General features: G+C 49.8%; 3 protein-coding genes, 1 long non-coding RNA gene and 1 other non-coding gene across 18 annotated transcripts in view; 4 read left to right on the top strand and 1 right to left on the bottom strand.

Moving 5' to 3' along the window:
* MAP2K5 (mitogen-activated protein kinase kinase 5) overlaps positions 1-6920 on the top strand; it is a 262400-nt gene extending 255480 nt beyond the window's left edge. For all 14 annotated transcript variants that reach the window (XM_057723002.1, XM_057723012.1, XM_057723013.1 and 11 more), the window contains one exon: positions 6464-6920. In XM_057723002.1, the coding sequence (XP_057578985.1) occupies positions 6464-6568 (105 nt within the window). In that variant the 3' untranslated portion in view covers positions 6569-6920. The remainder of the gene's footprint in view (positions 1-6463) is intronic.
* An 18515-nt stretch (positions 6921-25435) lies between these two features.
* On the top strand, positions 25436-33761 carry SKOR1 (SKI family transcriptional corepressor 1). Its single transcript, XM_057724680.1, is given in 9 exon segments — positions 25436-25542; positions 25764-27978; positions 29078-29168; positions 30088-30195; positions 30734-30805; positions 32177-32251; positions 32510-32584; positions 33096-33161; positions 33667-33761. Coding segments are annotated over 9 exon segments (2904 nt in total).
* Positions 33762-39217: 5456 nt separating this feature from the next.
* On the bottom strand, positions 39218-39324 carry LOC130847675 (U6 spliceosomal RNA). Its single transcript, XR_009052420.1, has one exon. It is a non-coding gene; the product is annotated as a U6 spliceosomal RNA (small nuclear RNA).
* A 293-nt stretch (positions 39325-39617) lies between these two features.
* Positions 39618-45097, top strand: LOC130843899 (uncharacterized). Its single transcript, XR_009051090.1, has 3 exons — positions 39618-39843; positions 41021-41176; positions 41467-45097. It is a non-coding gene; the product is annotated as an uncharacterized LOC130843899 (long non-coding RNA).
* Positions 45098-63216: 18119 nt separating this feature from the next.
* On the top strand, positions 63217-63597 carry LOC130845898 (60S ribosomal protein L39-like). The gene has a single exon (XM_057723732.1). The coding sequence runs from the start codon at positions 63249-63251 to the stop codon at positions 63402-63404; it is 156 nt and encodes a 51-aa protein (XP_057579715.1). The 5' UTR covers positions 63217-63248; the 3' UTR covers positions 63405-63597.
* Positions 63598-70650: the final 7053 nt, after the last annotated feature.

A 70650-nucleotide genomic window follows, 5' to 3' on the forward strand; every position in this document is an offset into this window, starting at 1 on the left:
ATCACAGCCCTGAGTTCTTTCAGATGCCCAGCGCACCACTGCAGCCTTCCTAGGTGTCAGCCCACGTACGAGCAGTCAGTGACATGCACAGATCTAACAAGCAGACTGCCTAAGAGCTGCAGAATATCGGTCACCATCACAGTGCCGGTAACACAGTGCCGGTAACACAGTGCTGGTATTCAGGGTAACATTAAGAATTGAACATAGTTGAGTGTGTATGTTATTTTTTAATTAGTTTTTTAACAAATATAGCTTAAAATATCTTAATGATTTGAATCAAAGATGTGTGGAAGCCCCAACACACCTCACACCCTTAAGGCCCTGCTGGTCTCTGAGGTCCCATCCAATCCCACCACGCCTCCATTGTTGTCGAGAAGGACTGCAGTGTTTTACCCCTGCCACGAGGGCTGGACCCTAAAGGGGCATGCAGAGAACCTTCAAGTAAGGTTGGCAGGCCCAGCACGGAAAGGTAAAGTGATGGGCAGTGCATTGACCTTGGGGCCCCTCTGGCCTCTCAGACAGCCTCTCTCAGGCACCTGCCTCATGACAGCACTGGCCCTGTGGCTCACCTGAGCATATGTTGGACCCTGTTTGTTTTGGACTAGCTGGGGTGTAGCCGGGCTGGGCTTGCTTGCTTGAACAGCCCATGGGTCCTTGGCATTCTGTCCCGTGTGACGTCCTTGGTGGGAAAGGAGGTGCCTGGTGGCCTGGAGATCGTCCTGAGAGAGAAGAGTCCTGTGGTCCAGAGAGTCTAGCTCAGCCTCAGCTGTGGAGCCTCCTCCCCAGGCCTGCCCACCCAACCTGCAGCACCTCTCACCGAGCATCAGGCTCCTGGGAAGCAGCATAGCCTACCCATCAATCCAACTAACTTTTCTTGGTGGTTCCTACGTGTTTAGCGCTGCCTGCCCCTTGAGGCTTCCAGTCGAGGCTCGTGCTGGGATGAGGTGGGCTCAAATGACGATAACACATAACAGAACACGTGTGTGTTCTTGTTCTGGGAGAAACAGCACCTCTTGAGAGGAGACGTGAAGAAAGACCCCACCGAGTAGATCTTAGGTTTGGGGTGCCGTCTGCTGCTGGGCATCCTAATTATTTCCACTCTTATCTGTAGGGTGTGGTCTCTATAGCCCTGAAAAATTTCTTCTAGGCCCTGGGTCTTCATTTCCCTGCTTCTCTAGAATCTAGACCCAAAGAGAAGGAGCAGAGACCACGCGGCGCCTGCTCTGAGGGCAGGCTGTCCTGCAGGGTGGACGCCGCCACGCCCCAGCCTGGCACTGACGAGGAAGGACAGCATAAAGGCTGAGGCTCAGGCTCTGGAGACAGAGCCGCATTCAAGCACTGTGATCTTGGACAGATTCCTTACTCCTTCTGTGCTTCAGCTCCCTCATCTATGAAACAAGTATAATACTTAATAGACTTACTGAGTATTAAAAAAGTTACTTGATTAGAAGTGCCTAGCACAATTTTGAGCAGGGAGGACACAGTTTGCCTTTTTGCTACTGCCATTTGTTTGTCCGTTAAAAATTACTAGTTAAAAGTAATGTACCATATATTCTTTTAAAAAGTAGGAATTTAAAACTCACTGTGCCCAGCCTCAGTGAGCAGAATAGTGTGGTGTCCTCCGTGGCAGAACACCAGCCTGCTACTTTCTAGCTCTGTGACCTTAACCCCAGGTCACGTTTATTGGCATCTCGGGCTCCTTTGTCTGTAAATGGAATGTTGGGTGGGTTCAAGGCCACGTAAGGCAGCCCGGTCTTGGCTCGCAGCAAGGGCTCGGTGAATAGATGCAGAGAGGACAGGCAGGTCACTTTTTCCTGTCACAGGCCCATGACTAACTGAGGGCCGACTACCTGCCAGCGCTGCAGCAGGCCGTCAGCAACACCAGCAAGTCATTAAGTGATTCACACGCAGGAAGTCTTAGGAAGTTATACAAGAGAGGAAGGTGTGGAGACCCCAAAGAGGTAAATTCCTATTTGGGAAGAAACTCAAAGCCCAACTAAGGGCAGAGAGTGAGGTGTCAGTGAATGAGCACTGGCCCAGGAGTCCAGACACATCAACCTCAGGCCGTACTTCACCGCAGCAAGCTCGGGGAGTCCACCTCCTGCCCACACGGTGGGCACCCGGACCCCTCCTCCTCTGGCAGGAGTGTGGCGCCTTGTCCACACAGGGAGGGTCCTGCCGTCAGTGGTCAGGAAGGCATCTCATCACAGTGACACGGGTGGGCAAAAATTAGGGACGTTATTACAGAAGTAGAGGGCCAAACTGTAGTGAAGCCCTGGACGCCAATGCCCAGGTGAGGGAGGGAGTACTGAGCACTCCGGCTCCTCTTCACCAGTTACCGCCTGAGCACGACCTGCCCCTCGGCCAGCTGCTGGGAAGTCTGCACCCGGTGACACCGCCGGCTTTGGTTGTTGTTGACTCGTCTCTCTTACTCTCCTGTGTCCTACTTTTGGATCCATCCTACCTCTTGCAGTCCCATCCTTTTCCCTTCATTATGTCTCATCTTCTGTGGCGAAGTTTGTGGACCATTATACTTCAACCCTCGCCGGTTTAATTGTTGCAGTTGGCCCTGAGAGAATCCGGGAAATGAGCGTGACTCCCACTGCCTGGTGATGAGGACAGGGAGATCGTTCAGCGGCTCCAGCCCGCACATGCCTGTCGGCCTCTGCAGAGTGACCGCTGACGCACTCTCCATGTGGGAGGCAGAGGCCTGGGTGTCTGGGCAGTCACCTTGGGTGAAAGGTGCTCTTGCTGAGCAGCGTGTAGGCGACTGGCTGCTGGGAGGTGGGCCACGCCATGCTCCTAGTGATCCAAGAAGCCCGAGGGGGGTGTGAGCGCTTGTCCATATCTGGATTCCTCTCCCTGGGAAGGATGTGCATGTACACAGGTGCAGAGGAGGGTCTGGCTGCAGAGGGCTGCGACCTTCTCTGGGCCACACAGAGACCCCCAGAGGGGCCTGTGAGGTCAGGAGAGCGTGGCATTGGGAGTCAAGAGAACCACGTGGTGCTTGCAGCCCAGCCCTCTCTTGCATGAGTTCACGCAGGTCCCTGAGCATCTGTTTCCTCATCTGCAAGGTGGTTGTGTGCACCTCCATAGTGAGCATGGATATCTGGTGGGAAAATCAGGACAAAAACCTTGGCAAGGGCCTGGCACACAGCATTCAATCCGTGGTGCTGGACTCAGTATTCTTCAGTGTGCAGTTTCCATCCGCCTCCAGGCACCTGGCTGTTGCAGGCATCTGCTGGGGCCTGTCAGGAGCTGCCTAGGAACTCAAGCACCTCAGAGTGGCTGAGTGATCTTCCTGCTTTTCCCAGAATTGTCTGTCAGGTTTTGTTTGTTTGCTCGTTGAGCTCATGAGGAATACCTGCATCGTGCGTGTCACGGGATTGGAGGAGTGTCCGCTGTCCTCTAGGGAGGAAAGGGAGCACAGGTTCACGCAGGTCCCTGAGCGTCTGTTTCCTCATCTGCAAGGTGGTTGTATGCACCTCCAGAGTGAGCATGGGTATCTGGTCAGGGTAACAGGATGCGGTCCAGCCCTGAGAAGGTACCAGAGAAGAAACCAGGAGCTCCAGCACTTAACCAATCACGTCCCCTCCCTGGGGCTCAGTTTCCTTTTCTGTAAAATGAGGTGATGGTATACTTTCCTTGCTTCCCAGCCAGGGCTGATGGGAGGGGGGAGTCAAGTGAGAGTGACCTGCCACCCTGACACCACTCTCCCGGGATGTCCCAGAAGTGGCACTCACAGGGGTCAGGACTGCAGTCTCAGCCCGTCTCTGGCCCGGCGGGCCTCAATCCCACGGCAGAAATAAGGCAAGGGGGGATTGCAATCTGGATGTTGGTCCTCCTGCCTCTGCCTACCCCAGGTCAGCCCAGGGAGAGCCCCAGGCAGTAGGTTTGGGTTAAGAGACTTGTGACCAGTCACAGCTCTGGCAGCCGGGGCGGGTCAGTCATGAGCCTGTGGCCTCTGTTTCCTCATCGTGCCCACCTGTGTGGCTTAGTGCCTCCACCCCAGACCACAAGGTGCGCATGGACCCTGTAGGTGGAGATGCTGCCAGGCTATTATGGCCCCCGGCTCTCCAGTGCCATCTCGGCTCCTGTTTCCCTCTGTACAACTCTCCATGCTCTAACTACCCACATACTAGCTTTCTTAGCACATCCAATCACATGGTGGACCAAGCCGCCCACAGCTCCCACGTTCACCTGTCACAGCCAAGGATGCCTAGAGAGGCTGGGGTCCCTTCCATCTCTGTCTCTCTGTCCTCTTTCTCCCTCTGTGATTCCCCTTCTCACCGCCCCCAAACCCATCAACAGTGGCTGGAGACAAAACCACGTCTCAGTCACTCCTGTGGTGTAAAGCATCAGGGGTACACAGGTGATGGGAGTCACCTCCCAGCCAGGGAGGGCAGGAAAGGGGCAGAGTCCCCATCAGAGCGGTGGATGCCGACCCTCTCCTCGTCTGCCTCCCGGGGCACCTGGGCGAAATGCTGCCTGCAGTGCGGCCATCAGCCTTCCTGTAACTGGAGGAACGCTCCACTCTCCCCTCCCGCGGTTCCGCTCTGCTTGTTCCTGAACAGATGATAACAGAGATGGAGCATATGGCCCCCAAAGTCACCGGGCATTCTGGGAAAGTGACACTGTGCCACCCTGGGCTTGAGGGGAGGGGCCCGTCAGCTCCTGAGCACAGCTTCTCCCTTTGTTCTTCAGAAGGGCGCAAGGTCGCTCCTCTGAGCCTCCTGAAAAGGAGATGTGCTCCCTGACTTCAGGAAGAATTCCCTCCATCTAGGCACTGATTTAGGCAGGCACACATAGGTGGGATTATATTTCTGGGGGGCGGGGGACATATGAGAGCCAAGATAGCGTCCCTCCTGGGCCTCTCCCAGCTCAGCCCCCACAGGCTTGTGCTACCTGCGGGACACGCACTCAACCCGACCTCCCACTCCCCTTCCCCAGCCACAGTCTGCACTGGGTGCCTGCCCCCTTGGGGGCCCTGCAGGTGTGTCGGGAGCATGCAGGCAGATCGCAGGAGGCGCGCAGCTGGGCGCCAGGTCCCGCTCCACTGTGGCCTTGGCGAGTCCCTGCCCTGGGTTGGTGCGCTTGGCGTTCTCTAAGCTGAGTTTCCTCCCTCACTACACCTTTGACAGTGTTCCTTGTGCCTCTGAACTAGACCCACATAGGTTGCTCCTGAGGCTGGTTTTCCTTGCCTGAACGGGGAAAACCAGGTAAGGGACGTGGCGTCAGCCCAGGGTGAGGAGGCCTGGATGTTCTTCCTTCCTGTCCCCAGGGACATCTCAGGGCTGACAAGCAGTCCCCTTTCCGTCCCCCGGCCTGGCCTGGACTGCTCCCATAGACGTGGGGTCTGGGCGTCGGCGCCCCGGACCCAGTCCCTCCTGGCCACGTGACGAGCTCATCGGGAAAGCTCCCTCGAACGCTCAGCCTGGCCAGAGGGGAGGCCAGAGGGGACCCAAGAAGGGCTCAGAAGGCAAGAGGGAGCTGGGAGTTGGGAGCTGGATGGCTGAAGCAAAGGGGAGAAAAGAAGAAGGGGGGCGTGGGGAGAAGGCAGCTTGGAGCCCTGCATTCCCTCCGCTCGCGCACCGCGGCTCCCTGAGTCTCAGGCTGCTAAGGTTTTGGTAGGAGAGGAGGCTGCCAGGTGAGCATTCCTTCGCAGAGACGTGCTTGGGGAAGAGGAAGGAAGAGAATGCTTTGCAGTTTTCCTTTCACCTTTGACCTGTGGCCAGGGTGATCCCATGGCTGCCCCTGCTTTTTTCTGACCTCTCCTAGGAACTCCCAAGGAGGCTCTAAGGTTTTGAGGAGGAATCTTGTCTCTTCAGGACAGCCGGGGAGAGGGCTGACTAAATATAACCTGGCCTGCCTGTGGGCCAAGTAGGTTAGAGCCTGAGGCAGCCACATGGAGGCTGTACCGCCCCTCCAGTGTCCAGCCCCCAGGCCCCAGCTTCTCACCAGCAGCCAGCACATCCCTCCTCCCCCGACACGTTTGCCTTCCCTGTACTTGTAGACTGTTCATAGGAGAGCTTGAGGGGAGAAAACGGGGGTTGACATAGCCCCTGATGAGATGATTCTCCAGTCTCTGGGCAGCAACAGGACTGGAACGCTGGCAGCTCCGGTGCCAGGCCTTGCCTGCCAGCTGTTGGAGTGGTACTAGGCCGAGGAAGGGCCAGGCAGTGTAGAGTTAAGACAGGCTCACACCCTTGGGGATCTTGCAGGCTGGTTGGAGTTTCAGGAGAAGGTAGCTGAGCACCAGGCAGAATGTGAGGTTTGCAGCGAGTGCTCCAGACCAGCCTGTCACTGCTCCACCTTGGGCCTCAGTCATCTAGGCTGTGAAATGGGGCTGAAGCTGCTGTCACCCCACAGGGCTGTTGGGGAAGGCAGAGAACGGGGCTTGGAAAGTGTGATGATGTGCAAAGTCTGGGGAATGCCTGTCACAGCTCTCTCCCCTTCTCCACAGGGCCACCCATTCATCATGCAGTTCAATGACGGAAATGCCACCGTGGTGTCCATGTGGGTGTGCAGGGTGCTGGAGGAGAGGCGGAGCCAGCAGGGCCCCCCCTGAGGCTGTAGTGTGATACTAAAAGCCCAAGACTGGTCACCAAGGGGCGGACCCACCTGTGGTGCCCTCCTCCGTTTGCTGTCTGCACCAGAAGAGCTTTGCTGGACTCACCTTCGACGCTGCTGGCAGATGACCTTGCCTAGGGAGCCCTCAAGGGGGACTAACCCGCGCAGGGCAAGCCCTCACCCCCGTCGGGTCTGGAGGCCCGTCTGGCAGAGTGGGTAGAGGGGTCCGGGCATCAAGAACAGAGGCCTCTACGCCCTTGCCCCTCTTCCTTTTTCCTAACATTCTTCTTTGTAAAGGGCCAGGCCCCGTCAGCATCTTTGATGGGAATAAAAGTATTACTGCTTTGTGACTGCCTCCCCCCACGAGGGTTGTGCTGTGCAAGAGAGTCTGTTGCTCACCCAGGGCTGGGAGCGGGGCAGGGACGTGCGTGGCCGTGCCACCCCCGCCACGAGCGCTCCTGCAGTCTGTGATGAGGCCCACAGCCCGGCCCATCTGACAGGTGAAGAACTGAGACATGGAGGACCCTGAACCAAGTCCCACAGCGAGGCGTGACGAAGCCAGCACCAGAGCCGAGATCGCAGGACCCCTGTCGTGTGACCCTTGCTGGGCTGGATCAAGGGCCAGGCAATCCCAGCAGCAACTCCAGTTCCAACACAGTGATCTGACCTGGGGCTGAGGGTGAGGAAGGAGACCAAGAGCTGGGAAAAGTCCCGGAGTGGTTCTGAGAGGCCCTCCTTCCCTCCAACACATACCCTCTGCCACCAGCTCCTCGCTACAGCAAGCTGGCCCTCACTGCCCTTGAACCCACACCCAGCAAACCTCACTCACCGTGGGCCACTCACAGCCATCCTGTCAGGCAATCCTCTCAACCACTGCCAGGTAAGTGTGTTACCCCCATTTTACAGGTGAGGAGCTGAGGCTCGGAGAGGCTCGGGTTGCACTTGGAGGGCTAAGTGGCATCCCGGCACATCCAAAAGCAAACTCCTGATGCCACACACACATCCAGAACCTCCTCCACCATTTTCCCGTCTCCATCCTCCCAGTGCCCACTCCAGCATCCTGGGACTTGGCCTTGCCTCCTTTCTCTTTCACACCCCACATCTAGCCTACCTGGAAGTCCTGCTGTCTTTGCCTTCAAACTGTATTGATTCCACCACTTCCTATCCTCATCCAAGGCACCATGCCTGGACCACTGCAACAGCCTCCTTCCAGGCACCTGCCCCTGCAGTCTGTTCTCCACATGGTCACTAGAGGGAGCCAGTTAAAACAAGGCGGATCATGGCCCTCCCCACTCAGAACCTCCAGGGGCTGCAGCTCACTCAGAAAACAAGACAAAGACCCAGCAATGGCCTGTGTGACCCTATACAGTCTGCCACCATTATCTCTGACCTCAACTCCCATCACCCCCACCTCGCTCTACTCCAGCCACCTGGCCTCCTTGCTGACCGTAGAATGTCAGGGCCACAGCAGAGACACCTAGCATGCCAAAGGTTCATGCTCTCTCCATAGTGTAGGGCTGTGGCAAAGCCGCTACCCAGCCCCGGACCACGTCTCCCCAGACCCTCTTGCATTTAACAGAGGCCATTGGCTAGTTCATATCATTTGAAGTAGACAGTAGGTTGCTTCCTGCCCAAGAAGCTTAAGATCCAGATGTGCCTTCTGTGCTACACGTTTCTCCATCCTCCTGCTAAATGGAAAGATGACTCTGGCGGGAAGTAGGGGAGGCTGAGATACAAATGAAAGGAGCCTGAATCCTTGAATCACCAGTTGGAGGCATGTGCCGCCCCCAGGAACCCCTGTGTTGGACTGTTAAATGAGCTTGAACTAAACTGTTTTGCGTTTGTTACTGGCAGCTAGCTTTCTGCCAATTAATATAGGCCTTTGTAGTAGGTGCAGGACATTCTTCCCCCAAGTATCCACAGGGCTCACTTCTGTCCCATTCAGGTCTTTGTTCATATGGCATCTCCATGAGTCCTGACCTGGCCACTCTGTTTGTAATCACAGCCCACCCACACCTGCTCCCTGGGACTCGTGTTCCCCTTGCCTGCACCACTGTCCTCCGTTGCTTCTGTTACAGACCACTAATTCTCATTTATTTTATCTTCCATCTCCTCCCTTCTCCTCCTCCCCATTAGAATGTATGCTGCACAAGGGCAGAGCTTCTGGCCTGTTTTCTTCACGTGCTCCAGTGCCAAGAACAGAGCCTGGCCTCACAGGTGCCCAGTGAATGTGGCTGAGTGGAAAGTGGTGGGACTGTGATTCCCAGCACTGCTCAGCCCTTTGCCCATGATGGGCCCAGCCTCTGTGAGACATCTTTTGTTTTCTGGGGCAGAGTTGTCATGTTCTTGGTAACACTTTTCAAGGTGGTACAGGCCTCCAGCTGCCCCTGGGCCTCGGGCAGAGCGTTCATCCCCTTACTGAGCACCTGCCGCATCCCTGGGGCTGGGAAGGTCACGGGATCGGATGAGGCCTGGGCCATCGAGGCTGCTGCTCCCCAGGTCAGTGCTCGGGGCAGTGAGAGCTGCATGGAGCACGTGTTGTAGACTTTTTGAGGAGGAGACGCTCACCAGAGAGGCCTGCCCAGCCCAGAAGGTGAGCCAGCCGCCACCCAGGCATGACATTCATCCTTGCTTTGAGAAGTTGCACCTATCAAGCCTGTTATCCCGAAATCCCAACCCAGGGGAGGGAGGGAAAGTGAGCAGGAATCCCATGCGAGCACTGTGCTGAGGGCTTACTTCATCTACCTGTCTAATCTGCACCAGTCGCATGAGGTAGGAGGTATTATTAATCTGCCCATTTTACAGACAGAGAAACCAAAGTGCAGAGAGGCCAGGAGCCTTGCCCAAGAACACCCAGCAAGTAACTAGCAAAGTACCATTTGGAACTCAGCTGTAACCATAGCTCCAAAAGTCAGTTACACAAGCACTGCATATGTACCCTGTCCTCTAGAACAGTTTGCACACGAACTCTGGTATGCAAAGATACTGTACTAGTACTTTTGGAGTGGGGCCCAAGAATCTGCTCTGTGACCTACCCCCCCAGGACACAGAGACAGCGTGCCCTCCATTGGCACTGAGAAACACTGCTCTAGAGGGTGCATGGAGGCCCTGGACATGGAGACCAGCTTCCAGGATGACCTTGGACAAAGTACGTCTCCATCTGAGCCTCGGTTTCCTCATCAGTAAATGTAGGGGTTGATCCCACTGAGTCCTGGAGTTCCTCCCAGCCCTGATGTTCCAGAACAGGGATTCTCCCCTTTGGGGGCCATGGACTGCCATAAGCATCCCACGGAAGTGACAGACCCTTGCCCCAGAATCACGTGCACCCATGTGCACATTCACACAGTTTTGTCCACAACTTAGGGTTCACGGAGCCCTGGGACCCACTCACTTGTGGACTCCATGTCTAGAGCCCCAGCTTTGGGGCAGCCCCCAAGATCTAAGTTTTCTTCAGGTTTGGTCTTGGGAAGGGGGGAGCTGGGTGACCCCTGAGGGGTTCTCCTGCGGAGAGCCCTCTGGCTAATGGGCAGGGCCCTCTTTGGCCTATTTAGGCTTGGTCATCCCCACAGTCGCCCTTGGCAGCACTGAGGCCAAACTGCCCTTGCCCTCAGGGGTCATGCCAACTGAGACCTGGAACACAGAGGGGCAGGAATGAGCTCTCTGCCCAGAATGCCACCTCACCCACCCTCACCCTACCCGTGCAGTCAGCCCCTACTTCTCCCTTGAGGCCCGTCTTAAACAGCACTCCTCTTGGAAGCTTCTTTTTTTCCTTTCTCTGGTACAGACTCTGAGCTCCCTGAGGGTCCAACTCATCACCCCAGGATCTGGCCAGGGCGGCATGTGGCCCAGGCTCTGAGATGTGGGAGGGCTGGAGGGATGGAAAAGTCAGGCCTGCAGGCCCCTCCCCAGGGCTCGTCGCTGTCTGGTTCTGGTTTCTCACTCCAACCATCAATGACACCCATTTGCCTTCTATCCAGAGCCTCCTGGAGACCAGACCTCCGTGGGGTGCAGCCTCAAGCCTCAGACCTTCAGGGAGGCCTGGAGGGAGGTGTTTCTGGGACGGGTCAGTCCTTGTGGAGCCCCCAGTTCACAATGAGGGGTGGGTGCCACCTGGGCTTGGAGGCAAGAAGTCCCCCCAGCACTCAGCCCACTGGACTTTCCTTGTCCTGCCCTTGGTTTTCCCATCTGGTAAATACAGGTTACAGGACCCCAGGGCTTTGGAGATCCTCCAAGAAGGCAACGGGGGCAGGGAGAAAGTTTGGGAACCTTGTTCCCCATGTGTGGTCAGACAAGGGCCATGTGGCCCAGGGCCCAGCCCAGTTGGGGGTAGTCAGGCCAGTGCAAATGGGCTGGACACTATATACTCATGGCTGAGGGAGCCATGAGTGTCCTGCCTGCAGGCCAAGAACCTGAGGCCTTGTGCTTGAGCGGAACAAGCCCGAATCTTTGGGCGAAAGCATATGCTTCCAGATCTCTGCACACTCAGGGCTGAAGGCCAGAATATAACCTCAAAGTTCAGAGTGAGGTCCTGGGATGGTGCCAGGCATGTGGGCCTGCAGCTCCGCAGACCCCTTCTATCACCCAGGTTGGTTAGAAGGGGATGGACAGCTGCCTCCATGCGGGCTGGGGGAACCCAGAAAGCGTCACGATGCTGCCTTAAGGATGTCTTCCATCCCCACTGACTGCTCCCCAAATTCCCCATCGGAGCTCCATCCTCTAGCAAAGTCTGGATCCTGTTCGGATGGGAGCCTGTGTTCACAGAGTAGAAGGAGGATGGGGACGGGGAACCCGAGTCCTGGTGTGAGGGAGGGAGGCAGTGCCAGGCGAAGTGGCAGAAAAGCATGACACAACGGGAGCAGGAGGGCAAGAAGGGAGCCAGCGCCGACAACCCACAGTGGCCCAGGCAGCCAGCAGGATCCTGACTACACACTTGAGGCCAGGTGGACTCCCAAGGCTGTACTGGGACCAGGTCCCAACCTCCACTTTGAGGGACGGAGTGCTTGGGGTGCTTTCCCTTCAAGCAGCCAGAAACAGCTCAGTCCAACCACAGGTGGGAGGCTGAGGCCAGGATCAGCTCTGAGGGGCACGTGGAGAGGGCCAACAGCTGTGGTGATACGGGATCGGGGCGGGGAGCCCAGGCAGGTGGAAGCAGTAAATGGCTCGGGACGCAGCCCCCAAGCCTGGTCTTCGTGGGTGCTGGCTGCTAGTGCAGGGTGCGGGGAGCAGAAGGGACATGGGAGGAGGTCACCTCCCCCCTGTGGCAGGGCTGGGTTTTGATGGAACTTCCTGGCTTTGTCATGACTCCTTTCCGGTTGGCAGAAACCGTGTCCTGATCCACCCAGGATGCCCATAACCTAAGAGGCCGGCAGGTGGGTGCGGCTGGCAGTGGGTGGGGCCCCGCAGCGGGCAGCCAGGTGGAGTCCCAGATGGATTATAAAGTGGGGCAGGGGCAACCAGCAGAGCCCAGGCCTCATGATGACAAGTTTTCTGCTGACCAACTACAAATATTCACTGTGACTTTGGACGGAGTCTGGCAAAGACTTTGTTTCCTCCCTTGGCGGTATCATTTGTCCTGTTTTGAAGCCATGAGATTGCAGACATGAACTTATAGACTAAAGTTTGTCTTAATTGCTTTGGTGTGTCACCACCTCTCTGGCAGATAACAGCACAATGAACGAGTCGATGGGGCTGAGCCCTCCAGGTCCTTCTTCTAAAGTGAGACAAATTTCCCTCCTTTGAGCCCCACAGTCATTGGCAGCTCTGTCATTTATCTATCTCCCTAACAGTTTGCATTAACTTGCAAGGGATAAAAAGTCTCTCCTGCCCTCAGACTTAGTTAAAAGCAACCAGTCAGGCTGTACTGCTGGCTCTTCCTAAGAATTTGCCCTTTATCTTTCCCCCCATTGGGGGTGGTAGGTAGTAGGGAAAGCGATGGGGTACACACTGAGTAAAGCAGTGAGGGTGGCAGGATGGGGAGAGAGTTCCAGTGTTCAGATCACTTTAGTTCTTAGAGGAGAAATAGTGCTGTCTTGTAGTATCAGCTGGGCACAGCACACTGCCTTCACACTCGCCTTGGGTGTTCCTCCCAGCACCCCACGAGGGAAGCAGCACGATTGCCCCACCTCTGTCTCCCACTCCGTGTTCCCATCACGGGATGATACTGCTTGAATGAGCAAAGGCTTTCCCGCCTCTGAGCCATTGCACAGGCTGTTCCCTCAGCCCTGGACACCTTTCCCTGCCACCCCCTTTTCTCCTGCCCAACTCATACTCGTCTTCCAAGGCTCAGCTGATGTGCTCTGGAGAGGCCTTTTCTGACACCAACTCCCCCGCCGCCCCCCCCCCCCCAGCCCTCTGTCGCCACCCACCTCACTGTCTTGTCCTCATAGGTTTTCTTGCACCATTTGTCTGCCTTGTTCCAGTGAGAGTCCCAGGAAGGAGGCACCAGAGCTGCATTCAGGAGATGCTCAAGAAATAGTGGTTAAATAAACGGAGGGGAGGCTGGTGGGGCTTCAGAGAACTTAGCGACATGGCCTCCACCATCCCACCGTCTAGGAACAAGACTCTAGATCCTACTTAACACTGGGCAGCAGTGGCATGTAGGTGCTCTTCAATCTCCCCCCTACTGTTGTGCGTTTTCCTAATATAATGCAACAAACATGTATTATTTTTATGATAAAAATAGTTTGCCTTATAGGTATTTTAAATCTCTTAGCAAGGCAGTGGGAGAGGCAGCATTCAAAGCGAGTCTTCTAACACCCAAATTGAGCCCTTCCCCTCCCCCCATGCCTCTTGGATCCCTCTTTGGCAATCCTGTGCGGGAGGCAGTGGAATATAGCGATGAAGGGCATGGGCTTGGAGTCAGCAGACCTGGGCCCGAGTCCGAGCTCCTCCATGACTTGCTGTGTGACCCTGGGCAGGATGCCTAACCTCTCTGGAAGGGTCTACGTTTCGTCATTGGTAAAATGGGGTAATGACAGTGTCCACCTAATGGGTTGTTGGTGTCATTACTGAATCATCCTCCATGCTGACCGTGACATGCACAGAACACGTCCAAAGGGCTGGTTTCCTCCCGCTTCCTCCTCCAGGCACTCCAGCCCCACATACACACAGACCCACACAGCCACTCCTCAATCCCTGTGACTCCCCACTCTTTCATCTGCCCCCTGCCCTCCAGGTAGGGAGGAGGACAAAGGATGAGAGTATAAGACACATTAACGCCACCGAGGGCCACTGCACATTTGGTGTGAGGACCTGACATGGGCGTTCTGGACTCTAATGGCAGTGCCTGTGGGTGGCCACACTGTCCCCCACCTGTGTGATCCTCAGCCCACATCCAGGCCTGTCTCGGCTTCCCCAGGAGGTCTCTGCAGCTCAGGGCAATAGCTCCAGGCTCAGTCTTGGCCGTAGTCAATGGAGGCAAAGCTCTGGATTCCAGGCAGTGGCTCGGGAGGCTGAGGGTGGGGACAGAAGTACCCCCACCTGGATGCACAGATGCTCTTATCCATATGCTGTAATCATCAAGTTCCTGCATACACTCCAGCTTCCCAGGGCCTCTTTTTTGAGAGACATCTGTAATAGGCAGAATATGACAGCCCCCTAAAGATGTTCACTTCCTGACACCCAGAATCTATGAATATGTATAATTCCCCAGGGCAAAGGGGAATTAAGGTTCCTATTCACCTGACTATAAAGATTATCCTGGACTATCCAGGTCAGTCCAGTGTCATTATAAGGGTCCTTTAAAGTGGAAAAGGGATGGGGCTTCCCTGATGGTCCAGTGGTTAAGACTCCGGCGCTTCCACTGCAGGGGGCACAGGTTCGATCCCTGCTGGGGGAAGTTCCGCATGCTGTGAGGTGTGGCAGAAATGAAGAGGCAGAGACAGAGAGATTTGGTGATGCCACACTGCTGACTTTGGAGAAGGAGCCAGGAGCCAAGGAATGCAGGTGGCCTCTAGAAGTTGGAAAAAGGGTAAGGAAATGGATTCTCCCTAGAGCCTACAGAGGGAATGCAGCCCCACTAATGCCTTGATTTTAGCCCAGTGAAACCCATTTCCAACTTCTGACCTCCAGATTTATAAAATGATATCAATACATTGTGTTGTTTTAAAACACTGTGGTAATTTGTTATGGCAGCAATAGGAAACTAAAGGTCTCCTCTTCATTTTCCAGCCCAGGCTGTCCCGCGTGCTTTGGAATGCACCCTTCCATGTGTACATCCTTTTACAGTTAACAAAGCCCATACTCCAGGCCCTCTCCCCACTCACCAGCCTATGCCCGCTCTCCCTCTCTCTTTCTCCCTCCCTCCCTCCCTCCCCCCACCTCTGGCCCAGCACCATGCAAGCACCCAGCACCCCTGGCTCCCATCCTCCAGGAGTCAGGTTCCCTCCTCCAGCTCCTCTCCGCTCCCCATTTCCCTCCCCAACAGAACTCAGAACTCAGCCTCCTTAAGTCCTGGAGGCTGATTTTCACAGGGCCTCAGTCATCCCAGTGCGAAGGACTGGGAACAACTCCATCAGCACAGACTCTGGAGACACTGCTCATTCCTCAGACCCTTCCTCAGCACCCACTGCGTTCCAGGAGCTGGGGTCACAGGAGGGATCAAGGCAAGTTAGTCCCTGCACACTGAAGCCTCAGTTTCCTCAACTGCAAAATGGGGATAATAATATCTACTTAGCAGGGTTATTGTGAAGATTAGAAATGCATTTATGACAAACATCTAGCACAGTAGATAACATACTAGAAAATAAGTAATAGCTATTATTATTATAAGTATTAGTCTTTAGGTGTGATTCATTCATTTCCTTGTAGTCTGTGGTGTGGGGGGATGTACAACTAAAAAAATGAAAAAAAATAAAGCAGGGTAAAGCGAGAGAGAGGGACAGGATTAGGGCTGAGGTGGAGCAGTGGTGCTGGGAGGAGGGTCACTTTCCTATTTCCATTGGTACCAGTGAAGAGAACTGGAGCCCCCACTGTGTGCCAGGGTCTGGGCTGGGCCCCCTCACCTTAGTTAGTTCTCCCAACATTCCTGTGATGCCAGCATGCCCATTTCATGATTGAGGAAGCTGAGGTTCAGAGAGGTGAAGCAATTCACACAGAGCCACACAGCCAGGAAGTAGTAGCCGTAAGACTGCAACCCAGATCTGTCTGAGGTGAAGGCTGTTTCCTCAGCAGTAGCTGTCTCCCTGTAAAATGCAGACTCTGTCCTTTGAGAACTCTCGCTCCACTGTGAGACCCCGCACACTCCACTGTCACTTCATCCCAGGCCACGGCACACACATCAGGAGGCAGAGGGAGAAGAGAATTATCAGTGGGGGAAGAGGGGACGCCTCAGCTGTATTTGCGGAGGAGTAACTGGTTCCTGATTCCTTAGCAGTGAGCTTCCATTTGCATCTGCAGAGGGAGGAGACGGGTTGGGGCCCCCTCTCTGGGGAGGCCCCATCTCTCCTGGGGAAAGGAAGATAGTCGTTCCTCCAGACCGGAAAAGCCAGTGGGGTGCCAAGACAATTTAATGCGGAGAAGATAATATTTTCAACAAATGCTGCTCTGACAACTGAATATCTGTATGCAAAAGAAATTTGGATCCCTACCTCATATCACACACACAAAATTAACTGTGAATGGAACAGAGACCTGAATGTAGGTGCTAAAACTATAAAGGTCTTAAAAGAAAATATAGGAGCAAATCTTATGACCTTGGGTTTAACAAAGCTGTCTCAGTTTTGACACCAAAAGCACAAGCAGCAAAAAATAAAATAAATTGGACATCACCAAAACTAAAAACTTTTGTGCTTCAAAAGACTATTAGAAAGTGAAAAGACAACTCACAGGGCAGGAGAAGATATTTGCAAATAATGTATCTGATAAGGGACTCATATCTAGAATATATCAAGAACTCTTCCAATTTAATAATAAAAATACAAACAATCCAGTTGAAAAAGTGGGCAAAGGATCTGAATAAACATTTCTCTAAAGGTGTACAGATGGCTAATAAGCACATGAAAAAGATGCTCAAAATCATTACTCGGCAGAGAAATATAAACCAAAACCACAAGATACCATTTCACACCTACTAGAATGGTATAATAAAAAAAATAGATAATAAAAAGTGTTGTCCAAGATGTGGAGAAATCAGAGCCCTCGTACACTACTGGCAAGAGTATACTCATAAAATGGTGCAGTGCTTTGGAAAACCAGACTGGCGATTCCTTAAAAAAGATAAACATAGAGTTACCATATCACCTGACAATTCTACACCTATATGTACCCAAGAGAAATTAAAACATACAGCCACGTGAAAACTTGTCATTAATGTTCATTGCAGCTTCATTCAAAATAGCCAAAAAGGACTTCCCTGGTGGCACAGTGGTTTAGAATCCACCTGCCAATGCAGGGGACACGGGTCCAATCCCTGGACCAGGAAGATCCCACATACGTCAGAGCAGCTAAGCCCATGTGCCACAGCTACTGAGCCTGCCCTCTAGAGCCCATGAGCCACAACTACTGAAGCCTAGAGCCTGTGCTCTGCAACAAGAGAAGATGAGAAGCCTGTGTACTGCAATGAGAAGCATGTGTACTGCAAAGAAGTGTAGCCTCCGCTTGCCGCAATTAGAGAAAGCCCAGGTGCAGCAGCGAAGACCCAATGCAGCCAAATAAATAAATAAATAAATAAATAAATAAATAAATAAAATAAAGGATATTTTTTAAAAATAGCCACAAAGTCCCAAATATTCATCAGTGGATGAATAAACAAAATGTGAGATAGCCATGCAATGGATTATTATTTGGCAATAAAAGGGGATGAAGTACTGATAGATGCTACTACATGGATGAACCTTAAAAACATGCTCAGTGAAAGAAGCCAGACACAAGAGACCACATATTGTACATTTCCAATTATATGAGAAGTCCAGAATAGGCAAACAGAAAGTAGATTAGTGGTTGCCAGGGTCTGGCAGAGCGTGGGGAGATGGGGTGATAGCTAATGGGTATGGAGTTTCTCTTTGGGTTGATGAAAGCATTCTAAAATTGATAGTGGTGATGGTGCACAATTCTTTGAATATAGAGAAAAACCAATGAATTGTACGCTTTAAATAGGTGAATGATGTGGTATGTGAATTACATCTCAATAAAGCTCAACCTGCCCCAGCAAGCAGACTGAACTCCACCAATGTTCAGGCAGCTGTCCAGAACTGATCTGAGGCTGTCAGGGAAGGGGAACTCACAGATGTTGAGTACCTACTCTGTGCCATCTGCTTTGTGCAGGACTGGGACTATGAGGAGGATTTTCAGGGGCCTGAGAGTGAATCCCTGCTTAAATTGTGCACATGAGGCACTCAATCTAGTCCAAGACCTGGCTCTGTGCCATACACCCAGCACCTATTTAATCCTTATGACATCCTTGTGAGACCCAGGATATCCCTGACCCTGTAAGGCCAGGAACTATTTTACAGATTCAAGTTTGGAGACTCAGAGCAGAACTGGGATTTGAACTCAAGCCTTGCTGAGTCCAGAGTCTGTTATCTTTCCAGCCCCTTTCCTCACCACACTATGTGGAGGAGGCCCTGAGAAGGAAGCCCTTGCTACCACGGAGTGCTCAGCAAGCCTGCCAGCTGCTCCCCACCTGCCCGCCAGAGCCTATTCCCTCCTCCTATGAGAACAAGCCTCCAGCCTTCAGGGCTCTGCTGAGCAGCCTTGCCTGAATCTGTGTGGAAGCTGAGAATCCCAAGACCCTCCTAGACATCACCGGGGAGCACAGAACCTTCAACTCTTGAAGAACCTGATTGGCCACTAGACACAAAGGGCACCATTCAATCACTATGGCCAGCAAGTCAGCTCATAGACCTTCCACCCAAATGCTGTTCGCTCATTCATTTAACAAACCTGTTGAGCACCAACTGTGTGCTAGGCCTTGTTCTAAGCCCTGAGAATACATTAGCAAACAAAAATTCCAGTGGGAGAGACAGAAAATACCCACAAACAAATCAGGAAATATTAACCAGGGAACAATCCAATGATAAAAATAAAATAGCATCAGACAGATAGGAGTGAGGGGTCCAGGCAAGCAGACAGGCTTAGCGGAGGCTAGGTGTAGTGCCCAGAAGAGGCCTCTGAGGCTTCTGAAAGGCAGGCACTGGGGAGAGAAATGAAGGTAGCCTGCTCTGTGGGGTGGAATCCTCTGGGGGTTATTGAATTTTCTTTCTGTGTGTTCCTTGGGTTGGTAGGAAATTTCTAAGTGCCCACAGAGTCTCCCCTGTGCTAAAGACCTTGGAAAGAGACTTGGGGCTAAGCTGAGACTAACAGTAGGGGAGCCCTTGGGGGAGGGGAGGCAGCTGGGACCCAAACTAGAGATTTTGGGGTGAGGGGGAGTCCTGGAGCCAGCTAAGATACTCACCCACCCTCTTTCACAAATACCTCTGTTCAGGCCTTGGGGATATCTATGTCTGGTTGGGGCAAATAAGTCCATGCTGGGCTTCCTCCTCAGTCCCTCCCAGTCTAACTTGCATCCCCAAGTGCAGAGAGAGCCCCAGATTGGTCAGAGCCAGGCCCTGCAACCTTCAAACCATTCTCAAGTCCTCCTGGCTCTGCTCCTCCCCCAAGCTTAAGCCACCTACACTCAAGCAGGGTCCCTCAAGCTCCACCCCCAAACCCCTCAGGACTGCAGAAGAAAGATGGTCATCTGCAGTGCTCTTGGGCCTCAGAGTCAACCCTTCATCCCTGCAAAGTGCCAGTCAGTGTGCCCATCCTACAGATGCACATATTGAGGCCAAGTCAAGTTCCATAGTTACTCAAGTGGTCAGTAGAACTGGATCCAGGCCTAGACTTTTCTCCCTCCTTTTGATGTCCCCAGGGAGGAGTCCTTCGTTTGGAGGAGCGCTGGCCTGGCCTCTGATCCCCAAGAACTGGGTCTGGGCAGCAGGAACCCGGAGCGTGTGGTCTCCGACAAGCCCCGGCCCCTCCCTGGAGCTTTAAGTCTTCCAGTCTGCACACAGAGCGAAGTGGGCACTTCCGAGCACCTTCACGCGGCCTCCGTGGCCCACGCGGCCTCCGTGGCCCCCGCGTCCCCTCGCGACCTCACCTCTGCTCTTAGCTACAGCCAGTAGGCCCCGCCAGCCACCTTCATTTGCTAGCGCCGGGCCGCCGGGCGGGGCTAGGGTCTATCTGGCCGTCGGATTAATATCCAGATATTAAGTAAACAATAAATTAGCAAAACTACAAGAAAATTTTACAGCCCTTTGCATTTGGCAATCATTGAGTGTTAATTAGAAATTCATTACAATTAAAACCCTGCCTAAACAGGGCCTGCGCGCCTTAATTACATCTGATTTTTAATTCAGAATACGTGTTTACACAGTAAGCGCTACGTATCCCATGATTATCCCCAGTCCTCTTTATACTGTACTAATTATGTAAATTAAACCTAATTAACTGACGAAAACTGCCGTTAATTCAACTGGTAAAAGATATGTGCTTGCGAAGGAGGCGCGGCCGCCCAGCCCCAGCCCAAGCCGGAGCTGGAATGGGCATGGGACGCCCGGCTGCGCGGACGCGACGCCGGGGACTCAGAGGCAGCACGGACCCGGGGTTAGTGGCGTGCACAGCCAGGCGCGTCCCTGATCCAGAGTCTGGCCCCCCGACCCTGATGCACGCGGCAGTGGCTAAAAGAAAGGGAATCATCGCCAATGGGGGTCAGGAAGGCCAAAGGCACCGACTCCCACGGGTTCCCCCGGCTCTAGACAGGTCCTTAGGACTCATCCTCTCTGAGCAAGAGGGGTGCCACCCACCCCTGTCTGAGCCTGAGTTCAAGTCCCAGCGCTGCCCCGCACTAGCTGCCTGCATCTGAGCAAGTGACCTGGCTTTGCCGGGCCTGTTCCCTCCTCACGGAGTGTTACGAGGGCGATCCTAAAAGCTCCTCGAGAGCTGCGCGGCGCTTGTCTTCCTTCACCAAACTAGGCCCTCCAGGCAGCTTGCAAGGCACGACATTTGGGGTCTGGGAGATCGGCCTGCATTCCTTATTGACCGAGGAGCCTGGGTGAGTTGGCTTCCACTCCCTGACTCTCGGTTTCCTGCCTGTAAAATGGGAATAAATGATCTCTACCTATTCCCAGGGCCTTTGTGAGAAAGGTCTCTGCAACTGTAAAATGCTCTTTGCGGTAATACTAACCAATTGGACGCTAGTCCAGAGCAGAGCGCAACCCCAACCCCAAGACCCGCTCCCCGGAGATGACTCCGCCTCAAGCGAGCGTGTCGCCTCCCCAGCATCTTTCCACGCGCCTTTAATTCTTTCTGCGGTTCAGTCCCGGGTAAGAGAGCAAGGCGGATCTGCGAAGCCTGATCCGGGCGCAGGGAGCTGTCCGCAGCTTGGTGCTGAACGGAGACGCAGTGGGGAACCTGCCCCTCCTGGCGCTGCAACCCGCAAAGAGAACTTTTGTCTGAGAAGTCCCCGGGGCCCCGCGGACCGGCTGCCGGGAATTCCCTAGAGGCCGGCCCCAGAGGCGTTGCTGGCCCTCGCAGTACAATAGAGGCAGGATAGGCAGGCCCTGCTCAGGGGGATCCTCCCCATCTTTTTTCCACTCCCAACCCCCACCACCCCGGGGGCGTCCTGGCTCCGAGATCGTTGTCACCACCACACCGAATTCTGAGATGCCTTTTAAAAAATCATTAGGAGGCTAAGAATAATTACCGAACGGGATTGTAATTATGGGGTGGGGAGGCCGGCCGAGGGAGGGGGGATGAGCAGGTGGAGGCTGGGGGGAGGCTCTCGGGCTGGGACGGAAAATAGGTTCCTGGTTCTCCTTGGAGGGAAGTGGGGCGGGAGGGGGTTAGAGATCGGTAGAGTTAGAACAGGACGGAGGCAGAGCCTGGGAAAGAGGCGCCAGGGGAGAGCAAGAGAGAGAGAGAGAGAAAGGGCTGAGCAGGCTCCGGGAGGAAAGAAAGAAACGCAAGGAAATCCAAGAGAGAGAAAGACGCGAACTCTGGAAGGTGAAGGAGCAAGAACTCCTCCAGCAGAGACCCCGCAGCAGAGACTAAGCCCTCAAACTTCCGGGGAGGGGGGTAGTTTCATGGCCTCGGAAAACACGTTAGCCAAGGGGAGAAGGGGGTGGCAAACAGGTCCTCGAGCCTGGCCGCCTCCTCTCTCCGAGGGCAGGCCTGGGCTATCCGCTCCCACCCGCAGAGGCATCTCCCAGGGTCCCTGCGAGCCCGCAGAGAGGAGAAGAGCAGAGGGGAGAAGTGGAGGAGAAGGGGAGCCGGAGTGCAGGAGGGGAGAGGGCCTGTAACCCAGAACGAGAGGGAAAGCGAGGGGGCGGGGGCGAGGGCGACCCGGCGCCGCTGGCCGCGGAAGATTTATGGCGCCGCCCGGGTTCCAAGGACGGGCTGCGCTCGCCGCTGCTGCCCGCGTCAGTAGCCGCCACGGCCGCTGCGCCCCCTGCCCGGGCGGCCTGCCGCGCCCCGGGCCATGCCTGCCATTATTAACTTCTGTTTGATTAGGGTAATTGTTCAAACTTGGGCCGGACAGTATGATTAATTACAGTTTAATTAACGTGTCCATTAAGGACACTTAATGCCACGGAGGGGTGGGGGGCGAGGGGGCGTCCGGGTGCTGGCAAAGAGGGAGGGAGTGCGACTGGTAACTCAAATAAGGAAAGACGAGATTGAGAGAGAGGGAGAAGACGAGACCCACTGGGGTAGTGGGGGCGGGGGGGAAGCAGGGTGAAGACAGAAGCCACAGAGAGAGTAGAGAGGGGTGGAGAGAAATGGAGCTCTGGGAAGAGAGAAGATGCCAGTGAACCTCTGCAGCATCAGGGGCTGGACCCCCGCCACGGAGAAACTGATTTAACAGGAGAGTTAGGGAGTGGTCTGGTAGTTGACCCCGGGTATCTCCCTGTGATGACTTGACTCCATCCCTGGGTTGGCTGATGTTGGTGGGGGGAGAGTCAAGGCCCAGGACCTCCAAACCCAGTTCCCAAGTCCACAGCTCAGTGAAAGAGGCAAGAGGTCGCCCCTCCTCAGACTGGAGCTGTCCTGACACCTCTCACCCAAGTCTGAAGCTGTAGGGGAGTTGGTTCTTCCCCTTTCCAGCTGCCATCTCCTGGTACTCTACACCCTGATCTCTTCTCAGACTCGCCGCATTACTGGCTTCCAAGGCCACCGCCTTGGACCGAAAGTGCATACCCATCCCCTGGCCCTTTCCTTCTGAATCTTCCTTAGGTTAGCCCCATTACCTGGCCTTGGTCTCGGCCCTGGCCCCTTAGCCAGGAGTGCTGGGGCCTCCCCACTTTTTTCTTGGGGGCAAACTTTGTGGCCCCGGGCCCTTCCTCCCTCCTGGTTCCCTTAGCGAGCTTGGGCCGCAGGTGCCGGGCGCAGGGAGCAGGTGTGTGGCCGCTTACCTGGGGCGCCCAGGCCCGGGGGCTGCGGGGAGGCGGAGGGCGCGACGCGTGGCCCGCGGGCTAGCGGACCCCGGGAGGGCGCGAGTGACTGCGCGGGCGGTGGGTGTGGCGCCCCGGCTCGCAGATGTCAGGCGCGCCCGCCCCGCGCTGGCCTCGCCACTCGGGCTGTTACCGCGCCTTGCCAGTCGCCTCGCCATGCGCTCCAGGCTTCGGCCTCCTCTCCGGGCCCGTCCGGGGCATCAGGGGCAACGGCACGGGGCACACGTCTCGCCGCCCGGGACCCTGGAGCCCAGCGCCTGCTGAGAGCCCGCGCCGCGCGGGAGGGGCCAGCGAGGCCGCGAGTGTAAGCGCCGGGAGCCCGGGAGCGCGGCTGTGCGCGCGCGCGGGGAGGGGCCGCGCCGTCACCCGGAGAGCCCGGCGGTTCCCGGACTCCCGCCCGCCGCTCCGCCCGCCGCGCACCTCCGTTCACCGCTCCCCCGGCTCCAGCCGCCGCCGCACGGTGAGTACCAGCGCCCGGTCGCCGGCCGCCCTGCGCCCTGTCTCTACAGCTTTTTTCGTTTAGTTCCGATTTGGATTCTTGTGGTGGTTGTTTTTATTATTATACCTAAAGACTCCATCGCCTCACTCTCTGCGCTGCCTGCCTCCCGCCTCGTCGCCCTCTCCAATCTCACCCCTCAAGCCCCAGCAGCCGGCTAGGGCTCCCCTAGCCGCCCTGGCCGCTGCTCCTTGTCGCTGCGCACAGCCCTTTGCCCGGGCTTTCCACTCTAGCTTTCGAAATTCGGTTCCTTTCCTAGGACCCCCCTTCTCCTGGCTCCAGGGTCCGGAGCGCCCTCCTTCCATTAGGGAAAACCCCGAGGGGACCCCAGACCCTCAGCTTGGGGAGCACGCACTCAGCTTAGGGCGCTCCCTTCACTGCATGCGGGCAGGGCACACTTGCCGATTTTGGGAAACCGAAAAGACACCCTCATTTCCCAGAACCGTGGCGTACCCTCGCCACCTCCCTAGCCTGAGAACCCTTAAGGGGGGTGCGGGGCTTTTCTTGCTGACCCCTCAGCCGAGGAGTTAGGACAGCGCTTTTGCCTCCTAAAATGTTGCAGGGGACTTCAACGCAAAAAGAGGGTCAACTAGTTTCAATTTGATCCACAGAGATTAAGATGAAGCAGACAGATAATAGATGAATAGCTTGATATTCGAAGAAGGTATGAAGACAGATGGGAGAAAGAGGAGCGAGCGAGGAGAGACAGACAGCTCAGGGACAGATAAGATCGACAGATGAGGGGCACCTAGACAAACAGAGGGAGGGAGACAGACCGACAGAAGATCCCACTCTCCTTGATGAAGCTTTTGAGCTCGGATACCCTGTCCTGCTGGAGCTGCCCCCTTTGAAAATGGATTTGCCTTTTATGCTGAGTTTAGGGGAGGGGCCCTCAGAGTTGGACTGCCTGGGCCGCAGGAGCACCTGCAGCCATGGGCCGGGTAGGAGCCTTTGGTGTCTGAGGACACGTGGCTGAGCTCAGCCACCTAGGGGGCCCCAAGCATCAGTCCCCGGGTCCTTCCCGCTGCTGCTGATGTCCTCGAACACAGCTGCCTCTCTGCACTGCCAGAGAGCAAAGCTCAGGACCAGCAGTAACTTTTGACCTGGAGCCTTGTAGTGGCTTCAGAGACTGGCCAGGATTCCTCTCAGCCTATATGAGTCAGAACAGCCTGACACGAAGGATAAAAAAAGAAAAAAAGACTCCCCCCAAAGAGGAAGCTCAGAACCTGGAGAGACTGCATTTGGCCTGAGTGGGAAAGGTATATCTGAAGGAGGAAAACTTAGGGAGTGAGCGGCTAGAAGCAAAGGAGAAGCGGCTTCTGAGAAACTTCCTTGAGAACCTCTCCGTCCCACGTGCTAACCCGGAGGGAAACCAGCTCTGGTCTGGAATGCAGCTAAAAATGCAGAAAATGTGGTTAGGAATTGCTTGACCCTGATCCCACCGATGGCTGGAAAGAAAACGGTTTGTATTTCCAGCCGGAATCTTTCTGCTCAACGAACGCGAGGCTCCGGGCGAGAGAGGAAAAGCTCGTGTTTGTGGAAAGCAGTGCCGTTATCCCGGGGAGCTGGCTCGGCGCGGAGCTGGGTGCAGTGGGGGCAACCCTGGGGCTGGGCGCTCGCGGCATGCTTTGGAAAGAGTCGGGTTCAGCACCACAAACAGCGGTCTCCTCTGTCTCTCCCCGCCTCCCTCACGGCCTCTAGACCCTCCTCCTTCCCCTGGCCACCCGCCCCGCCCCGCCCCCTGCTGTCTGGAGATGGGCAGTGACCGCCCCTCCCCCCTCCCTATTCCTCCTTGCGCTGCCCCCGCCCGCCCGTGTGCATGCGCGACTGAGCAGAGGGGCGGCCTGTCCCCGAAGTCCGGGCTTCAGGACCGGGGCGGGTAGGGCAGGCTGCGAGGGTGGCCGAAGGCGCACGGATCTGGGCGCCAGGAAGCCTGGGTTTGGCAATGGCTTTGCTGTGTGGCCTTGGGCAAGTCACTCTCCGTCTCTGGGCCCCACTTCCTCCCCAGACCTAAAACAGGATCAGGTTCCCAGCTACCAGGGCATTCCTGAGGTCTCAATTACCCCTACTCCTCCTCCAACCCCCGGGGGCTTTTGTTCCAGCGCCAGTACGCGTCTGAATAACAAAAGACGCCCGTCCAGGGGGCGAATGAGCTTGGACTCCCCATTGCCAAGTTTCCCCACGCGCCCGACTCGGCGCGCCCTGCTGGGCGGGCACGAGCGGCGTTGGCGCTGAAAATGGCTCATCGGCTCTCTGCTTTCTCTGTTTCGCAGGAGCGGCGGCATGGAGGCTCTCACCACTCAGCTGGGGCCGGGGCGCGAGGGCAACTCCTCGCCCAATTCCAAACAGGAGCTGCAGCCCTACTCCGGCTCCAGCGCTCTCAAACCCAACCAGGTGGGCGAGACATCGCTGTACGGGGTGCCTATCGTGTCTCTGGTCATCGACGGCCAGGAGCGCCTATGCCTAGCGCAGATCTCCAACACCCTTCTCAAGAATTACAGCTACAATGAGATCCACAACCGCCGCGTGGCCCTGGGGATCACGTGCGTGCAGTGCACACCGGTGCAGCTGGAGATTCTGCGTCGGGCCGGGGCCATGCCCATCTCGTCGCGCCGCTGCGGCATGATCACCAAGCGCGAGGCCGAACGCCTGTGCAAGTCGTTCCTGGGCGAGCACAAGCCACCGAAGCTGCCCGAGAACTTCGCCTTCGATGTGGTGCACGAGTGCGCCTGGGGCTCGCGTGGCAGCTTCATACCCGCGCGTTACAACAGCTCGCGTGCCAAGTGCATCAAGTGCGGTTACTGCAGCATGTACTTCTCGCCTAACAAGTTCATCTTCCACTCGCACCGCACACCCGACGCCAAGTACACGCAGCCCGACGCAGCCAACTTTAACTCGTGGCGCAGACACCTCAAACTCAGTGACAAGTCGGCCACAGACGAACTGAGCCACGCTTGGGAGGACGTCAAGGCCATGTTCAACGGTGGCACCCGCAAGCGGACCTTCTCGCTGCAAGGAGGCGGCGGCGGCGCTAATGGCGGGGCGGGTGGGCAGGGGAAGGGTGGTGCTGGCGGCGGCGGCGGCGGCGGGGGAGGCCCGGGGTGCGGCGCAGAGATGGCCCCAGGCCCGCCGCCCCACAAAAGCCTGCGCTGTGGCGAAGAAGAGGCCGCCGGGCCTCCCGGGCCACCTCCTCCTCACGCGCAGCGGGGACTTGGTCTGGCGGCGGGAGCCGGCGGCCCCGCGGGCGCTGGAGGGCCTGGTGGAGGTGCCGGCGTACGCAGCTACCCGGTGATCCCAGTGCCCAGCAAGGGCTTTGGCCTCTTGCAGAAGCTGCCCCCGCCGCTTTTCCCTCATCCCTACGGCTTCCCCACGGCCTTCGGCCTCTGCCCCAAGAAGGACGACCCTGTGCTAGGCGCGGGCGAACCCAAGGGCGGCCCAGGCGCCGGGAGCGGCGGGGGCGCGGGCGCTGGCGCAGGCGCGGGTGGCCCAGGAACCGGCCACTTGCCCCCCGGGGCGGGAGCTGGCCCGGGCGGCGGCGCCATGTTCTGGGGTCACCAGCCCTCCGGGGCAGCCAAGGACGCAGCGGCCGTGGCCGCGGCGGCTGCCGCAGCCACTGTGTACCCGACGTTTCCTATGTTCTGGCCGGCGGCAGGCAGCCTCCCAGTGCCGCCCTATCCAGCCGCGCAAAGCCAAGCCAAGGCCGTGGCTGCGGCTGTAGCGGCGGCAGCGGCGGCAGCGGCGGCTGCTGCCGGTGGTGGCGGCCCCGAGCCCCTGGACGGTGCCGAGCCGACCAAGGAGGGCGGCCTGGTCGCAGAGGAGCGCTGCCCGAGCGCGCTGTCCCGCGGGCCGCTGGACGAGGACGGCGCGGACGAGGCGCTGCCGCCCCCGCTAGCCCCGCTGCCCCCGCCGCCCCCGCCGCCCGCACGCAAAGGTTCCTACGTGTCGGCCTTCCGGCCTGTGGTCAAGGACGCCGAGAGCATCGCCAAGCTCTACGGTAGCGCACGCGACGCGTACGGCAGCGGGCCAGCCCGTGGGCCCGGGCCAGGCGCAGGGTCTGGCGGCGGCTACGCGAGCCCGGACTTTCTGAGCGAGGGCAGTTCCAGCTACCACTCCGCCTCCCCCGACGTGGACACTGCGGACGAGCCAGAGGTGGACGTGGAATCCAATCGCTTCCCCGACGACGAGGGCGCCCCGGACGAGGCCGAGCCCGGCGCGCCCGGCGCGCCCAGCACAGGAGGCGGCCCGGATGGTGACCAGCAGGCAGGACCCCCATCTGCCACCTCATCGGGTGCCGACGGTCCCACAGACTCTCCCGACGGCGGCAGCCCTCGTCCCCGGCGCCGCCCAGGGCTACCCCCAGCCAGTCGGTCCGCATTTGGGGACCTGGCGGCCGACGACCTGGTGCGGAGACCAGAGAGGAGCCCGCCGAGCAGCGGCTATGAGCTGCGAGAGTCTTGCGGACCGCTGGGGGGCCCCGCGCCAGCCAAGGTGAGCCCCGTGCCCGCCCCGCTGGTGGCGCCTCCTTGTTTACCACTGGGCAGCACTGGGATGTGGGGCAGGCCCTGGCCGGGTGGGGGACAGGAATTTTGTTCTGAGCGGACGTTTGAGCAGTAGGCCCTGGCTGCTCTGGACAGGCCCAGCTTCGGGAGCTCGGTGGAGCTGGGCTCGCTGGGACCCCCGACTGAGGGTTTCGGAAGATCGGGGGGTTCGGGTCGGGGGGTAGGCCTGAGAAAGGCGTGTGCTGTGTTTTTGTTGATGGGAGTGGGGAGGAAACAGGCAGAGACTGGCAGTCACACAGAGACAGAAAGAGAAAAAAAACGGGTCTGGAGGAAAGGGACTTAAAGCCAGAGAAAAGCACTCAAGAGGCCGGGCCTGTAGGTAGCAAGTCGGTCCGGATGGGGTTCAGAACCCCGGGGGAAGACGAGCCGGAAAGCAGAGGAGAAGGGTGCCTTTTCCCCCAAGCCGCAGTACAGGGTCCCCGGAATCCTCCTCTACCCCAACTCGTAGTTTTCCGAGTCTCCTCGAATTCCTGCCCTGGGAACTGCAGGGTTCGTTGGCAGGAAGCTGTCCAGACGGTGTGCGGGGCGGGAGAGAGGCTCTCAGGTTGCCGGGGCCGCGGGTTCGGGTGGGGGGTGTGCAGCTAAGCCTGAATCGTTCGCCACTTGAAAGTGGGTGCGCACACCTGTACATTTCCATTCGGTCCATTAAAACACGAATCATTAGCCGGATGTGAAAGGCGTCGTTTATGCCGGGGACTGGGCGCGGGCAGGAGAGAAGACGCTGAAAAAGAGGCGAGCGAAGAGGGTGGGGGCGGCTTTGAGCGGCCCTTGGCTTGGGAACCTCTTTGTGTTTCGGGTCGTTTTCTCGAGGGCTCTAATAATGATCGGGAATCTACAACGGTGACGCGGCCTCCGAGGGCGCAAGGCTGCGCCGCGTGCGTCACGGCCGCCCGGGGCGCTCGGGTCCAGCGGGCGAGCGCCCCTCCGTCACCCCCTAAGGTCCCCTCCCGGCCGCAGAGCAGGGCTGGGCGGCTACAAGCCGCCGCCAAGCGCCCCCCTAACCGCCTGTCGTTTCTCGGCCGCCGCAGGTGTACGCGCCCGAGCGGGACGAGCATGGGAAGAGCGCGGCCGCGGCGCTGGGGCCCGCGGCCTCCTACCTCTGCACTCCCGAGGCCCACGGTAACGCCCCCAGCCCCCCTGCCGAGGTCGCTGGCCAATGTGATGGGGGGGGGGGGGGGGCCGCGGGGAGCGGGCCGGGGCCAGAGGAGGCCTGCGAGGGAAGATGAGAGGAGGAAAGACAGAGGCAGACAAAATGAGAGAAAGAGGGAGAGGGAAAGAAAAACAATGAAAGGAGGAGGAAGCTAAGCCAGGACTCCCAACAACTTACATCGTTTGGTTACTTGACAACAAACCGCCCTCTGCACCACACAGATACCGCTACCGTATACCTCATACACTGGGTTAAACCTTTTAAAAACCACGCCTGGCATCTCTCTCAAATCCTCTCGTTTATTCAGCAACTGTTTTAGCCGAGAGGTCCCCCGTGGTCAGGCCGGGTCCGGGCGGGGGTGGGGACGCTTGGCCGAGCGCTTGGGGACCCCTGAAGTGCAGTGGTAGCTGCAACCCAACGCGGGGCACGTGCGCGCGGGACCCAGTGGCTCCCAGAGAAATGGACTGAGGGCCTCGGAAATCCGGGCAGGCCGAGGCCGGGAAGATGTCTCCCCCGTTGCCGCCACCCTGCGGGTCGCCGCCTGGGCCGCGTTCTCGGCGCAGGTAGACCCAGCGGCCACGCGCGCTCACGGTGCCCCAGTATCTGCGCGCGATGTAGGTCGCTTGTCCCTGGTGGGCTCGGCTTCTCGTTTAGCTCTTTTCCAAGGGGCTGGGGAAGGGGCGTGGAGCCGGAGATGAGCAGATCGCGCGCGGGGGAGGGGGTGCCCTGCCCAAAGCCTGAGGGTGCGAGCCCAGGCGCACAGCCGGGAACCAGCGGCCGCCACGACGCTTTTAATTAGGGCTCGGGCGCCCGGACCGCGGCAGCTCTGGCCGTATCGGGGTCACGGTTTCTTTGCCTCTCCTTGAAACTCGGTTTATTGCCTTTAAGAGCCAGATAAGGAAGACAATCACTCGACTGCCGACGATTTGGAAACAAGAAAATCCTATCCAGACCAAAGGAGTATCTCCCAGCCAAGTCCCGTAAATACAGACCGAGGTGAGCACTAGGACCCTCGCACTCCACCCCCACCCGGGAGCTGGGTCCCAGGTCGCCCGGGTTTCCACCGGCTCCAGCTTTCGAGGAAGCCTTTCTCTCAAGCCTAAGGGGCTGCTGTTCCTCTCTCGAGGCTGGCAGATAAATATTTAAACAGCATGGGCAACGTTCAGGCCAGGTTTCCTGAGTTGCTTACCTTCTTGGTGGGTTTGGGGCTCTTCCCGGCAAGGGAAGGAGGCTTACTAGGATATGAGGAACACCATCACCCACATAAAACAGGTCAAAGGGCACTTCCTGCTCTAAGATAGCCTATTTTCGCTGGGTCCACTCTCTTTCAGTGGGTCACTCTCTGAAACAATGGCTGTACCCCTAAAATAATGACTTGAAAGGTGGGTAGTACTGGATGCCTGTAACTGTCTCCTCTAAAGGCAGAGGGTCTGAAATAGGTCCCCAACTTAGCACAGTTCCCAGGAAGCTCACCCCCTCCCCTCCCAAGGCCTCTCCCAGGACAAAATCCTTCCTACTTGCCCTTGTATCCCAGGTGAAGATGGGCTCACCCTAGATGTCACGGGAACTCAACTAGTGGAGAAGGATATCGAGAACCTGGCCAGAGGTGAGGTTAAATCTGTGAAATGGGGGTACACTGTTCTTGGGGGCGTTGGGCCCTTCTTGTAAGAGGGGTGTTATTCCTGTAAGAGTGAGTGTGAGAAGAAAAAACTCTTGGGGAATCAGTATTCATTGAGCCAAAAGGATAATCCCCTGGACACATTATCCTTGCACAGAGGTGGGGGGGGGGGGAGGCGTGGGTGGAAGGGTGAAGGGAATAGGGGGAGGGAACAAGCCACTCCAGAGTTCCCAAGGCCAGGCCTGTTTGAATAGCCTAGTGAGAAAGAAAAATGAGTAACAAGCCTCAGAACTTGATGCATGTAGACAATCAGACAGGACAATCTGGGTCTCTCAACCTCATCTGAATAACAAGATTTTGAGGATGCATTTACTTTAGGAATGTCTCAGACATTATTTTTTTTCCTGTGATTAATGCATCACTGACTCCACCCCACCCTAAATAAGGTGAGGATGGACCTTGTTTGTGGAATGGGGCCCTAGGGTTGCTGCTCAACTGCAAAAGAAAAAAAGTGACTTGAAGCACAGATAAAGGACCTTCTAACCCCACTTTGCTTCTCTGTCTCCCATTTTTGTGTCTTCCGAGCCCCTGCCAGGGGAGAATTTCTCAGAGAACCTCCCCACATGGAGGACCAGATACCAAGAGCTCCATGGTCAGGGCAGCCCCCGCCACTCCTTTGGACCTGCTTTTGAGGGCACCATGGGGGCTTTCCACACCCAGCCCTCCCCCCACCCAGCCCAGGGTTGGGCTTGGAAATTGGTGTAGGGAGGGGGAGAAGCATTGGTGGTCTTCCAGGTTTCCTAGTTACAGATTTTACAAGCTATGCGATCACCTTCAGAATCCTTGGTGCCTTATATGAGGGTTCTTAGCATGAATTTGAGCTCTTGGGACCTCTTGAAATTGTAAATAAACTATTGTGAATATATGTATTTTTCCAGGGCAGAGGTCCAAGGCTTTGACCAGATTCTCCTTGGTCTGTACCATTGAAGGGAGGGATTAGGTCTGTCAATTGAAGGGGTAAACCAAGTCTTCCTAGGCCAGCCTCTAAGCTTAGGGAGTTAGGAACAACTTAAAGCAGATGCCATGCCGGTTAGCACCTACAGCCAGGGCCTAGACGTCTAAAATGCATTCTATTATCCTGAATTTGATTCTCCTGGGCAACCAATCCCCTAACCCCATTCTTGCCCAAATCCTTTGGATGCAAATGGAAAAACTGAGTGTTGAGGGCCTCTGCCATCCTGTACCACCCTCCCCTACTCCCATCTCAGGGCTCCCGGTCAGAGCAGGATCTGGGTACCTTATGGGCCCCCTGAGTCCCACCACCCTCCTCCTTTACCTCCCACTCTGACCCCTTCACAGACGAATTGCAAAAACTGCTCCTGGAGCAAATGGAACTCCGCAAGAAGCTGGAGCGAGAATTTCAGAGTCTCAAAGGTACCCCCATCCAGACCTACCCCACCTCAACGCCAGAGCCTTCTTCCTGCACGCCCCAGCCTGGGCCCGGGACCCCAGTGTAGGCAGCTGGTGCTGCTGCGCGCGCAGAAGGAGCCACCGAACCCTCCTTTTCCCGGGTTTCCCTGCTAGGCCAAAGACGGAGGGGGTGGGGAGGGGTAGTGTGGGGCTGTGGAGTGGGGAAATGGGGCCTAGGGAGGGGGCTGTGCGTAACAGCTCTCACTTAATCAATTTGCACAGATAATTTTCAGGATCAAATGAAGAGGGAATTGGCTTATCGAGAAGAAATGGTGCAACAGCTGCAAATTGTCAGAGGTAAGACGGGAGTCAGGTGAGCGCGTGCACGGGCCGTAACTGCCTCTCGTCTGGCAGGAGCCGCAATGTTGGCTCAGTCATTTGGATTTAAATTGAAGGTAATTTAACAATTATTTTTTTATTTAATATCCTTTGTATACTCTGATTAGCCTCAGAATGGCAAGCGAGCCCAGCAAACGGCTTGCAGGCATCATTACATGGGGTGATTGAACTTCTTATCGCGGCAATTTCCATGGTTTCTAAATTAAAAATCGAGGCGTAAAATTACCTGGGAAGTAATGCCTAAGTTTGCTTTAATTTTGGTTAGATCCGTCTGCCTTTAAGCGCCATCCCAGGCCATTTCCTCCCTCCGCCAAGCTGCAGTTTGGAGCTTTGACGCCCCCTCCCTTGGTCCCCGGGACTTGTTTCTGCCAGGGGCTGAGCGCTGAGAAGAGGGTGAGGCCCGGGCTGTGAACCCAGCGGGCCCTAAGGTGGTCTCATTTCCTCACCGGCTACTTCCTCTGTCTTCCAGATACTCTGTGTAACGAACTTGACCAAGAGCGGAAGGCGCGCTATGCCATCCAGCAGAAATTAAAAGGTGCGGAAGCCGGGGAACAAAGGAGCGGTGCCAGGCACCGGCTGGCTGGATGGCTGGCTGGATGCATGCATGCGTGCATGGCAGTGCCAGTGAGAGGGGAAGGCCAGGTCTACATAGATCAGTAGTTCAGAGCAGGGAAATGGGATTTATTTTCATGGAGAAATTATTCTAGAACGGTGGGATAGGAGAAAGATCCCCTTGAGCTCTGGGCATTGGGAAATCTGCCACCGGGTCCCAATCTGGTTTTGGGCCGATCGACCTTCCTCTTACTGCGCCTCAGTTTCCTCGTCTGTTAAAATGGGGCTATTGAACTAGAGCAGTGGTTCTGAATAGCCAGGATCTCTGTACTACCCTCCCACCTTCTGATGCTCTCGCTTGAGAACCCCTGAGCCTGAAGAGGGTGGGTGAGACCGGGGCGGACAGGGGAGAGAGGGAGCCCGTGGACCACGCGGGCCAGGAGAGGCAGGCGAGGCGCCCAACACGGCCCAATCGACTGTCTCTCTAGAAGCCCACGACGCCCTGCATCACTTCTCCTGCAAGATGCTGACGCCCCGGCACTGCACTGGCAACTGCTCCTTCAAGCCCCCGCTGTTGCCCTAGGGCCGGCCCGGCCGCACCCACGCGCCCTCAAGCCATGCTGCTCTCTTCTTGTAAATACCCGCGGCCGCGGCGGCCTAGAGCGAGATACAAGCCATTCGAACCGGACCGATGTAAATACAGCCTCCCGCCCGCCCGCTCTCCTCCCGGGCGCCTCGGCCTTGCCCACCCCCTCTCGGGCGCCCCAGCTCCGGGCCCCGTCTCCGTTTCCAATTGTAAATACCACCTCGCCCCACGGTTGAACTCCGGGGCATCGGACCTCATGGGGTTAACTGGACCGAAGTGGGTAAGAAAGGGGAGGGGAGCCTCTACCCCCCAGTGTAGCCTCGGAACCCCAGTTGTGAATACAATGTAGCGACTTCGCTGGCCTCGCGCTCCCCGTCCCGTCCACTTCTGAAACTCTTGTTCCTAATGACAAAGTGGCTATGTGCAATGGATGTAAATGTACTGTGAGTCTCTCGGTTCATTATTGAGTTCACTTTAATTAATTTATGATGTAAAGTTATTTTGCTTCCTTCTCCTGGACCTACTTCCAGCCCCGTTTTGCATTCCCTTTTGGGTTTTGCTTTATCTATTTTTTATTGTTATTTTTGTAACCTCTTGATGTAACAGCACTTTAAAAAGGGCGACAACTGACTCACGAGATGGAGACCACCTTGAGCCTGATTGGGGAGACCACCCTGTATCCGTGACTTCTGTTTTGTTTTTAATAAAAAAAAAATCTGTCACTTCCTGGGGCTGTGGAGGTGGGAGTGCGGCGGGGGGAGGGGCGGGGGGAGGGGCGGGGCTGAGGCGGGCGCAACAGGTGGGGCCTGGGGACCGCAGCGCGGGTTCTTGGGCGCCGGGGTTGAGATCCCCGTTTGCTCAGGTGGGCAGCAGCGAGCACCCCGACCTCTCCACCAGTCCTTCAGGCACACCCAGCTTGCCCCCCAGGCCACCCCCACCCCACGTTTAGGACCTTCCCTTGGGCCTAGGCGGAGAATGAGAACTACTGCAAGGTCTCTGACTCTTTCCCGGAGCGCTCGCAGGGGCCTAGAGTTTAGTCATGCCCATTTCCGAGCCTGCCCCACCGGAGAAGCCACCTCCGGGGCGCTCAGAGACGGAATTCGCGCCCTGCCGGGAATCCCAGGCTCAACCAGAACTGCCGGGAGGCGCGGGCCCCGTCGGCGCGGCCCTGGAGCTCTGGGGCGGGGCGGGGGCGCGGTACCTGTCGGGGGCCTGGGCCCGGCTGGCCTGGGAAGGGCGCGCGGGACTCGCCGCTTGTGCGCAGATGCGCTCCCGCCTGCCTCGCCGCTCGCTGAAGGGAGGCAGCCCTGGCGGTTTTTGACGTTCCGTCCACTTTAGTCCCAGCGGGTTTGCGGACGTCGAGGAGCCCAAGGAGGAAGGTGAGATACGCCGGCCGCTGGAGTCCGGCGGGACGGCCGCGGTTGCCAAGGCCTTACCTCGCCATGAGCCTCCCTTCGGCCTCAGTTTCCACAGCGCACCCGCTGCTTGGGCTACAGATAAAGGATGGAAACGACAGCGCGCTTTTTGGAGGGGGAGGAGCGTATGGCTCGAATGGGAAAGCGCGCGGTCCCGGGAATAATTTGGTCCGGGCATCCCATTTCCCCTCCTCAGCTGACTAGCAGGGGTGCTGTGTCTTGCCCTTAATTCTTCCTAGGCCTCCGTCTCGGCCTCTAAAATAACATTCAGGCCTCCGGCCCCGGCGGCGCGTGGACGCGCTCTGGGAGGAAGCAAGCGCAGGGCAGCGCTCCGCAGACTGGACCCGCGCGCCGCGGCGACCCTGCCCTCCGACGCCCCAGGACTTTCACTGGGCGGCCCGGGGGCGGCCGGCGCCGGAGGCGGGCGTCCAGTGCTCCGTCGCTGGGCGAGCAGCAGGTGCCCGGGAGCCCCCGGCTGCGCCGGTGGGGAAGTTTCGTGGCAGGTCCTCCAGAAGGCCCGGCGCGGAGCTGGCGAGCAGGGGCGCGCTCGGGGCCTCGGGGAAAGGGCGCAGGAGGGGAGACCCGCCGCGCGATCCAAGCAGGAAGCCAGGCCCTGGAGCACCCTACGCCGGGGCTCGGAGCCCTCGTGTCCCCAGATATTTCGAGGGCTAGACCCAGAGGGGACTGAGAGAATGGCCGGGTCAACTGTGAGGTTTCGCTGAGAGATGACCTCGCCTCCGGACGCGCGATCTCCGGACAGGAACCTTCCAGGGAGCGGGAACGTTTCCTATCGGTGGAACCAACCAGATCAGTCCTTCACTTTACCAAAGGTGAAACTGAGGTCCCGAGAGGAAAAGACATGCGTCCCTAGGTGCATGCGCCTTTCCCCCTGGGCGGAACCGGTTCTTAGGAACCGGCACTTTCTTTCTCTCTCTGTAAAATGGGATCAACAGTTACTACCCAGACAGGAAGTTACTCTGTGGTTGCGGCCCACCCAGAGCAACCTGGCAAACATTCCTTTTCACCTTTCCTTTTCGAATTCCCCAAGCAAAGTGGGGGAAAGCGCCGTAGGCAGCTGGGGCCAGGCGGAAAGGGCGCCGCATCTGGACCGGAATCTCTGTGGATTGGAGGTGTAGGCGGATGCGACCCAGAAAGCTCTAGCGAAAACCCTCCTGGGCTCCGATTCCCTTCAGAAGTGGTTTGTTCCCCTCAAATGTTAATAACCAGACGATTGGTATGGATGTAATTATCAATAATTATACGAATTATTGCTGATTGCAGGGCTCGTAGCTACTTTAATTAGTTTACCAGATTCTAATTAAGTTAAATGAAACATTAATAGGGAAAATATGCTTTGAAAAAAAACCCAGGATTTTTAAAAAGTCTTTTTCTCGCCACAACGTTGCCACCTTGCGACACATTTTAGGCATTACAGCCAGCGTCCGAAGGCCCCAAACTAGGGCGCCTTGCCTTAGGGAGAAAAAGTGGGGCTGGAGGAATGGGGAGCCGGCTGTTCTATCTCAGTGTTTGTTCCTCACCTCGGCTCCCGGCGGTACCCAAGAAGGTCGGGTTCTGGAGTCTGAGGTCTGGGGGTGAAGAACATGCCTCTTCAACCTCCCACTCCTTTTTCAGCAGAGGAAGGCTCAGGGGAGGCTCGTTGGTCAGGTGGCGTGTATCTTCACCTGTCCCAGCCAATTCAGGGTGGGAAACTGAGCTGGAGGAGCAGGTGGAGACAGCGCCAAGCTGCTTGGTTTTTCAGTCCCCTGGGAGAAACCAGTAGGTCGATCCCCACTTTCATATCCCCTGCAGTTGGGGGTAACCTGTCAGCAAAAGACACCTGGAAGATCTCTGGATTCCTGGAAGTAACCTCTGTGTTCCTGTGGCACTTGGTTCATGAAGCTAATAGGGTGCTCACCTCCCTGAGTTATCCTTGGTGTGTGTCTGTTTCTCAAAGGACTGTAAGTGCCTTGGCAATCAGGACCACATCTTGCCCTTCCTTGTGACTTCCAGCACAGGGCCCAATGCTTCACAGGTACTCAACAGATGTCCAGATGAATGGGTTCCAACTTTGTGGTCCATCTGGGTGCCGGAAATAGCTGAGGGAGAGAATTCCTAGGTGCTTCTGGACAACAGCTACTGGGAAGCAATTAAGCTCATTTGTATAGTTAATTAAACACAGGCTTACTGCTCAGAAGATCCTTCATCAATAGGATTAGTTTTGTGGGGCCAGGTATCAGGTAAGGGATTGTCAACCTACAACAGGAAAGCTTTCTTCCTCTTGCAACTGCATCCTGAAGAGGGTGCTCCTTCACTCTAATTTTGCAAGGTCACTGGGCATATCATACTTGTCCACCCATTCCCAGCTATGCTGATCTAAAGTCTAGCCTTGATCCTTTACAAAAATGTGACTCCTGTCCTTAAATTCAGACCACCAACAAAAGCAGAACTGGACTGGCATATTCTTTGTGTTAATTCTAAACAGCCTTATCTCCCACTCTACATTCCCAAAGGGAGCGTAGTGTTTGGTTAAGAGCACAAACTCTGTAGCCAGATTTCTTGGGTCTCAATCCCTTCTCTGCCACTGACTAGTGTGACATTGGGCAAGTTGTGGAATCTCTCTGTGCCTCAGCTTCCTCATCTATAAGATGAGGGGGAAAAGGATACCTACTTCATAGAACTGTACAGAGCCCCAAAAGTCAACTCGGTCTTTGGCTTTTACAGCACTAGGAATACCTTGTGTCTTTCCCAATTTTTTGCTCTGAGACAAGGGTTATGCCAAGAAGAGGGACAAAGAATTTCTTTAGGAGAGAGAGCCAAACCAACATTGGTTATTTCCTTGTTGGGCATCCCAGAAAGGGCCCTTTAAAACTACTCACCCAGTTACCCAAGTGGCCTCCAAGGAATCAGGCATCTTGGAGGGAAGAAAAGAAAACCAAAGATTGTCCTCTAATTCCATGCATTGGAGACCGTGAGTCGAGGAGGCTCAACGAGAGGTCCCACGGATCCCTATTCTCAGCTGTTACCTGGAAAGGATCATTTTATCTCCACTGCAGAGAAGAAAAATGGATCCTTGATGGTAGGCTGCTCGGCAGCTCTGAGCACCCGCCGGGAGACGGTCCGCCGCTGCCCTGGGGAGGCCCTGGGGCTCCGCGACTGTCCGTGTGCCTTGACTGAGGCGAGCACAGCCTGGGAAGCGATGCGGCCGCTGAAAACAGACCAACAAGGCTCCCAGCGGCCGCAGAGACCACCAGGCGGACCACGCGCGTGCTCGGGCACCAGCAAAGCATATGCACCAGTGTTTTTCTCCTGGCAAGATACTGGTACCTCAAAAACACTGATAAACACATCACAGGAAATCTTAACTTTGTTGGCCTTTTCTCCCTTCTCATCTTACTCAGTAGGACTGTGCTTTTTGCAATTGAATTACCTGGGGGGCAGGACCCGGGTCTTTTCAGGATCTGTGCCTCTAAAGGTCTTATCAGACCTTGTTTCAGCTGCTTACTAGTTACATGAGCATGCCCAGGTGTCTTTACCTCAGTGTCTCCTGTGAAATGGTGGCAGTAATACCCATAAGGCGGGGCTGTCGGCAATGTTAAAATTAGATATCGGTGAAGGCTCTGGCACATAGGAGATGCTCAGTAAGGAGTGGGCTTGTTTATTTATTTATTTAAGATTCAGAGGCAGCATGAGCAGTCATCTTGTTCTAAGTTCCTGGTATAGTACAACTTGTGTTTATGGTAGCACTAAGGTCCTGTTATGTTTTGGACGTGAAACGGATCATCTCTGGCAAGGCCGTTTCCTTAAGTACAGCAGAACTCAGGGTGGTGCAGAGGGAAGCAGAAGCGAGATTTGAGAAGTTGAAGACTGGGGCCCAAGTGTCAGATGTGAAAAGTACAGGCGAGCGATGAATCTGCCCACACTTACTTTTACTCCACCTCCAGGGACTACAGTTTCCTTTGTGTCAAATTAAAAGTAGAACCTGTATGTGAAAAGTGTCTGCATCAAGATGCAAACTGTGCGCCTGGTAAAGTCAGGGCCAAAAATATGGAACGCTTCACGAATTTGCGTGTCATCCTTGCGCAGGGGCCATGCTAATCTTCTCTGTATCGTTCCAATTTTAGTATATGTGCTGCCGAAGCGAGCACGCTAGCAACAGTTCCTCCGAGGGTATATAAAGCTAAGAATACAAAAAATTTAACGGTTATGATGATTATACTGTAACGCTTCTTTTAATTCCAAAGTATAGGAGAAGTTATGAGCTTTTGAGTCATAGTACTCTCATGTCTTTGCGATTATGGCTAAGTTAAATTTAATAGTCTCCGTGACCTTCTTACATCCTGTATGCAAATGAAGGGACCATGGGAAATTGGCCCCCGGCCCGCGCGACCTCTGCGCGCCTAGCGGACGCCGCCGGCAGCCCCGCTCGGTCACGTGGTGCGCGCTGCTCGCGCGCCTCTTCCGCGCAGGCAGGGCTGAGCGCGCGAGGGTCGGCCCCAGGGTCCTCCCGGCGCGCGGCGGAGGGAACGCGGCAGCGCTGGTGCCCCGGCAACTGCGCGTGATGGCGTGTGCGCGGCGAGAATGCCTTTTTTGGGACGAGGGGCCGTGGTGCCAATGAGGCCCCCGCAGGAGCGCAGTCCGCGACCCGAAACGCTCGCGAACCGAAGGTGGGGCTGAGATCCGTGACCCTCCGCGAGGACCGGAGCCGCTGGCCGTGGACCGGAAGGGGCTGGGCGGGGGCGGCCGCGGCTTGCCACCGCTTCCCCTGGGATTACCGGGACCTGCTCGTCGCGCTTGAAGCTGAGGGGAAGAGGGAGGGTGTCCTCTTTGGGGCGCAGGCTTTGCATAGAGTGACTTGATGGGGGGGTGGGTGGAGGCGGTCTGGGAAAGGTCACCATCCTTTGATCGAATCCTGGGGCAGGCGCTTAACCTGGTCAGTGCCCTCCCCCGCCCGTTTAGCAGGTTAGAAAACTGAGCCTCTAGTTGGTTTAACTCTCAAGGCCAAGATTGTCCTGCCAGTGGTGAAGGAAGTTGGGACTTGGATGCAAGTCTGGTTTCAAAGACTGATCTTTTGCTCTTCACAGTGGAACTTGAGAGGGAAAAGACTTGGGACCAGGAGCGTAGTCTGCCGTTTTCCTCTTAAACAGGACTCCCAAGGCCTTATCAGCTCAGACTTTCTTTCCTGCCTTCATTCCTTCACCAACTGTCGAGCACCTATGACAGGCACCAGTGACGTGAGGGCCGGGGCAGCCGGGGTCATGGAGCTTCCCTTCCAGCAAAGGGAGAGCATTCTCAGTGCTGAGACCGACTAGAAAGAACGTGGTAGAGAGTGTGGCTGGAGACTGAAGCCCACTTAAGTGGGTAGACAGGACGGTGAGGACTGTTGAGTTGTCACTTGATGATAGGGAGGCAGCCCTGAGAGGACAGGACAGAGAGTTCCAGGCAGAGGAAGACCTTGGAGTCACCGGAGTCAGTTCCATCCACCTGGGCCAGTCCTTCAGGGGAGGGGCCGCTGTGGAGATGGTGCTCCCTCAGCTCCAGCCAGGGGGCACCTGGCCTGGCCTTTGGGGACTTTGGAGCCCTCCCCCAGCCTGTCTTCAGTGAAATGGAAATCAGGTGCAGGCAGCCCAACTTCTCATCTGACCTCTCTCTAAATAAGCAGTAAGCAAACACAAACCTCAGAATGCTAATATGGCCTTTATTGAGCGAAAAGAGCTAATTTGGGCAATGATGTTTCCCTCAGTTTCACAAAAGGGAATTGCAAATAACCAAAAAGCATATTAGCATTGATGGGAGATGATGCTAATCTTCAATTAGCATCCACGTTTTTCTTCATTTGTTTAGAAGGAGAGCCTTTTCGACACAGTCGGTGCGCACACGTGTCACGGTGACAGGTACATCTCGTGGGTTCATAACTGCCTTATTGCGGAAACCAGCAGGAGATGGACCAGGTTGTTCGCTGTTCCTGGCTCCATGAGCTTGTGCTCTTCTGAGCCAGAGGTGGGTTTTCGTTTGTTCTGTTTGTTTTTTCTTATTGAACAGTTGTGGTACAGAGGTGAGAGATATGAATTTTAGTTCCCATTCCTCCCTGCACCTGTCTTTGTGACCTGCACCAACTCCCTGGACCTCTCTGGTCCTGTTTTATCTTCTACCAAGTGAGGAAAGTGCTTTATTCACATTTCTGTCAGCTTTGACCTGGTGTGATTTTTGTAACTGGGTAAATGAAGAACTTTTTCAAGACTATAGATAGCAAGATGTTAAGATTCAACACTCTTTGTTTTCTGTTTTAGAAGAGTACAGCATGGTGGTCATCCTTGGGGCATGGAAGATCCCAGGAACAGTCTACAAGGGGCTGTTGTGGACCTAGGGCTTGGAACCTGCTGAACCATACACCCCTGCCCCTGAGCCCTGAAGGCCCATCTAGGAGGAAGAGGGAGGATGGGGAGATGAGATGCTCCCTTTTCTTTTTTTTTAGCTGCTGTGGGGACTGTCTTAGCTACAATGGAATTTTTTTCTTAGGCTTTTTTTTTTTCCTCCTTTACTGAGCTACTATGGGCACTGTTTTCAGTCCTTTGGGTTTGAGTTACCAAAGGCCCTGGTGAAAATTGCAATTATGTTGCTGGGAAAGGACACCACATAGACTGACTAACTCCTGTTCACTTAGCTTAGTATGAGTCCCTGCCTTTTAAGATCAACACAGGACCTTCTGATGTATTATTTCATTTTAATGTCTCTGAGTGATAAGCACAAGGGAGTTTATTATTCCTGCTTTGCTGATGGGGAAAACCTAGGCCTGGACAAGTAAAGTGACACAGCTAGTCAGTGACACTGGAATTTGCTCTTGGATCTCTCTGACTCCAAGCGCTAACTGCACCCAGAAGGAATATATGAATACAGTTTGAAGGGTTCTAGGAAGTTCTCTCTCAAATCTCTTGCTGCCTTAAATTCTGCCATTGACACATCATTACTTTGAGCTGTTGCTGTCTTAAGGCTTCACTGTGATTTTTGTACGCTCTGAAAGAGGGTTCAAAAAGAATTGCCCAGTCCAAGTACAAAGTCAGCCAGTTCTCTGTGGCTCTGTGAGTTTCTCTGTGTGGGGTTACAGGGTGGGAGAAGTGAGACAGCCCTTCCAAATCCTTGCTGCACCGGAGTCCAGACATTGCTCACCCCGTAGGTTACTCTGACAGCAGCTGTGGAGCAGGGGAATAACTCCAATGGCTTTGAGCCGAGAAGGGTTGTCGTGATGTCCCAGGAATGAGCCTCAGTTTCCTCATCTCTAAAATGGAAGTAATGATTTCCCTGCTTGCTCTACAGGGTAGTGAGGCCCAATGAGAAATCCCACTGTAAAGTGCTGTACGGCACAAGGTAGGAATATTGTCTGGTCAGACACCCATTTGAGCCCCAGGCAGCTAAGTGCCTCCCTTACCTGGTGAGCGAGGCGTTTGTGCATCAGGAACAGACCTACAAAATAGGAGCGCCAGGATGAACCATCACATTGTATTAATATTTTCACACCACTTAACTCTCATTAAAATGTACTTTGCTGAATTTAATATGTGATTTCAAATGACACAACATATTAAGTGCTTAATATACTAGAAATTATGAAACTTACAGTTGATGCCATATGAAATAATTAGACTGAATTAAACTTTAGCAGCCAAGTGAAGGAAAGACTTCAGCTTATCACATCTTAAAGTAGCTTAATCCACCATTGTAATCCCCAAAATAAATGTCCAGGAATTAGGATCTGTAAGTAAAAATGGAAACTTAATCTGTACTTACACCCAGCTCTTCTAGGCTTTGGTAATGTGGAGTGTTGTTGCCTTTGGGAGGTGAGAGGCCCTGGCACCCACCCCCAGAGCAGGCTGCCAGGGTTACGGCTTCAGCAGCCTCTTGCCGGGGGCCTGGCTGGAAGATGATTCATGTGGCTGGAGTAAGGAGTAAGGCCTTCTGCTGAAGCGACAGGTTGGTCTTGGACCCCACTTAGCTTGTTGACAGGTTAAAAATAAAAACAAACACCCTTTAACATTTATTGAGTGCTTCCTTTTTGCCAGCATTTTACACGTGTTTTCTCATGGAATCCTCACAATACACCCATGTGATAAGCCACCATTTTCAGATGAGGAAACTGAGGCTCAGAAAGAGTAAGTGAATCATATAAGGCTTTACAGTCAGAATCCGCAGTGTTTGCTCCTACATCCCACACAGCCTCCTCCTTGTTGTGTGGGTGTGGGCGGGTGTGGGCGTGTACACCACTCCCATTTTAATAATGGTTCCATGACGAAACACTTTAACCTGCTATCTGACAGTGACCCATATGTTTATCACATTCCAATCATGGACAATAGGGATCAAGACTTGAGAGCCTCACTTTGAACAGGATGCAGGCTGGCTGACTCGCACAGGAAGTTCTCTGTGAATACTAGCTGCTAATTCCATTCAAAAAGAATGAATTCATTATATCCAGAGTATCCTGATATTTACCTACATGTAGCTGTCATAAGACAACTTCTTAGAGAGTAAGGAATACTTCCTGTCATAAGGGGGTATCTAATTTTATAGCTATTTAAGACACAGTATCTCAGTTACTCATATCAGCATGAAAATACTTACCCAATGTGCTATTTGAAAAATAGAAATTTGAGTTTGGGTATTTAAATATGTTAGAATTTACTGATCAGCAAAAATGATTTTAATGGAAACAGGGAGACAACTCCAGCAAACGGATGTTTATAATTAACTGAAAACACGTGTTTTCTGTAAGTATCAGGATTAGGTTGTGCCTCGTATAATAGAAAACCAAATAACAGTGGCTTTAAGATGACAGAAGTTGATTTCTCTCATGCATGAAACAAGTTGTCTTTCAAAGTCTGGTCTGGTGGCTCCACTTTGTCACAGAGCCAGGCAAGATCTTTTATCTTTTTAGTCAACAACTCATGGTCCAAGGTGGCTGCAGGAGCTCCAAGTTCCAGCTGTCAGGAAGGTGGCAGAGGTAAAGGGTGCATGTTTCTTCCCTGGAGAAAATCTGTAAATAGGAAAGAGGAAGAGAATGGCAATGAATGGGCAAATAGCAGTCATTGGCATATGACCTGCAGGTAGCAGTCAGTAATTGTTACTTTCAGCCCGTGCTTTTCCTCTCTGCAGAGCATCAGGAAGGGGAAGGAAGTTAATAGTCACTAACCACATACAGGGTTCCAGAGAACACGCTGGACGTTGCACATGATCTTCAATTATGTGCTGTGGGGGTGACATAGTAGCAGGTCAGGCAGGAGGAGATGCTGTGACTTGGGGTGAGACTCTATCCACGTGGAGGAAGGAAGTTGAAGAGGGAGAGTTGGAATGTTTGCATAAGAAGCCCAGGGGCTTCTGGGAAGAGAGAGATTAAACCTCTAACACTTGTCCTCTGGGATGAAAGTTGTTTAAAAAATTTCAGGGTGAATCAGATTGTACTGACCAAGGTCAAATGGCAGGAAAGTTAATACTATGCCCTTAAAATAAATGATAATAAAATAAAATTGCCATGAGTGCAGAAAGTGAAGAGATTCGAAGATTAAAAAGATAATAGGAAAACTGGCAAAAGACTTGAACAGGCACTTCACAGAATGGCAGCTACAGGTGGTCAGTGTGAAAATATGCTCAACCCCATCAGTCATCAAGAAAATACAAAATAAACTACCTCACAATTAACCTTGGCAGGTCTGATAATACCAAGTGCTGGTGAGGAGTAGAGCAATGGAGATGTGAGACTGTACATCTTCTTAACTGGGTTAAGAAGAAGTTGGTTAGAAGATGTATTGACATGAAAAGATATTCACAGTTTAAAGTGAAAAAAGGTTTTATCTTATTTCTGGAAAATATATATAAAATAGTGTTTTTTTGATAATAGAAAAATATCTGAAATATAAGTGGCTTTTTATGGATGGCACGATATTATGTCATTTTAATTTCTTTGCTGTGTTTGTGAAGATGTACAAGTTTTTCTACAATGAATTTTTTATTATTAAAAATTATTTAAATTAAAAAACAAAACACCTGTTAAAAAGAGGAAGAAATTGGTGCAGCCACTTCAGAAAACTATCTACATACCTTCTAAAATTGAAGATAAACTTACCCTATGAGTCAGCTGATCCATTTCTAGTTGAAAACCCTATAGAAACTCATGCATACTTGCACCAAGTTACAGGTAAAAGAATATTCAAAGCATCATTATTTGTAATGCCCCCCAAACTGGAAACAACTCAAGTACCCATCAACAGCAGAATGGATAAGTACATTGTGGTGTAGTCATGCAATAAATGACCACGCAGTAATGAAAATGAGTGACACACAGTTACATCTAGTGTTAGGCTCAATCGTATCTCCCCTACCCCACCAAATTCATATGTTGAAGCCCTAACCCCCATACTTCAGAGCGTGACCATATTTAATTACATAGGTAATGAAGTTAAAATGAGGTCATATGGGTAGGCCCTGATCCAGTACAGCTGATGTCCTCATAGGAAGAGGAAATTTGGACATAGACACAGAGGGAAGATGATGTGAAGACACAGGGAGAAGATAGCCATTTATTGACAAGCCAAGGAGACCTGAAACAGAGCCTTCCCTCATAGCCTTCAGAAGGAACCAACCCTGCCGACACCTTGATCTTGGACTTCTAGCCTCTAGAAGCGTGAGAAAATAAAGTTCTTTTGTTTAAGTCAGCCAGTCTGTGGTTCTTTGTCATGGCAGCCCTAGCAAACAGATATACTCGACAACATGGAAGGATCTTATAAACATGATATTGAGTGAAAGCAGTAAGACAAAAAGAATGTATACAAAATTATACCGTTTCTATAAAGTTCAAAATTATTAGGCAAAACTAAACTATTGTTTAGGGACACAAATATAGATTTTTAAAAAATGAGAAGGAAAGCAAGGAAGGGGTTACTATGAGTCATGAGAAAATGGAAAGGAACGCATGAAGGCTTCTGAGATGGCGGCTAAATGTTCTATTCACTTGGGCGCTGATTACTCAGGTGTTCTTCCTATAATTATTCATTGAATTGAACCTTTGTGTGTTTATTTATAATAAACTTCCCAATGTTGATAATAAAAGGAGAAGGAGGTAAGGGAGATGGGAGAGGAAGAGGGAGAGAAGGGGAAGGGGAAGAAATAAAGTACAAGAACCCATGGGCTGTCTTCTTACCAAGCAGGTTGGTCTAAGGGTCTGTAACCACAACTGTCTGTGAATGGAGAGTCTGAGGGTCAGGTGCTGCCTTTTAGTACATCACCTGAGCCAAGAATCTCATACCCTCCCCTAGAGGAGTCTTAGGAGCTTTGTAACCTAGGGAAAGCCACTACAAAAGTCAGGTTGCTGCTCAGATGTCACCTCCTCCAGGAGGCCTTCCCTGACCACTTCTTGACAATGGCACCTCCTTTTGTTCTTTTCCCCTTTATTTTTCTTCATAGTACTTAATACTGGTGATAGGTATTTATCATTGAAATTATGTCAAATATTTGTTCACGAAGAGCAGGATTTTTGTTTTGTTTACCACTGTATCCCCAGTGCCTAAAACAGTGTTGGGCACAGAGTAGGTGCTCAGTAACTGTTTGCAGAGTTACAAAGATTAGATAAGATAATGCTCTGTAGTCCCTGGACCCGAGGAGGCACTTAAATACTGGTCTCCCTCCCCCCACTTTTAGCTGAGACTCCCACCATGTTTCCTGGAGCTGGACTCCACCAGCCCTCTATCTTGTTTCTGCCTCCTCTCCAACCTGGGACTGAGAAAATGCCCACAATTCAAACTACCTCCGCCAACTGTTAGCAACAAATTACCTTGGGTAACGTCAGAAACCTTGAAGTCCTCAGGGCGGGGGGCTCCTGCATGATGACACCTCATCCTGGGCCACTGCTTTCCCCTGACCCCAGTGTGACCCGTTTCGTCTGCCCCCTCCACACCCCCGTTCTGAGGGTCACAGCCTCCCTGCCCCAGGGGATGGGCCTTCCCCTCCAAGTGGCCTGGCTGCCCCAGGATGACCAGGATCTGAATGCTGACCTCACTTTGGGTGTGTGGGTACTTTCCTCCGTTTATAGCTACTGTTGTGGGCTCAGAGGCAGGCCCTGCAGACTCGCCATAAAGCCTTCTCTCACTCCTCCATCAGCAGTGATTGCCGCCTCCTCCCTGTCCCTGCCACGCGGCACCTGTGTTTAGCACGTCCTTCCTCCTGCCTTGTGTGAGAGTTAGCTGTGTACGTGCCTGCCTCCCTGCCCCCTCCCCAGGGGCCAGGCTTTGTTCACTATTGTGCACTGAGCGTGAGGCACAGCACCTGATGTTTAATAGACAGGTTTTAAAAAACATCTCTTATTAATAATGTGATGTTTAATAGACAGGTTTTAAAAAGTGTCTCCTAAGATAATAAGGTCTTAGACTTAAGATGGCATTAAACAACCTTCCTAGATAGACCATTTCCCAACTTCCCAATTTAAAAGCTAGTTAAGACATAGGAAAAGACAAAAACTTAGAACCTTTCAGAAAAAGTGGCAAATGATTGGCAGGAACCCAGGAGGAGTTTTCCCTAATGATGTGCCAGTGGGGCTGGGCAAGATGGCACAGTTGGTGGCCTGGGCACACTTTGCCCTCTAAACTGGCCTGGAACCTTCAGACAAGAAGCATGTAGCGGGAGGTTTGACCCTTGCTCCCTTTTCGGGGTTGTTCCAGCCAGAAAACTGGGCAGCTCCTCCTATCATGAAGGTATTGCTTCCTGAGGTGGTCACTTCTGTCTGCCCTGGGCCCTCCCATTAGCCCATGTCCATCTGGAGACCTGTGAAGCAGGGAGCTGAGTGGCACTGGTGAGGGGTCTGTCTGGAAGGCGTGTTCACCTAATGTGCATATGCCATAGATGGAAAGGGTGTATCTTTATTTAGCTATATCTTATATACAGTAATATGGATGTACTGTAGTAATGGAATTGTATTAACTCGATTGGAGAGTCTTTGGCTTTTAGTAGAGAAGTATAATGCATTTATATTTATTCTGGCATGTTTGGTCTTATTTTCATGTTTGGGCTTTATTTGCATGTTTTGGTCTATGTGATACGTGTGATTTGTTTTTTATCTTCTGTGATTTGGAAAGTGTACAGCTTATTGTTTTAATTCTGTTGACACCTTCAAGATTGTAAAACACTTCCTTGTACCCACATTTCTCCAACTCTCAAATTCAAGAAAAATGTATAATTTTTGCCTCCCTTACAGTGTAAGGTGAGAAGTTTTCCAGCTTCTTACTTCCATGCCTCTCCACTAAAGGCTCAGTTATCATATCTCTCTTTTTAAAAACTATATAGGTCCCTGGTGGTGCAGTGATTAAGAATCCGCCTGCCAATGCAGGGGACAAGGGATCCCTAGACTGGGAAGATCCCACATGCCATGGAGCAACTAAGCCCGTGTGCCACAACTACTGAGACTGCACTCCATAGCCTGCGAGCCACAACTACTGAGCCCACATGCCACAGCTACTGAAGCCCATGCACCGAGAGCCCATGCTCTGCAGCAAGAGCCCGTGCTCTGCAGCAAGAGCAGTGCAATGAGAAGCCCACGCACCGCAACGAAGAGTAGCTCCTGCTTGCCGCAACTAGAGAAAGCCTGCATGCAGCAATGAAGACCCAACACAGCCAGAGAAATAAATTTTAAAAAAGGTACAGTTTCATTTAAAAACATAAAAAATAAAAACTATATAGGTCTCCTTTTTTTCAAAAATTGGAATTCATTATTCAAATTTTAACCATGTTTATGATAATTATTTATATTGAACTCTCTGTGCTTAAGCGGTTGCCATGTATACTGCATGTTCCAGTCACTATGGCTACATGTATTACGATGACCTGTCTCTCCTCCATGATATTGGAGACCTCAGCAGGGAGACTCAAAAGCTTGAGTCTCTAGCTTGGCTTTAATCATCTGAAGGCTTGTTCATCCACCCATGGTTGGTGCTGGCTGTCACCCAGCTGGGGACCTGGCTGGGGCTATTAACCAGAACTCCACACATGGCTTCTTGTGTAGCCTGCACATCCTTGAAATGCAGGGGCTGAGATCCAAGGGCAAGCATCCCTCGAGAGAGAGTCAGGTGGAAGCCATAGTATCAATCACCTCATCTCAGAAATCATTCACTGTCACTTCTGTTGCACCTGTTGGTTGGGGCAGTTGTAAAGATCCACCCAAATCGATGTGTCAACATCATCACATAAGATGAACAAGTGGGATGCTCACATACATGCATACATGTACACGAACATGTACATATACACACACATTACATGCATATATATGTTGGTGTGGTCATATTTGAAATATATAATCAGCCACACTGCATTTCCTTAAATTCTTGATTTTGATTTATGTTTCAGTGGGTTGGAGTCTGTATGTATTGAAGTAATTTGAGAAATTCTTTCTGGAAGATTGCATGAATGAATATCTGAAAGCGTCCATAAAGTCTTAATGTGTAGCATGTAAACTGCCATCTTCCTTCTTATTTTAAAAATTAGAAAAGTGATACAGGTCCATTGTAAATAATTCAAACATTGCAACCCCCCCCCCCAAAAAAAACCGCAAAGTTAATGAAAATCCTTCATAGCTCCACCTTCCAGACATGAAGACTATTAACAGTTTGGCATATATTCCTGTAGACTTTTCTGTATACATTTTAGCGTGAATTAGCAGCGCTATAAAATGGGATTGTACCATCCATATTGTTTTTAGCTCCCTTGATGGCGTGGATTCCCTTTCTACCCCACTTTTATAAGTGATCTGTGAGTGTCTCCTCCTGGCAGTTATGAGCAGCCCGGCCAGCTGGATCTGGTTTGTTTGTTTATTTATTTTATTGGCTGTGTTGGGTTTTTGTTGCTGCATGTGGGCTTTCTCTAGTTGCGGCAAGCGGGGGCTACTCTTTGTTGTGGTGCACGGGCTTCTCATTGTGGTGGCTTCTCTTGTTGCAGAGCATGGGATCTAGGTGCATGGGCTTCAGTAGTTGTGGCACACAGGCTCAGTAGTTGTGGCACCCGGGCTTAGTTGCTCCTCGTGGGGTCTTCCTGGACCAGGGATCGAACCTGTGTCCCCTGCATTGGCAGGCGGATTCTTAACCACTGCGCCGCCAGGGAAGTCCCTGGATCTGGTATATTTATATCTGAGATTGTATGATGCCTTCATCCTAGAATAGCAATCCACCTATATGGGATTTTCCTGGGTCTCAACCTTTCACAGTACAATGAATGAGTCCAGCGAGGAGCAGACATGTTTATAGACCTGCAAAAACTCAGCGCAGTGGGCCTTCAATTGATGCCCCCCTTACACTGTGCAAGAAGCCAGTTTTGACTCCATTTACACATTCATCTCAATATTCCTATAAATGTGTCTATAAATGTGCCTGTTCTGTACTTTTGCCTTTGAACTGGTTATAGTATCTTCCTGGGTCCCTGGTTAATAATGAGTCAAAGGATATCTTTAAATGTGTTCAGTTTGTTTCTGTATAAGAGTTGTGATTGTAACTTTAAAAAAATTATCTTTCTTGGAAAGTTGGGGAATGATAGATTCAGCATTATCTATAACAACGTAGCAGGCATGATACGCTGCTACTATGTCTTTCTCTTTATGATTTTGCTTAGTATAATAATCTCTAGGTCTATCCACATTGCTGCAAATGGCATTATTTCATTCTTTTTGATGGTTGAGTAGTATTCCACCGTATATCTGTACCACATCTTCTTTATCCATTCATCGGTTGATGGACATTTAGGTCATTTCCATGTCTTAGCTATTGTAATTAGTGCTGCTATGAACATAGGGGTGCATGTATCTTTTCAAATTATAGTTGGTCGGGGTATATGCCCAGGACTGGGATTAGTGGATCATATGGCAACTCTATTTTTAGTTTTTTGAGCAACCTCCATACTGTTTTCCCTAGTGGCTGCACCAATTTACATTCCTGCCAACAGTGTAGGAGGGTTCCCTTTTCGCCACACCCTCTCCAGCATTTGTTATTTGTAGACTTTGGCCATTCTGACCAGTGTGAGGTGCTACCTCATTGTAGTTTTGATTTGCATTTCTCAAATAATTAGCGATGTTGAGCATCTTTTCATGTGCCTATTTGCCATCTGTATGTCTTCTTTGGAGAAATGTCTATTTAGGTCTTCTGCCCATTTTGGGATTTTTTTGTTGTTGTTGTTGATATGATGCTACTATAGACAATAGAATGCAAATATATATATACAGTATGATTAAAACTACATTTAACATTCATAAGAAAAAAAGACTGGAAAAAATATACCAAAGTATATCAGACTGCTTGATATTTTTCTTTATTATATTTTCCAAAAGATTTTACATATGAATGATGCTACTGGAGCCTCCAGTGAGGCTCCAGTCTGAGCCTTTGTTTTATTGATGGAGTAATGATTGTTTATGGATGGGGAGGGGCTGCAGGCAGGGCCATCCTGTTCTCTGCACAGCTGCTGGGTTCAGTGCTGAGTTCTGCTTGAGAGTGAGGGCGGCATATGATGGTAGTAAAAACAATAATAAAATAATGAGTCTGTATATTGTCCCAGGAATTGTGCTAAGCAGTATCTAATTTAACCCTCACAACAGCCCTTTGAAGTAGCTATCGATATTCCCATTTAACAGATGAGGAACTGCGGGAGTTAGGAAATTTAGGAGACTAGGTGACTTGTCCGACTAATATATGGTGAAGCAGGAATTGAAACTCAAGAATTGAACTTGCTACCCTGCATCACGTGAGAAACAATTGGAAAGGAAATCCTGGGATGCCCTTCTGAAAAATCACCCCCACTAAATCTAAGCCCTCCAAATCAGTTTACCCAGGAAACATTTCCTGAACCTCCTGTGTGTCCCAGGCCCTGAGGATGAAACATGGCCGTGTCTTCAAATAACTCATGAGCTAGGATGAGCTGGCGGGGATGGACGCAGGAAGGGAGGCTGCTGTGGGAGCACAAATGAGGGGCACCTGTAGATTAGGGGCAGGTGCTTCCAGGAGGAGGTGACAGCCAACTTGAGTCTCAAAGGAGGGCCGAGCCGGACTGGTAAAGGGGTTGAGGGAGTGGTAAGGGCACTCATGGCAGAAGAAAGTCCAGAGCAGAGGGGTAACAAAGACACACCAGAGAAGCACAGTAAAGACACTCATGCTAGCACTGCTGTTCCCTACCTCCAGTGCCCCTCTCATCACTCTCCCCAGTTACAGAACGCTGTTTTGTTCAGTGGGAAGTGGGCATAGTTGATTTTGGGGGGTGGGTACCTGAACATGCCAATCAGAGCCCACGTTTCTTCAAGATGTTTGGACCTGAGTCAGATCACCCTTCCACAAGGGCTAACGGTGTAAGATGCAGCCGCATGCAGGTGGAGGCAGTGATGTGCAGAGAGCATCAGGAAAGTGGGACCAGGCTATGAGGGGTCTGAGCGATGACCCTACACATCCCTGCAGTCCAGCCGTGTGCCCAGCACAGCGTTCCATGCCACATGTCGGGTCATCTTAATCCAGTTCCCATTTCCTTTATTTATTTATTATAAATTTATTTATTTATTTATTGGCTGTATTGGGTCTTCACTGCTACACGCAGGCTTTCTCTAGCTGTGGACAGCAGGCGCTACTCTTCATTGCGGTGCTTGGGCTTCTCGCTGCGGTGGCTTCTCTTGTGGAGCACAGGCTCTAGGTGCGCAGGCTTCAGTTGTTGTGGCACGTGGGCTCAACAGCTGTGGCTCGTGGGCTCTATAGCGCAGGCTCAGTAGTTGTGGCGCACGGGCTTAGTAGCTTCCAGGCATGTGGGATCTTCCTGGACAAAGGCACAAACCTGTGCATTGGCAGGCGGATTCTTAACCACTGCACCACCAGGGAAGTCCTTATGATTTTACTCTTAGAGGAACTTTCAACTTCAGATTGGGGTCTCCTTGCTGCCTTCGTATCTGCAGGTTGGAATCCTGCCTCAACCACTAAAACCCGCAGATGTGTGACCTGGGCCTCACTATCCTCACCTCTTAAATGGCCATCCTGAAGCCTGCTCCATTATGACAGCATTGAACTTTATCTGAGTCCTGTGCTCCCAAAGACAGCTGTGATTAAGAAAATTCCCCACCTCTTTAAGTTCTGGGGAAACAGGACCACCTTGCTCTCGCATATTCCAAGAAAACAACCCGTCCACATCCTTTCTTGCTATTCCCATGAGAGTGGCTGATAACTCCCTGGTTCACCTGCCTCTCTAAAACCTCAGGCACCTTCTTTACTCTGAGAGGGTTCTCGTGAATGAACCTTCCCCCTACTGCAATAGCCTGAATAAAATCTCCATCATTGTCTGCTGCCTTTTGCTTTAACGATTATTAGATGTTGTAAGCATCTATTGGGTGGGGTATCTGGAGTCCCAGATTCCAGTCCTGGTTCACCCAGGCCTGGCTTCCCTTTCTGCCAGGTTTCAGTCTTGGCTGAGAGCTCGCCAAGGGCCCCTTACTTTCAGGATGTGAGTGGCAACTCAGCATCTGCACGGGGAGGCGGGGGTCTATCCAATAGCTGTAACAGCTGCACGCCGCCACCAGGGGGCGGTGGCTCCGCGGAAGAAGGCCGTCGCCGCTGCACCCGCTTGCTGCCGCAGAGCCTTTAAAATGAGCTTTGGAAGTGGATGCCAGGCAGCGTTTTCAGCCCTCGAGTGCTTTCGCCTGCTACACGTCGCTGCACTCCAGGCATTTCTTTTTTGCTTCCGCTCTCGGAGAGTGCTCCTCCGCCGATGTCACTCAGAAGGCTCTTGAGTGAGCTGGAGGGGGCCCAAAAGCTCGAGCCTCTGGGCCTCTAGGTGTGGGGACCATATCCCTTCCCTTCTCGCGGCCTTCTGGCTCCCTTCTCTACTTAAGACAAGTTGAAGAATTCCTCAGCCTGCAGGGAAATTGAGAGGAGAGTCGAAAGGGAGGAGCCCGAAGAGGACTGCTTTGTGGGTAGCATTTAACCAGTCACGGCTCCCAGCCATTCGGAGCATCACAATGTCTCCTTAAAGTGGGCAGGGCGAGAGCTGTTACCCCAGCTGAAGGATGGGGAAACAGGTTCTCAGAGAGAAAAAGGGATTAGCCTCTGGTCACAGTAGCTAGTAAATGGCAGAAACAGGGCAAGAACTCCAGACCCCAAACTGGGAGCTCTTGGGGTGGCCAGGCACAATCAGAGATGGTTCACGACTTGGCAAAATTAAACTTGGGCCACTCCTGCAGAAAGGGGCCCTGGAGATCCCTCAGGGTGGAAACGAAAATGCAGCCACCGAAAGGACTCAAGTTGTTGCGTTTTAAGTATTGACATGGTAAGATGAGCACATTTGCTTTTTCAAGTGTATATGTCTACATTCACAATTGAGAAATATAAATACCAAAGACGGATACAAATTAAAAGCAAATATATAACAACCAGTGGGCTGTCTCTGGTGGTTAGAATAGCAGTAGTGGGAGGGGGGTTTTCATTTTCTCTGGATTGTTCAAATTAGTCATCACACATATATAAACCAGAAAGAAGAATAACTCAGAATTTCTGTTTGACAAAAAGTAATACCTCCTTGTTAAAGAGTTAGAAGGTACAAAAAGAGTGTGAAGAAAATGAAATTCATCAGTAACCCACCTTCCTCCCCATAGATGTTGATATTTTTCTTTCTAGTTGGTTTCTTTCTCTACAAAACACGAAAAACAGTATTAACTGTAGAGGAAAGTTGTGAAGATTGAGGGAGAGGGTGTATATAATAGCTAACATTCCAGAAGCGTTAGCCATTTTTATATACAACAAAATCAGTACCTCACTGTATATATTTTCATACGCTGCTGTTTTCACTTATAACATTGCTTCATGAATAGTTTCCCCTGTCAACTCTTCTTTAAAAATGATATTTTTAGTGATTGCACAAAATTTCATTATATTTAAGTACAGTTTATTTAACCTATCCCCTGATTGTTGAACCTTTAGATTGTTTCCAATTTTTGCTGTTAAAATAACAGTGAGATTAACATCTTTAAACATCTCTCTCTGTCAGCATTTGTGATTACTTCCTTAGATGGATTTCTGGAGGTAGGATTACTGGGACAAAGGGTGCAAATATTTTTCAGGCTTTTGATTCAGGTTACCAAATTGCTTCCCAGAAAGATCTTGCCAATTTACACTCCCACCTGCAGTGCGTGAGAATGCCTGTCCTACAGTGCACAAAGGAGGGATTTTGGGGGGATGAGTGAGATTTGATTATGCTGCTGGTCTGAGGAGAAGGAGCCCTGTAGGGAGTGAGGGTTTAAATTTCAGGAGAGAGGATGTCTAAAGGAGTGAAGTCCCTGGGAGAATGGGATGGGGTTTTGAAGCACGTTTGTGGGAATTGTCTTGGATTTAAGAAGGGACACCTCATTTGCTGAGATGAGTGGGAAGAGGTGTGTTTGGGTGTGGATATATAGTCACTGTAAGTAAGTAGGTGAGATTCAGGAGAGCTAGTCTCTAGGAGTCGCCTTTGCTCAATAAAGTAGGAGGCTGAGTCATCTACTCAAAGGTAAAAGGTGAGGGCTGAGGAGGTGACTTGAGGAGGGGCTGAGGAGGGATGCTACCCTTTTACTTCCAGAGAGTAAAATGGCTGACAGTCCGGTTGAAGTGGATGACTTTGATTTTGTGGTGGCACCATTTTTAAGGGCTGTGTGTATTTTACAGCATGCAGTCACCTGGGGAAAGAAAAAGTTGTACACATTAATTTAAACCAAATCTTTCAAAACATGGTAAACAGTAGAAAACAATGAGGCTGGAGGAGTCATGGCAGTAAAAAGTTTATGAACTTCTGGAGTTGTACCAAGCTTTCAAGGAACAGTTAACTCCTATCTTATATAAATTTTTCCAAAAAATTAGAAAAGAGCATAAACTGCCCAGATCATTTTATGAAACCAGTGTAATCTTGGTTCCAAAATCAGTAATGACAAAGCAATAAATGAAAAGAATAAGCTTATTTCAACTGTGATGTAGATATAAAAATCCTAAATAAAATATCAGCTAACTAACCCAGTCACATAACCCAGTTACATATTACAAAAAAATTTTTTTTGATCAAGTAGGGAATTCCAAGGAATTTCATGTTGGCTTAACATCAGAAATCACCCCCATTGTAAAGAGCAAAAAAAGTCGTACAATTGTCTCAACTGGTGAAGAAAAAGCATTTGATAAAGATAATTACCTATTTATGATTCAATAATAACTTAGCCAACTGGATATAGAACAGACATTCTTAACTTGCTAAAGGGAATCTATCAAAAACTTAAAGCAAACATTATACTTAGTGAAGAGACTTTGAGTGCATTCTTTTTAAGCTCTGGGAAAAATAAGGGATCCAACTATATTGCTACCATTCAGTATATAATAATGGAGGTTCTAGTTGTTGTTGTTGTTTTTCGGTACACAGCATGTGGGATCTTAGTTCCCTGACCTATGCTCCCTGCATTGAGAGCAGGGAGTATTAACCACTGGACCACCAGGGCAGTCCCAATAATGGAAGTTCTAGACAAAGCTATTGGAAATATAGAATAAGAGATAGAAGGATTAGAAGAGATAAAACTGTGATCATGTTGAGTGGATAAAGAAGATGTGGTATATATATACAATGGAATACTACTCAGCCATAAAAAGGAATGAAATAATGTCATTTGCAGCAACATCGATGGACCTAGAGATTATCAAACTAAGAGGAATAAGTCAGACTAAGAAAGACAAATATCATATGATGTCACATATGTGGAATCTAAAATATGATAAAAATGAAACATTTGCAAAACAGAAACAGACTCACAGACAAAGAAAACAAATTTGTGGTTACCAAAGGGGAAAGGCGGTGCGGAGGGATAAATTAGAAATTTGGGATTAGCAAATAAAGACCATTGTATATAAAATAGATAAACAACAAGATGCTACTGTATCGCACAGGGCACTATGTTCAATATCCTATAACAAACCATATGGAAAAGAATGTGAGATACACACACACACACGTATAATTGAATCACTTTGCTGTACACCGGAAACTAATACAATGTTGTAAATCACCTATACTTCAATGAAAAAAAAACTATCATTATATAAAGATAATATTTTCATTTGCCTTGAAAAACAAAGAGAAGCAACAGATAGATTGTTAAAACTATTCAGAGAATTTAGTAAAATCACTAGGTACAATATTAACCTAAAAAAATTAATCCATAACATTTCTCTTCACCAGCAGTAATCAACTTCTATCTACAGTAGCAGCAAAAAGGTATGTATAATACCTAGGAATGAACTTAACCAAAAATATACAAGAAACCAATGGAGAAAACTTAAAACCTCTAATACAGGATGTAGAAATTAACATGAATAAATCAAGGGAAATTTTGTGCTCTTGGATGGAATGACTTAATATTATGTAGGAGTCAGCTCTTTATGAATTAATTTATATATGCAATGAAATCCCAATAAAAATTCCAGGTGTGTTTTCCAGGAACTTGATATACTTATAAAATGTACATGGATGAGCAGGATTAAGTCAGCCTTGCAAGAGTAAAGAGCGGCACACTACAAAGCCACGTAAAAAGTCAGACAAAGCAAAACAACAATATTGTTTTGCACTAAAACAGACCAATAGACCATGGAATAGAACAGAAAACTCAAAGTCAAACCACGAGCGTATGGATGTGAGACGTTGCACATCAGTGAATAAGGGGCAGATTAAACCAGCTTACTAGAGGGAGGGAAACAAAATGAGATTCCTGCCTGACACCAAATAAAAATGTATACTCTAAATGACAAAAGGCATCAATGTGAAAAATAAAACTCTAGAGTTAATAGAAGGAAATATAAGAGAGTATCTTTGGGTCCTGGGTTGAGAGAGGAACTCCTTATACAAAACCTCAAAAGCACAAACCAGAAGGAAAAAGTGGATTAATGTGATGATGTCAAAATTAAGGATTTCTCTTCGAAAGAGGATACCATGGATGGTAGGTGATAGAATGGGAGAAGTGTGTAAATCTAAAAATAATAAGTGATTACTATGTAGAATATACAAGTAACTCACATAAACCAAAAAGCAAAGGAGAGACTTCAAGTTTCCAGTTGGGCAAGTAAGGAGCTTGGAAGTCTGTATTCTGTCCTAACAGGTGGAAAACTGACCAAACTGAGAATAAACAACTTTTCTTAGACATATCAGAAAATTGAGGACACAGGGTAAAACACTGCTCCAAAAAAGTAGAGACACAGATGGTGGATACTCACAACTTACCAGAGCAGAAAGCCATGGACAAAAACCTCCCTGCAAACCAGCAGTAGGGCAGGCAAACCCCAGCTATGACTGGTGAACTGCTGGAGGCTCTGTGTGGACAAGTCTGAGATTTAAAAACTTCAGGGGGGCCCAGTCTCATAGGGGCACTCAAACTCTTGTGAGTTTTACCTCCAGGAGCTCTACCAGGTTCTCACAGCAAAGGTCAGAGAAAAATCGGGTCATGCTTCCAGCAGGGGGAGACAAAAAGTAACCATTTTGAAATATGTCAGAAGATTCCATTCTTCTCGTCCCCAGAAGAGATTATTTTTCCTCAGCCTGACCTGCTGGTTTTGTTGTTGTTGTCGTTGTTGTTTTTGCTGTGCCATGCAGCTTGCAGGATCTTAGTTCCCCAACCAGAGATCAAACCCATGTCCCCTGCAGTGGGAGCACAGAGTCCTAACCACTGGACTGCCAGGGAATTCCCTGCTGGGGTTTTAGCAGAGCCTAACCCGCCTGCGGGAAGAAACATCCAGCCAGCTCTAGCCATCTTGTTCCACTGAACGGGGTGAAAAAAACTGAGAAGCACGTGTAAAGTTCACAATCCAGAGATACAGGCTCACTGAAAAACTCAGACCTAATCATAGGATTGTAGGACTCCCTTCCCCACGCCCCTCTTTACCACGTGACTACAGGCCTATTTACTGCAGTTCCTTTATATCATGCCTGGCTTTCAGAAAAGTTACAATGTATACTCAAAGGCAAAAAAGTCTGAAGAGACGGAGCAAGCCGGAGGACCAGACTCAGATCTGGCGAGCTGTTGGAATTATCAGACTAGGTCTTAAAATAGCTATGATTATCATGTTAAGGGCACTTAGGCTGATAAAGTAAATAACATGCAAGAACAGATGGGCACTATATGCTGAGAGATGAAACTTCTAAGAAAGACTCCAAACAGAAATGCTAGAGATCAAAAACACTATAACAGAAATTAAGAATGCCTTTTGATGTACTCATTAGTAGACTGGACATGGTTGAGGAAAGAATCTCTGAGCTTGAGGATATGTCTGTAGAACCTTCCAAAACTGAAAAGCAAAGAGAAAAATGACTGGGGGGGGGGGGGGGGAGGAACAGGATAGCCAAGGACTGTGGAGAACTACAAAATGTGTAACATACACATAAGAGGAAAACTAGAGAATGAGAAAAAGGAACAGAAGAAATATTTGAAGCAATAATGGCTGAGAATTTCCCAAAATTAACATCAGACACCAAAACACAGATCCAGGAGGCTCAGAGAACACTAAGCAGGATAAAAACAATAAAAACAACAATAACAACAAAACAAACTTACTATATCTAAGCATCTTATCTTCAAACTGCAGAAAGTCAAAGATGAAGAAAAAATGTTGAGAGAAGCCAGGGGAGAAAAACACCTTACCGACAGAGGAACAAAGATCAGAGTGATATCTGACTTCTCAGAAACCACGCAAGTAAGAAGAGAGTGTAGTGAAATATTTCAAATCTTGAGAGAAAAAACCTCTCAACTTAGAATTCTGTATCCTGAGAAATTATCCTTCCAAAATGAAGGAGAAATAAAGAATTTCTCAAACAAACAAAAACTGAGGGAATGTGTTGCCAGTAAACTTGTCTTGCAAGAAATGTTAAAAGTTCTTCAGAGAGAAGGATATGATACAGGTCAGAAATCTGGACTTACATAAAGAAAGGAAGAGCATTAGAGAAGGAATAAGTGAAGGTAAACTAAAAAATTTAGTTTTCTTATTCTTTTTTAAAAGTCTTTACTGAATTTGTTACCATGTTGGTTCTGTTTTATGTTTTTTTGGTTTTTTGGCCCTGAGGCATGTGGGATCTTAGCTCCCTGACCAGGGATCGAACCTGTATCCCCTGCATTGGAAGGCAAAGTCTTAACCACTGGACTGCCAGGGAAGTCCCTTCTTATTCTTAATTGATCTAACATGTAACAATTTGTTCAAAATAATAACAGCAACAATGTATTCAATGATTATAGCTTATGTATAAATGAAATGAGTGGCAGCAATTATCCAAGGCCAGGGAAGAAGGAATTAGGAATACTTGGTGATTGTAAAGTACTTGCAGTACCTAGGAAGGGTACAGTGTTACTTGAAAATGGACTTAGATTAATTGTAAATGTAGGTTGTAAACTCTATGGAAACCTCTAAAAAAAAGTTTAAAAAGAAGCATAATTGATATGCTAAGAAAAGAGAGAAAATGGAATCATATAAAATGCTCAATTAAAACCACAAAAGGCAGACAATTAGAAGACAAAAATAGGAACAAAAAAATTAGGGTAACATATAGAAAAGAGTAACAAATATAGTAGGTATTAATCCAACTATATCAATAATCATTTTAAATGTCAATGATTTAATATACCAACTAAAAGACAGAGAGTATCAGAGTGCATTGAAAAACATGACCCAATCATGTTGTCTACATGAAATACAGTTTAAATATAAAGATACAAATAGTTTAATAGTAAATGGATAGAGAAAGGCATACCATGATAACATCAATTAAGAGAAAGCTGTATTAATTTCAGACAGAGATGCCTACCGAGCAAGGAAAGTTATCAAGGATAAAGAGAGGCATTATAATGATCAAAGGATCAATTCTCCAAGAAGACATAACAATCCTTAACAAGCATGCACCTAATAGTAGACCTTCAATATATCTGAGGCAAAACTGATAGAACTGCAAGAAAAAATAGATGAATCCACTATCATAGTTGGAGACTTCAATGCCCCTGTCAGAAATGGACAGATTGACCAGGAGGAAAATCAGTACATAGTTGAACACAAAACACCATCAATCAAGTGGATATAACTGATGTCCATCCAACAACTTCAGAATACACATTCTTCTCAAGCTCTCAACTTGGAATTCTGTATCCTGAGAAATTATCCTTCCAAAATGAAGGAGAAATAATTTCACAAACAAAAATTGGAAACAAATATGGAACATTTACCAAGATAGAACATTCACCAGGACTGACCACAATCTGGGCCACAAAACGCACCTTAACAAACTTAAAACATAGAGATCATATGATGTTTGCCCTCAGATCACAATGAAATTAAACTAGAAATCAATAACAAACATAGCTGCAAAATCCCAAGATACTTGAACATTAAACAACACACTTCTAAATGACACATGGGTCAAAGATGAAGTCTCAAGAGAAATTTTAAACTATTTGGAACTAAATGAAAGTGAAAATACAACTAATGAAAAATTGTGTGGTGCAGCAAAAGCAGTGCTTAGAGAGATTGGTAGCATTGATCCATGTGTTAGAAAAAAGGGAGATCTAAAATCAACGATCTAATCTTCCATCTCAGGAAACTAGAAAAAGAAGAGCAACTTAAAAAAATATCAAATTGTACACTTTAAATATATGCAGTTTATTGTATGTCAATTTTATCTCAATAAAAGTACTTAAAGAAAAAAAAATGAGGCCAGTAAACAAACAAACAGAAAAGAAGAGTAACAAATCCAAAGTAAGTGAAAGGTAACAAGTCCTATAGAAAAAAAATGGGCGAAGTTTATCAACAGGCCATTTGTAAAAGTGGTAACCCAAACAGGCATATGACGAGAACTATTAAGAATTAAAAGCTTCAATAATGAGATGTTCAATTAAGACAACAATGACATATCACCTTCCACTTATTAGACTGGCAAACATTGGAAAGCTGGACAATGCCAAGTACTGGCAGGTATGTAGAGATGTAGGCTCTTTCACGTGCTGATGGTGGGGATACAGAAGAGTCAACATTTCCAGAGAGCAGCCTGGCATTACATAGACAAATGAACTATATAGTCTAGGACCCAGCAAATCCACTCCTGGGTGAATATGCCAAACAAATGATCACACAGGCCCATCACGGGATACGGATTAGAATTCACTGCTGTGTCGGTTCTGAGAGTGGGAAATCATAGACAGCTGGTTGTCCATCTGTGGAGGAGTAGGTGAGTAAAATGTGGAAGATGCACATGATCTATGTTACTGTGCAGTTGTTGAGAAGCAAGGGATTAGATGCATACCTAGCAACACGAATGGACCTTAAAAACAGTGCTGACGATGCTGAGTGAAAGGAGCCAGCCACACAAGGCCACGTGCTGTATGAGTCCATTTATATGAAGTGTCCAGAATAGGCAGATGCACAGAGTGTTTGCCAGGGGTCCGGGTGGAGGGAGAAAGGGGAGAATTGTTAAATGGGTACGGGGTCTTCACCTGTGGTGATGAGGATGTTTTGGAACAGGGTAGAGGTGATGGTTGGACAACACCATGTGTGTGTATTAAATGCCACTGAACTGTACACTTAAAAAAAAAAAAAAACAGTGCTGAGAGGGACTTGCCTGGTGGCGCAGTGGTTAAGAATCCACGTGCCAATGCAGGGGACTTGGGTTCGATCCCTGGGCCAGGGAGATCCCACATGCCGCTGAGCAACTAAGCCCATGAGCCACAACCACTGAGCCTGAGCTCTAGAGCTCTCGTGCTGCAACTATTGAAGCGCCTCAAGTCCATGCTCTGCAACAAGAGAAGCCATCGCAATGAGAAGCCCTCACACTGCAATGAAGAGTAGCCCCCACTTTCCACAACTAGAGAAAGCCCACACGCAGCAACGAAGACCCAATGCAGCCAAAATTAATTAATTAATTAATTTAAAAAAAAAGTGCTGAATGACAAAAGTAAGAAGCAGGTGAGAACTTAATACTATTCCTATCAATTAAAGTACATGCACAGCTCTTGTCTTCTCCGCCATCCTCTGCGAGGTTGAGTTAGCTCCTCAGCATGTCTTCTGACAAGACTTTCAGGATCAAGCGATTCCTGGCCAAGAAACAAAAGCAGAATCGTCCCATTCCCCAATGGATTCGAATGAAAACTGGTAATAAAATCAGGTACAACTCCAAGAGAAGACACTGGAGAAGAACCAAGCTGGGTCTGTAAGGAGCCTCACAAATGAAGTGGCAAACATTTGTGTCGAGTTCGCTTGCCTCTTACCATATCAGAACGTCACTAATGGGTTATTGTCTGGAAATGAGAAAAATGGGATGTTACCTCTTTTCTTGATGTGTTGGCACCAATGCTCACTGTCAGGCCTGCTAATAAATGATACCTATTGTTGCAAAAAAAAAAAAAAGTACATGCACATATTTTTGTAATTTTCTGTGTATGGGTCATTTATCAGTTTTAAAAATGTGTACCAGGGGCAGGGGGAGGGATGAGTAGATGGACCACAGAGGATTTTTAGGACAGTGAAAATATTCTGTATGTTACCATAATGGTGGATACATGTCATTATACATTTGTCCAAACCCAGAGAATGTAAACACCAAGAGTGAACCCTAATGCAAACTCTGGGTTTTAGGTGATTATGATGTGTTAATGCTGATTCATCAGTTGTAACAAGTGTACCCTCTGGTGGGGGATGTTGTAAATAGGGAAGGCTATGCATGTGTGGGAGCCGCTGTACCTTCCTCTTAATTTTGCTGTGAACCTAAAACTGCTCAAAGAAAAAAAAAGTCTCTAAGAACATAAACACAAAAATTAAAAAATGCATATACAAAAACTTGAAATGGATCATAAACCTAAAACTACACAACTTCTAGAAGAACACATAGGAGAAAATCTTTGATTTTGGGTTAGGCAGTTACTTTTTAAAAATAAATTTATTTATTTATTTATGGCTTCTCTGGGTCTTCATTGCTGTGCATGGGCTTTCTCTAGTTGCCACAAGCAGGTGCTACTCTTTGTTGTGGAGCATGGGATTCTCATTGCGGTGGCTTCTCTTGTTGCCAAGCGCAGGCTCTAGGTACTCGGGCTTCAGTAGTTGCGGCTTGTGGGCTGTAGATTGCAGGCTCAGTAGCTGTGGCACACGGGGCTTAGTTGCTCCGAGGCATGTTGGATCTTCCTGGACCAGGGCTCGAACCCGTGTCCCCTGCATTGGCAGGCGGATTCTTAACCACTGAGCCACCAGGGAAGTCCCCCAGTTATTTTTTTAGAATTAAAAAAAAATGCATGAATGGCAAAAGAAAAACTGATACATTGAGCACGACCAAGTTAAAAACACTGGCTTTTCAAAAGACACTGTTAAGAAAATGAAAAGGCAAGCCACAGCTTGGGAGAAATATTTGCAAAGCACACATGTGATAATTTTGTGCCAGTCATCAATTTTTTTTTTTTTTTGGCTTCTCAACTCCAAATCCACTCTTCTTTGTCTGCTCTGTGATGATGGAGGTGGGCTATGGAAATATGTCACCTGCAACATTTGGTATGATGTCATGCCAGTAGAGGAGACTGGAAAAACATGAAGGAGGAAAGCATTTTCTCTTCCTGTTTCCCGAGTCCTGCAGAGTGCAGGGTCTCCTGCACTGGGCTCCTACTGGGGGCAGCTTTCTCCATTGCCTGGCTCCTGCAGAGGGCAGCTTCCCCAGCTCCCAGTTCCCGTAGCGCAGGGCAACCAGCAATGCCCAGCTGCTAGAAGCTTCCCTCAGAACCTTCTCAATGTGACGTGCCACTGGCAAGGCAGCTGGCTGTGAATGACTTCTTCGAGCCTCCGTCAGTTGACTTTGCAGCAAGTTCCAAGGTATGGTACTTCCTTGCGACAATAACTCCCATTCTCTCAAAGGGCCCTTTTCTGGTATCCTCCGGTGAGCCAGCTAGGTGTCATCCCCACCATCCACTGAACCACACTGTGCTCCATCCAACAAGATCTGGAGCTTCTCCTTGGACAATCCATTTCAGCCCTGCCAGTAGTGTGTCCCTGTATTTGCTATTCCTGTATTCACCAGAGTTCTCCAACTTTTATGAGTCAATTCTCCATTACTCCCATCTCCTGTTACTAATTCTCCTGAATGGACCCTGACTGATACTGACTTACATTCAGAATATATAAAGAAAACTCACAACACAATAACAAGGAAAGCATACAACCTGCTGAAAAGTGAAGAAAAGGGACTTCCCTGGTGGTCCAGTGGGTAGGACTCTGTACTCCCAATGCAGGCGAACTGGGTTTGATCCCTGGTCAGGGGACTACATCCCACATGCCGCAACTAAAAGAGCCCACATACCGCAACTAAAGAGCCCACACGCCACAATGAAGACCCGGCACAGCCAAATAAATAAATAAATATTCTTTAAAATAAATAAATACGTGTCCTTTAAAAAAATGAAGAAAAGATTTAAACAGACACTTTACCAAGTAAGATGTATGGATGGCATATAAGCACGTAAAAAGATCCTCAATATGATTAGTTATCAAGCAATTGCAAATTAACACCACAATGACATACTACTAAATCACAAAATTGCTCACATCCAAAAATCTCACAAATACCAACTACAGTTAAGGATGCAGAACAACTGGAACTCTTATACATTGCTGGTGGAATGCAGAATGGTGCCTCACTTTGGATTACTATTTCTTATAAGGTTAAATATACACTCATGTATTTATCTCATTCATTCAATTTGCAATTCCTTAATGGAAAATGATGTTGAGCATATCTTACAAGCTTATTTACCAACTGTTTATCTTCTTTGGTGAGGTATCTATTCAGAAGTTTTACCTTTTTCTTTCATTCTTTATTTTTTTAAATTGGAGTGTAGTTGCTTTACAATGTTGTCTTAGTTTCTGCTATACAGCAAAGTGAATCAGTTACATGTATACAAATGTCCACTCTTTCTTAGATTTCCTTCCCATTTAGGTCACCACAGATCACTGAGTAGAGTTCCTTGTGTTATACAATAGGTTCTCATTAGTTATCTATTTTATACATAGTAGTGTATATATGTCAATCCCAATCTCCCAATTCGTCCCAACCCCTCTTCCCTCCTTGATGTTTTACCTATTTTTAAGTTGTTTTGTTTGGTTTTTTACTGCTGAGTTTTAAGAGTTCTTTAAGTATTTTGGATACAAGTCCTTTATCAGATATGTGTTTTGTAAATATTTTCTCTCAGTCTGTGACCTTTTCATTCTCTTAACAGCATTTCTTACAGAGCAGAAGGTTTTAATTTTCATAAAGTCTAACTTTTCCATTTTTTTCTTTTATGAATCATGATTTTGATGTTGCATCTAAAAATTCACTGCTAAATCTTAAATTACCTAGAGTTTCTCCTGTCTTTCTCTAGACATTTTATGGTTTTGCATTTTATATTTAGGTCTATGATCCATTTTGAGTTTGAGTTAGTTTTTGTGAAAGGTGTAAAGTCTGTGTCTACACTTTTTTTTTTTTGCATATGGACATCCAGTGTTGTAGCTCCATTTGTTGAAAAGACTATTCTTTTTTCCATGAATCTGTCTTTGCTTTTTTGTCAAAGATCTGTTGACTATTACTGAATGCAAATTATACTTCAACAAAATTGACTCAAAAAGGGGGAAATTACATGCTCATAAAACAAAATTACATATTTTCCAAAAATATAAACAGAATTTTGTACTTTAAACACAATGGATTGATTGCCCAGGTATGTGGGAAGGTGTGGGGTATGGCTATAAAAAAGAGTGAGTGAATGAATGGATGGAACAAAGGAGGGATTTTGCACAGATCATTGATGATCATTTTAGTGGATTGATTATTGCCACTAAACTGTTCTCTCTTTCCTGGGCACTGGGCAACCCAACCAGAAGCTACATTTTCCAGCTTGCTACTTGGTGTGACCATGTGACTAATCTCCCACCAATGGGATGTGAGTAGAGGAGATGGTGCAACTTCTGGTTTCATATTCTTAAAGATATTTGCTCTGTACTCCTACCTTCTCGTTGGTTGTGGTGCAAAAGATGGAAGTGAGCAGCACTCGCCCACTCCCTCCCTCCCCCAGCACATATACACACAGCACACACAAGGGATTCCTGGGCACATAAAGGAGAGCAGGGAAATATTGAAGGAATGAGACAAGCACGAACATTTTGCCAATACAGGTAGGTCCCTACTTAATCATTATATCCTAGCATTCTACCGGAAGTCATTTACCACCACCACTCCAAAACTGAAAATAAGTACCACAGTTACATTTATAACTCACGTGAAGTTAAGGTTAAATTTTTGCATTTTGTGTTCTTTTGAATTTTTTTTGCATAATTTTGTTTTGAGTGTGTCTCTTATGAGGCATATGATTGCTTTTTTTAAAGTGAAAGTAAATAAACTTTTCTTATAGTTTTTTTTAATAAATTTATTTATTTATTTGTTGGTTGCATTGGGTCTTCATTGCTGCCCGTGGGCTTTCTCTAGTTGAGGAGAGCGGGGGGCTACTCTTTACTGCAGTACGTGGGCTTCTCAGTGCCATGGTTTCTCTTGTTGCAGAGCACGGGCTCTAGGTATGCAGGCTTCAGTAGTCATGACTTGCAGGCTCAATAGTTGTGGCTATCGGGCTCTAGAGTGCAGGCTCAGTAGCTATGGCACAAGAGTTTAGTTGCTCCGCGGCATGTGGGATCTTCCTGGCCCAGGGATCTAACCCATGTCCCCTGCATTGGGAGGCAGATTCTTAACCACTGTGCCACCAAAGAAGTCCCCTGATTGCTTTCTTTTTAACCTAAACCATAGTCTTTGTCTTCTAATAGAGTGTTTTAAGTCATTTACATGTATTGTTTTGATTGTGTATTTTGTTTTTGGTATTCTTGCTTATGATTTGTGCTTGTTTATGATTCTAGTTATTTTTTTCCTATCTTTTGTTATGCAGACTATTTTTGTTTGCTTTTATTCTGCTGTGATTTGGAAGATAGATATACTATTTTTAAATTCCACGAGTGTTTAAGTTTCTAAAAATGTATTTTTTTTAATTTCAAAAAGACCCACACATCTTTATTATCAAGCCTATTCAGCATTCAGCAATATATAACCTAACAAAAATATCAGTGTTCCTCCAAGAAATATATTTCTTTGTACCTTAGCAAGTCATATCCAAATGAGATTTTACAGATTCCACATACATCTCCCACCTTTTTTGGTTTAGTGGGTAGCAAGGTAAGAGTCTTGGACTTGGCACAAAATAATTATGTAATTTATCACACACACTGATACTCAGAAGTCCAGCTTCGATCTTCTTTAGTGACCCTTTGAATCATGCTGATTTTATTATTAGTTTTATTAGAATCCACAGATAAGGTAGTGATTTTTCTTTTGTTTCTCAGCCTTTTTTTTTACCCCAATGACATACATAATGAATGACATTCACATACAAGGCACATTTTCATGGACATAACCTATTTTTGAGGGATATCAAACATTTCATAGGCAAGTAAAATAAACAGCCCCTCAAACTTTTTTTGGCATGCTATTTATAAAAGCATTTTATAAATATATGAGTAGTAAATCAGCCCTTAAGAGAATTTTTCAAAACCTTGTCATTTTATAAGGAAAAGCACATAAATAACTTAATTTTTTAAATATGCAGCTTTATTTAAATTAAAATGTACCTTTTAATACATTTTTCCCCCACATCTTTACACCATAGATAATATTAGGAAAGGAACAAACGTGTTATCGCAGAATAAACATGAACTCATTTTATATAACAGAATTCAAATCTATATATCAATGTGACTATGATTATGACAAATTACCCTTGCACCATCAGTGTGAGTTGGACTTGGTAACTGTCACTGCCACGCGGTTCCTAATAGAAATGATCCTTCCGCCAGGCTCTTTCCTGTGCCTTCCAGATGTGGATGTGGCCTTTGTGTTTGATTCATCTCCCCTGCCTCCTTCCCTAGTAAGAATTTATCTATGGGTAAAATTAAGAAGAAAATAAAAGTAAGTATAAGGCTTAGGACTCACAGGCACCAAGATCATTTGTAATCCCCACAACTATTTATGGTGCCGCTGTCAGGGGTAACTGCCACCAGCTGAGGCCGAGATAAGATAAATTGTGGGTCATGTGCAATTTTGGGAGCTCGCTGTACCAGCCCTGAGAAATTGCATCATGGCAGAGTGCGTCATTACAGTTAAATGCGCTCTTTTTTTCACAGATAATTAATTAGTTTCAAATTGGGAAATATTCCAAGCAAAGAAATGTAATGATAAGAAAAAGAACAGTATACTCTCCACCTAGCTTAAGAGATAAAACATTAGAGAAACAATGAAAGCTCCTTCTGATTTAAAACAAAACAAAACAAAAACCCAAACCCAAACCCCTCCACTTTTATGAAGTGTTGTATACATCTACTCTGTTATTTTTATGAATAAGTAATTTTCAAAATTCAGCTCTTGAACCACCCCTTGTGATTAATAACTTCGCCTCTGGTGACGTTATAACATGGTGTTATAATAATACAACTGCTGGACATTGTGTTTCTTGAACCATCAAATTCATGAATGAAACTGTCTCTTTTGACTTTCTTCACTGTAAGATGCTATTGTAACACTTGTTTGTTGAATATCTAAATGCCAACAATTCAATGTCCAAGAATATAAGACTAAATGAAAAGTAAGTCTCTGTCCATCCCTGTCCTCCAATCACTCATGACTTCTCCCAGGAGAAGTAGCTGTGGCTACAGTGTCTTGTGTATGACTCCAGAAATATTCTACGTACTCAACAAATTTTCAAGCTCCATATATACTGGTTAGGCTGGATAAAACAGAAAGGCCACTATCCCAGCTTAACCAAAGAGGAGTTTCTGTTTCTCATTAATAAGAAGTCTGCAGGCAGTCAAGGCTGGGCAGCATCCTCACAATATCATCAATGTCCTGCTATTTTCCATCTTTCTGCTCTGTCAAAAGTAACGTGTGGTTTTTCTTTTCTTGTTCATTGTCTCATGGTAACAAGTTGACTGTTCCACCCTCACTCTCACATCTGTATTTCACTAATCAAGAAGTAGGAAGAAAGAGGGAAAATTGTATTAAGAGCAAAAACGTTCTCAGAGGTCCCCAGCTGCCGTCCATTTATATCCCGTTGGCCACAGTGATGTCACGTGGCCACTGGAGGAAGCCTGGAAGCGGAATGTTTTATCTGTACCCGTTGTCACTCTCAACAAAATGTCTCTTCCTAAGGAAGAGAAGCAAATAATTGCATACTATGTCCATGAATTCTACTTTGTTTTTTTCACTTAGCTATGTACTTCAATATGCTTTACCTCTTCAGGATACAGATGTTCAATGTCAGATTCATTTATTTAGTTATTCATTTAACAAATGAGAGTGTGTTGGTCACCGATGTGGCAAAGACTTCTTCCAATATCCATTTCTGCTGTTTCTTA

This window comes from Hippopotamus amphibius, chromosome 2 (genome assembly GCF_030028045.1).
Source record: "Hippopotamus amphibius kiboko isolate mHipAmp2 chromosome 2, mHipAmp2.hap2, whole genome shotgun sequence".
NCBI classification, from domain to species: Eukaryota; Metazoa; Chordata; class Mammalia; order Artiodactyla; family Hippopotamidae; genus Hippopotamus; species Hippopotamus amphibius.

Coding starts and splice junctions, on each gene's coding strand:
- LOC130845898 (XM_057723732.1), top strand. CDS start 63,249: ATGTCTTCTGACAAGACTTTCAGGATCAAGCGATTCCTGGCCAAGAAA.